Source organism: Ylistrum balloti, unplaced genomic scaffold, assembly GCF_031769215.1.
Source record: "Ylistrum balloti isolate Yb309-2 unplaced genomic scaffold, AGI_CSIRO_Ybal_v1 Utg370418, whole genome shotgun sequence".
Taxonomy (NCBI): Eukaryota; Metazoa; Mollusca; class Bivalvia; order Pectinida; family Pectinidae; genus Ylistrum; species Ylistrum balloti.
In genome coordinates, this window is record NW_026782283.1 from 43,878 (window position 1) to 110,000 (window position 66,123).

The window sequence follows — 66,123 nt, forward strand, 5'->3', positions numbered from 1 at the left end:
TGTCCTATAAGACCGCAAAATCTCCACACTTCCTAGATTGATAGTATGTGACAAGCTTCATGCTATTGCATACAGATTGTTTTCTGTTATCGTCGTAGAAATAATAAAAGAAAGACCTTTCATTTTAAAATGTTCCGTGTTTTACAAAGTCAACGTTTGCGGGGAGTTTCACAAGGTCGAAAGTCGGTATAGAGGATGTCTACAGTAGATATGCTGATGTATAGTTTGATGTGATGACGAGACCATTGGTGCCCTTTATTGTCGCATCTAATTATTTCATCGGTGTATTTTAGACACCAAAGGAGCCATTCAGTAATTCAGCTATGCACATGCGCGTGTTTGCCATTCTGGCGACATGTAGATCAACAATGTAGACAGCTCTGTTACATCATCGACTGTACACACGTATACACACGTACTTCCACTCTCAAAGCTCTTTAAAATAGTCCAGACTAGTCAACCTTTGCCAGTAACAATAGGACATGCATAATAACGAACCGGGCAGAGTGTGGACTTACGTAACCTCTAGCAGTGGCTTAGGGGAAATAGGGTGGGGTATTGCCCCTCACGTTTTTGAGTAGGGGGGGGGCAAACATTCTATCAAACTATATTTAAATGTGCTACATAAATTTATTCATTTGTGCGTCTTTTGTACAATCTTTCATTACATTTAGGCGTACACATTAGTGTCAAATGATGATGAATTAAACTGCATTTACTCATCAATATAACATACAACAGTATATTATTTTCTCTCGTCATATTTTATGTTCCATAAATGTCGACGTATGACTCACAAGCCGTGGATAGTAATCACAAAAAGAGACAGCTGGGGTAATGCTACCAAGGACAAGTCATTTTATGGGACACTTTGTATGCTTATAGCAGATTTTATGGTCTTGTATATGATTTGTCGACGAGGATAGATTGTATACTTTATAAACAACTCACACATAGGATCAAAAATGAGATAACGGTAAGGCCTTGATGGGATTCCGTTATTTCGTTTCTAATAATTCTATAAATAGATTTCGCGGTATTAGACAATATTTAACGGTTTAACTTCACCTTAACAACATAAGGTTGAGGTATGTTGTTCCCTTTATCTATTCACTGATTATCATTCTGTCACAAGATTAGCTACAACCACTGCCATTCAAATCAGAGTTCATAGTGAGATAATGTGTTTTTTTTTATTTAAACTTGAAAAAAAAACGTCAATTGATATTACTGTTATAGTAGATTGAGTCCAGTACAGTGAACCCGCGACGGAAATGCAGAGGAACGGATTTTTAAAACGTTAATTGTTTCCGTGCGGACATTCGAATTGTGGTTCCGGAAATACTTTTTTGGAACGGAACAGACTTATCATAGAAATATTCCCGGAATAGACGGAGTCGATTTTTCCATGCCAATAAGGAAAAGTATTAAGTACATTTATGCTTATTTGGACAACATGCTCATTTCATAGTATGTAATATTATTTTATCTTAACTAATCCAAATCTTTACTGTTGTGATGAAAATCTACTTTCAGATCATTTTTTTTTCAATTTTTAGCCAATATACTGCCATCATGGATGTTTGGCTGTTATAGTGTGTTATTTTTAGATGATTTTAACGTTTTGTTACTGGTGTTAATCATGACAACACCAACTTCTCTGATACAGAAAAAATAATAAATTGTATATAATGAAATAAGATAATTGACAAAACTTCTCAACTTGTGGTTCCACACTTCATTCCGCAAAAACACACTTCCCCTACTCCACATTTATCAAATTCCTATTAAAAGCATCTTCTCTACTCCACACTAAAATCCCCGCTAAACACCACTTCTTACTCCAAACTAAACACCCCTTCTTACTCCACACTAAACACCTCTTCTTACTCCACACTAAACACCTCTTCTTACTCCACACTAAACACTTCTTCTTACTCCACACTAAACACCTCTTCTTACTCCACACTAAACACCTCTTCTTACTCCACACTAAACACCCCTTCTTACTCCACACTAAACACCTCTTCTTACTCCACACTAAACACCCCTTCTTACTCTACACTAAACACCTCTTCTTACTCCACACTAAACACCTTTTCTTACTCCACACTAAACACCTTCCCTACTTCACACTAAACACCTCTTCTTACTCCACACTAAACACCTCTTCTTACTCTACACTCAACACCTTCCCTACTCCACACTAAACACCTCTTCTTACTCCACACTAAACACCTCTTCTTACTCCACACTAAACACCCCTTCTTACTCCACACTAAACACCTCTTCTTACTCCACACTAAACACCTCTTCTTACTCCACACTAAACACCTCTTCTTACTCCACACTAAACACCTCTTCTTACTCCACACTAAACACCTCTTCTTACTCCACACTAAACACCTCTTCTTACTCCACACTAAACACCTCTTCTTACTCCCCACTAAACACCCCTTCTTACATCCACACTTAACACTTCTTCTTACTCCACACAAAACACCTATTCTTACTCCACACTGAACACATCTTCTTCATCCACAATAAACACCTCTTCTTACTCCACACTAAACACCTCTTCTTACTCCACACTCAACACCTTCCCTACTCCCCACTAAACACCTCTGCTTACTCGACACTCAACAGCTTCCCTACTCCCCACTAAACACCTCTTTTAACTCCACACTAAACACCTCTTCTTACTCCACACTAAACACCTCTTCTTACTCCACACTAAACACCTCTTCTTACTCCACACTCAACACCTTCCCTACTCCCCACTAAACACCTCTTCTTACTCCACACTAAACACCATTTTCTTACTCCACACTTAACACCTCTTCGTACTCCATATTAAACACCTCTTCTTACTCCAGAATAAACACCTTTTCTTACTCCAAACTAAACACCTCTTCTTACTCCACACTAAACACCTCTTCTTACTCCACACTAAACACCTCTACTTACTCCACTCTAAACACCTCTTCTCTCCACACTAAACACCTCTTACTCCACATTAAACACTTCTTCTTACTCCACACTCAACACCTTCCCTACTCCCCACTAAACACCTCTTTTAACTCCACACTTAACACCTCTTCTTACTCCACACTAAACACCTCTTCTTACTCCACACTAAACACCTCTTCTTACTCCACACTAAACACCTCTTCTTACTCCACACTAAACACCTCTTCTTACTCCACACTAAACACCTCTTCTTACTCAACATTAAACACCTCTTCTTACTCCAGAATAAACACATTTTCTTACTGCAAACTAAACACCTCTTCTTACTCCACACTAAACACCTCTTCTTAATCCACACTAAGCACCTCTTCTTACTCCACATTAAACACCTCTTCTTACTCCACACTAAACACCTCTTCTTACTCCACACTCAACACCTTCCCTACTCCCCACTAAACACCTCTTCTTAATGCACACTAAACACCTTCCCTACTCCACACTAAACACTTCACTACTCCCCACTAAACACAACTTCTTACTCCAAACTAAACACCCCTTCGTACTCCACACTAAACACCTTCCCTACTCCCCAATAAACACCTCTTCTTACTAGACACTCAACACCTTCCCTACTCCCCACTAAACACCTCTTTTAACTCCACACTTAACACCTCTTCTTACTCCAAACTAAACACCCATTCTTACTCCACACTAAACACCTCTTCTTACTCCACACTCAACACCTCCCTACTCCCCACTAAACACATCTTTTAACTCCTCACATAACACCTCTTCCTACTCCACACTAAACACCTCTTCTTATTCCACACTAAACACCTCTTCTTACACTAAACACCTCTTCTTACTCCAAACTAAACACCTCTTCTTACTCCAAACTTAACACCTCTTCTTATTCCACATTAAACACCTCTTCTTACTCCACACAAAGCATCTATTCTTACTCCACACAAAACACCTATTCTTCCTCCACACTAAACACATCTTCTTCATCCACATTAAACACCTCTTCTTACTCCACATTAAACACCTCTTCTTAATCCACACTAAACACCTCTTCTTACTCCACACTAAACACCTCTTCTTACTCCACACTAAACACCTCTTCTTACTCCACACTAAACACCTCTTCTTACTCCACATTAAACACCTCTTCTTACTCCAGAATAAACACCTCTTCTTACTCCAAACTAAACACCTCTTCTTACTCCACACTAAACACCTCTTCTTACTCCACACTCAACACCTCTTCTTACTCCACACTAAACACCTCTTCTTACTCCACACTAAACACCTCTTCTTAATCCACACTAAACACCTCTTCTTACTCTACACTAAACACCTCTTCTTACTCCACAAACACCTCTTCTTACTCCACACTAAACACCTCTTCTTACTCAAGATTAAACACCTCTTCTTACTCCACCTTAGACACCTTTTCTTACTCCACATTAAACACATCTTCTTACTCCACACTAAACACCTCTTCTTACTCCACACTAAACACCTCTTCTTACTCCACACTAAACACCTCTTCTTACTCCACACTAAACACCTCTTCTTACTCCACACTAAACACCTCTTCTTACTCCACATTAAACACCTCTTCTTACTCCACATTAAACACCTCTTCTTACTCCACATTAAACACCTCTTCTTACTCCACACTAAACACCTCTTTTTACTCCACACTAAACACCTCTTCTTACTCCACACTCAACACCATTTCTTACTCCACACTAAACACCTCTTTTTACTCTACACTAAACACCTCTTCTTACTCCACACTAAACACCTCTCCTTACTCCACACTAAACACATCTTCTTACTCCACACTAAACACCTCTTCTTACTCCAAACTAAACACCTCTTCTTACTCCACATTAAACACCTCTTCTTACACAACACTACACGAAATATCGCTGCCTATTTCATGCTTAACACCTCCCCTACTGCACAAAAATCACCTCTCTCTATTCTACACTCAAAAGTCAACATCTCCCCTATTCTACACTACATACCTGTTCTATTCTACACTAAACACCTCCCCTATTCTACACTAAACACCTCCCCTCTTCTACACTACACACCTGTTCTATTCTACACTAAACACCTCCCCTATTCTACACTACATACCTGTTCTATTCTACACTAAACACCTCCCCTATTCTACACTAAACACCTCCCCTATTCTACACTACACACCTGTTCTATTCTACACTAAACACCTCCCCTATTCTACACTAAACACCTCCCCTATTCTACACTAAACACCTCCCCTATTCTACACTAAACATTCCCAATTCTACACACACACCTATTCTACACTAAAAACCTCCCGTATTCTACTCTAAACACCTCCCCTATTCTACACTACACACCTCCCCTATTCTACACTACACACCTGTCCCTATTCTACACTAAACACCTCCCCTATTCTACACTACACACCTGTCCCTATTCTACACTAAACACCTCCCCTATTCTACACTGCACACCTGTCCCTATTCTACACTACACAACTGTCCCTATTCTACACTACACACCTGTCCCTATTCTACACTTAACATCTCCCCTATTCTACACTAAACACCTCCCCTATTCTACACTATACACCTTCCCTATTCTACACTAAACACCTCCCCTATTCTATACTAAACACCTCCCCTATTCTACACTACACACCTCCCCTATTCTACACTAAACACCTCCCCTATTCTACACTACACACCTCCCCTATTCTACACTACACACCTCCCCTATTCTACTCTAAACACCTTTCCTATTCTACACTAAACACCTCCCCAATTCTACACTACACACCTCCCCTATTCTACACTAAAAACCTCCCCTATTCTACTCTAAACACCTCCCCTATTCTACACTACACACCTCCCCTATTCTACACTACACACCTGTCCCTATTCTACACTAAACACCTCCCCTATTCTACACTACACACCTGTCCCTATTCTACACTAAACACCTCCCCTATTCTACACTGCACACCTGTCCCTATTCTACACTACACAACTGTCCCTATTCTACACTACACACCTGTCCCTATTCTACACTTAACACCTCCCCTATTCTACACTAAACACCTCCCCTATTCTACACTATACACCTTCCCTATTCTACACTAAACACCTCCCCTATTCTACACTAAACACCTCCCCTATTCTACACTACACACCTCCCCTATTCTACACTAAACACCTCCCCTATTCTACACTAAACACCTCCCCTACTCCACATCAGTCACCTCTTCCTACACCAGACTAGTTATAACCCTTTATCTTATCCCACATCAAACACCACCCGTACTGCACACTTAACGTTTTCTCTACTTCACTCTCCACAACTTGAACGTACCTCTCCTAATCCACACCACATGACTCCCCAATACCTCATACTCAATGCATTAAAATGCAATCTAATTGTTCCTCATTTTGTCTACTAAGCTTGTTAACGTACCGCGTTATATGTGTGTTACTCCACTGTTCCGCTAACCTATATAGGTGTGTCGTAAACTGGTACGCGGAAACAGTGTTACTGACTCGGTAATGACAAACTGGTACGCCAGACGAATCTCGGTCAAATTTCTCAACACACTAATATAACGGGCGCCATACATTGTTTGCTGATTCGAATACTTCCTTTTATGCAGACAACAGAGGTGCAGTACATGCAGTTTTTATTTGCGCGAAGAACAGTTATAATTTGAGGTTATCGTTGCAGTAACCTTGGTGATTTAAATCACCTTAGAGTGAAATGAGGTGGCGCTGGAATGTGCATACAAGCATACGTCACCAGCACTCAAACACCTAGATCTGTAATTTGACAATTCCATGTTGTTACTTATCAATATATGACTGTAATCGAGGGAAATAATGTGTTTTAAAGCCTACAATAATCAAATTATTTCCCACTGAAATCGTCTATCATCCTGGATACATATTCCATCTGATCGTCCGACCGTCATCCAACCGTCCTTTATCCGTTCTCCCAGTAACAAATCTCGTTGCTACTATTTTTAGAAATGCCGGAAGACCAATTCTCGCCTTTCACGTTATATTTGGAGGTTGATCGTATAGCCAATATGTCCAAATACAGTCAACGCTCAAATTTGTTTCGGCAGTACTTCTCAATCTACTGAGTGAATTTGTAAATTAATTTTAGATATGCTTAAATTCTGAGGCTGATTCGACGAAATATATTATTGACAAGACTGCCACCTGTAATTGACGTTTGCATCTAGTTCTTGGCACCTGTGAAAAAGTCATTTATATAACCGAATGTATATCATATTAGGACTAATTTAAACTAAATCGAATCATCCCACGATCATCCAATTCTATCGCTGTCGTTTCCAGGTTTCCATACTTCAGTATTATATTACGGAGCTGACTTACATCACCGTGTAAGCCATTTCCTGTAGAAAACAGAGTTGTGCACAACCTTCCGGCGACATGACCACCACTCCGGGGGACAAGTTCAGCTACAAGGTGAGTATGTCGTTCAATGCAGCCGGATTATTAAACAGTTGCTCCTGGTAACTATTTTATGCAGATATAACAACTTCAATAAGACACCAGATGTGCCGATTATGATATCGCATCGAGAACATGAGGTGTATTGTGTACACTGCTACAGACTACTATGGTGTGTATACTGTAGTATTACAGTGGTGATTCTGACAGCTCGCTCTCTGTTTACTCACAATTGATAACATGACACCATGTTGGATGGTCATACCTATTTGTAATAACAACTCTCGCCCTTCTACCGCTTTCTACCGTTCTGAGTCCGATTCCTAGCGGAGAGCGTTGTTATGTACTCTACAGCCTAACTTGTTCACAACACACAAAGATTCACTCCATACCTTTCATCATTTTTAATGAAATACATGAAAATAACATTGATACAATATAACCATGAAATTATAATGTAGGTACCGTAAAATCGTTAATTTTCATGGAGGATTATTTTGGTCGAGGGTGTGTGTGTGTGTGGTTTTTTTTTTTTTTTTTAATTATTTTTTGCAGAGTCTTTTTTATTTTAAACCAGATATAAGTCTAATATACATTAAAAATGAAGTGAAATGATAAAATGAAAATATTTTAAGAAATTCTTTCATTTCTCTCTGTCAGATTCCAATGTAGCAAAAAGAATTGTCGTGATGATCTGATAACATGTAACAAGATACTATAAAACTGGTTCCAGGAGTATTCCAAACAGAGTAAATTATGTAGAGCAGGGTGTCTTTAAATTTACACACTTGTGTTTAAGATAGAGAATCCAAAGAAAGACTATCACACATAGAAAGTTACGAGGTAACTAGTCTGTATATGACAAATCGTTATATCTCACCTGCTCTGTGTTCGGTAGGAATGCTGTAAAAAACAACAAGAAAGTTTGGCAGATTTTCCATGAACCGTCATGGTTACAAATCTTCTCGTAAGGTGGCACAGCATGTTGGTATATGCGGGGAGTATTCCGTGTTATACATGCATAAAAAAGAAATATTTCTACCGGTTTATGTGATAGCTTACTGGTGACTTGTTTGCTTCATATTGAGTACATCTCGTGCTTTCGTTGTTACTGACCCGATTCCATTTTTGATAACGTGACATTAATTTGATTGACCTTTATTCGGTATTTGCCCTTTTTGACCACCAGGAACAATTTTATTGCGTTTTGTGAAGGAATTTTCTCTCGAAAATGTTTCAAGATAGCAGAAATGAGTTTATAATATATTTTAGTTTAAACGTTAATGCTTAAAATTCGCTGAAAATATGGTTCACACGACATCCTTTTCCCTTGTTTTGTTGTCTTAAATTATAAAAGAGATCTTTGTGATTTCGCTAATTTTCACGAAATGACGCATTCGACTATGGGTCCTAAAAATGTATATCAAGTATTTTTTCGTTGGTGTGGCATTTTTCTCATATTGTATTTCTAGAAAAAAATTTAGATTAAAAATCACTGAATATATACTAATATAAAGTCTTTTGCACAGATTGAACTGCACATCCACCTAGACGGAGCCATCCGATCAGAGACCATTTTAGATATTTCAAAGTAAGTAAGGGAGGAGAACTATTAGGAAGGGGAAGGGCTGATAAACAAGAATAACAAGTGATCTTTAGTTTGATGAGCCGAATAATATTCCTTGTATTGTTACTCGAAAGTGTTCTAAATTGATGCAAGTGGTCAAAATATTTTTGCATTCTCTATTGCAATAGACAAAATTTGATGTTTATCACACTACAAACAAGATAAGATGCCAGATAGGGATAATTCCTGACCATGATCTACCGCTCCCTGTCATATTCTACCCTACAAGTCCCTGCCATATTCTACCCTACAAGTCCCTGCCATATTCTACCCTTCAAGTCCCTGCCATATTCTACCCTACAAGTCCCTGCCATATTCTACAGGTCCCTGCCATATTCTACAGGTCCCTGCCATATTCTACCCTACAAGTCCCTGCCATATTCTACCCTACAAGTCCCTGCCATATTCTACCCTACAAGTCCCTGCCATATTCTACAGGTCCCTGCCATATTCTACCCTACAAGTCCCTGCCATATTCTACAGGTCCCTGCCATATTCTACAGGTCCCTGCCATATTCTACCCTACAAGTCCCTGCCATATTCTACTACAAGTCCCTGCCATATTCTACCCTTCAAGTCCCTGCCATATTCTACCCTACAAGTCCCTGCCATATTCTACCCTACAAGTCCCTGCCATATTCTACCCTACAAGTCCCTGCCATATTCTACCCTACAAGTCCCTGCCATATTCTACTGGTTCCAGTGATGGTCAACCAGTCCCTGTCATGGTCCTTTGGTCCCTGTCATGACCTACCGGTCCCAGGCATAGTATACCGGTGCATGCCATGATCTACGGCTCCATCCTATGATCTACAAGTCCCTGCCAAAGTTTATCGGCCCAGATGTACCAGTTCCTGAAATGGTCTACCGGTCTCTTAGACGGTCTACCGACACCAGCCATGATATACAGGTCACCGGTCCTTGTCGTGATATAACGGTGCCTGCCATGTTGTGCCGTTGTCTGCCATGGTCCACAGCTTCCTGCAATGACCTACTAGCCCCTTCCATAATATACCGATCCCTGTCAATGTATACCGGTCACTGCCAATGTATAACGGTACCCTCAATGACCTACAAGTTCCTGCCCTGTGATGGTCTACCTGTCTCTGCCATGACAGACCGGTCCTTGTCACGGTTTACCTGTTCCGCCATGATCTTTTGATCGCTGCCCTGCCATGACATCCCGGTCCCTGCCATGGTATGCCGGTCCCTACCCTGTCATGACATACCGGTTCCTGCCCTGCAATGACATGCCAGTCCCTGCCCTGTCATGACATACCGGTCCCTGCCCTGCCATGATATACCGGTCCCTGCACTGCCTGATATGCAGGTCCCAGCCCGGCCATGATATGCCTTTCCTAGCCCGGCCATGATATACCGGTCCCTGCCCAGCCTGATATGCCGGTCCCTGCCCGGGCATGGTATTCCTGTCCCTGCCCTGTCATGATATACCGGTCCCTGCCCGGCCAGTATATGCCGATCCCTGCCCTGCCAAGATATGCATGTCCCTGCCCGGCCATGATATACTGGTCCCTGCCCTGCCCTGCCATGATATACCGGTCCCTGCCCTGCCATGACATGCCGGTCCCTGCCCTGTCATGATATACCGGTCCCTGCCCTGCCATGATATGCCGGTCCCTGCCCTGTCATAATATACCGGTCCCTGCCCTGCCATAATATGCCGGTCCCTTCCCTGCCATGATATGCATGTCCCTGCCCGGCCATGATGTACCGGTCCCTGCCCTGTCTGATATGCCGGTCCCCGCCCGGCCATGATATGCCGGTCCCTGCCCTGCCATGATATGCCGGTCCTTGCCCGACCATGATATGCCTGTCCCTGCCCGGCCATGATATACCGGTCCCTGCCCTGCCTGATATGCCGGTCCCCGCTCGGCCATGATATATGCCGGTCCCTGCCCTGCCATGATATGCCGGTCCCTGCCCGGCTATGATATACCGGTCCCTGCCCTGCTATGATGTGCCTGTCACTGCCATAACGGTCCATGATCTACAGAATGAAGTTTCTGAACTTTTCAAATTTACCGTATAACAGGTACATCTCTATTCCGTGTATATATCATATTTAACAGAACTAAAGGACGACCTATAATATCAGTTGATGACGACGGACAAGAAACCGTTATCACAGATCAGGAATCACTGGACAAAGAAATAGTCATCACAACGCCATGTAGTCTGAAATTATTCTTACATGCATTCAATGTCTTCATGCCAATCATAGCGTAAGTGAAACACGTTATCATCATATCTGTCAAATAAAATTTAGATCGTATCAATCACCTTGAGACAAGTTTAGATTACGTGTGATTTCCTTTTTCTGTGAAAATAAAACATATTTTTATTCAGAAAACTAAAACATTGTTATCCAACACAAATAATAACACAGAAACATCACAAGCCTTGACAAAATAAATATGTCAGTGTTCTAAGTTTTTTCTTTTCTTGAATGAACGGAAGGCTGATAATCTACATGTGATCTAATAAACAATTTTTATACTGTTATCATTAAGTGTTTAAGAGTAGGTAATAAAAAGCTTTTGAATTCTGCGAATAGTCATAAAATATTACTCACAAAAAATGAGGTGTCTGGATGTGATTCTAGGATATTTTGACTTAGAAATCCCTACTTTATACCCAGAAAGACTTTCAACAGGTATCTTTTTCTCTATACTGAATATTTAAGATTTTGATAAATCACAAAGACAACGCTATAAACCGCCTCAAAATCGTAGTTAAGTGCATTTCCTCTTTTGATAATAACATTTCTGTCAATCAATTTTCCTCATTTGCCCCCAAATGTTTCCAAATTCAGACCCTTAACATCAATGACGAGTCTTAGAACGACGAACCTGATGTATTATACCGTTTAATTCGTTCTTTGACTCACTGTTACAGTATCTACTTCTATATTTGTTTTTAATACTCGCTTATGTGTCTTGTATGATTTTCTTAATTCCGCTCTCTCTACTGTTGCAGCGGCGATAGGGATGCTGTGTTCAGAATTGCGTACGAGTTTTGTGAAGACTGTGCCAAATCTGGTATACGATATGTCGAGGCCAGGTATAATCCCCATCTGTTGGCTAATACACTAGATAAACCAGCATACGCTAGGGAGCGTGGGGACTTTTCTCCGAGAGATGTGGTAATTACAGTATGTGATGCTCTTGATAAGGGAAGTCGCGACTTCAACATTACAGTCAACTCAATATTATGCTGCATGACTCACCAACCAGGTACAATATATTTGTTTTCTCTTCTTTCTTCATACACATATTTACAGTCGCACTTCGTTATTTCGAAGTCGGTTGGACCATTGAAAAGCTTCAGTTATCAGAGTTTTCGATTTAAATGAGATCGAATGTTTGGTGATAAGTTTGGCCGAGACAAAAGAAATACTAATTAAACGGGTTCTTCGATTTGAGCGAGCTCGAGATACCGAGGTTTGGTTTATATATTTTTATTTTGGTCACTTCCACGCCGTACAAATCAACAGACCTACCTATCGATGCTTTCCTCCTGCTAAATTTTAAAAGACAGAAAATTTCGTCCATCTTTCTGCGCACTAATTGTTTATAACGATATTGCGAAATGAGGTAGTTTCTATGACTTCAGACTGGTCTGCTGAGATCGTGTCATTATGTAAAGAATTCAAGGACAGAGGAGTTGTGGCCATAGACAGTGCTGGACAGGACTTCGAACCAGGCAAGGATCCACTTCTCTGTGGACACAAAAAAGCCTTCAAGGTAAAATTTCTAATAAAAATGTATAATTGTACGATATACAATGTCTTTCTCAGAAAATCCCCATAACTTAGGACAGGTAATCTTAAAGCTGTAATACTCACGGTGAAGTGATTTATTTACTGCATTAATCGCCATTAGATGTTTACGTACAAAACTTTACATGTTCTTTTTCAGGTGATATGTTAAGTGGAATAACATCAAGCATAAAAAAATCAGAATATGTTGCCCTTTTTATGCCCCCGCCATTTATGGTCGGGGGCATATAGCGTTGCCCATGTCCGTCCGTCCCGTCGCGTCCCGTCCCGTCCCGTCGCGTCGCGTCCCAAATCAGTATATATCACCTAACAACTTCATTCGGACCTTTCACTATTATTTCACACATGGGGGGGGGCATTCATGTCTTACAGACATTTTCTAGTTTTAATAAAATAGTTGCTTTAGCATATACAAATTCAAACTAGCAATTCCATTCAAACAAGCGCATCATAAAAAATATCTTCATCTTGTACCGATCTTATGAATGTATCAATATCTTAACACGTCGAACAAAGGAATACCTGATGTGGTTTCACCTCTAAGAATTCTTTTACGTTTATATGCCAAGCTTACTGTAATATAAGGCATTTTTGTGGTACTGATTTGTTTCCATCGGGGAAATACAAATCCCTGTTCGATTGACACTAGACTTCATAGATATACAATGCTCACGAAATATACGAGTTCTTGAATCAATATCAACGTTAGCAGTTGATAATTTCGCGGGCATTTTGATGTATTAAGTATACCCACAGAATCAGTGTAAATAAAACCCCCGAAAAAAGTTTACAGTTCTTTGGGTATTCATTTACACATTTGTATTAAAGTTAATCTGTGTATACTCGTCTTTAGACACAGCAATATGTTGATATGTCCCATTTGAATATAACAAAAGCGCTATTACTTTACCAATAACGGTGATTTACTAAATAGATAGACGTCACACAGGTCTTAGACTTAAATGAAATAGAAGTGATAGAAACCTAGCAATAACAGGGTAAATTATAGATCATGTGACGTCATACAGGTGATAGATAGACCTCGCTGGTTTCCACGATGTCTTTTATAGGTTAGAAGAGCTTTGGGATAAATTACCGATGCGATCGTTGGACTAATCAAAATTTGCGTATTGACATATTCCATTTAATGTCATTTTATTTTTCAATGATATAAACAAAGTATTTGTTATGGTTGATTTTTAGGAAGCTTACGACAATGGCATCCACAGAACTGTCCACGCGGGAGAAAATGGGCCCTCCGAAGGGGTCAGGGAGGTCAGTGAGTTGAGTCAAAAAATTAAGTGCGAAACATAGATGTTATGAAAATAACATATTTGTGTAAAACGTTTTTACAGAAGGAGACAGCCAGTTCTGTCTTAGTTTTTATTTTTTTTCTTGATACGCTCATCAACAGAATGTAGCACGTAACCTTTTCTCTGTTTATTACTTTGCCATTATCATAGTCGTCATAGTGAACTCATTGAGAATTAGTCTATTTCTTTGTGCAACATGAAATTGGGCGTGTTTGGTGCTGATTAGTGTATACCTTGTTCTCTTTTGAGAACGTGACATTACTTACTTGGATTGACCAAGGTTTACTCTTCTTATTCCCCTTCTACTTTATAAGAGTCTCCGTGTAAATCTAACTTTTGTCCCTATTTTGCCCTAGTGTCATGGAATTAAAGTGTGGATTATGATTATGTTGAAAGGTGGACGTTTCTTGCTCACAATTTCACACTCGGTAACTCAACAACACTGAGTAATACATGCTTAGTTTTGAAGTGAATTGTGAACAATTCTTTGTATGTCTACCAGGCTCTGGACCATATGTACGCCGAGAGGATTGGCCACGGCTATCACGTGACAGACGACCCAGAACTGTACAGTCGATGTAAAGAAGACGGAGTTCATTTTGAAATCTGTCCATTGTCCAGCATCATAACTGGTGCGTGCCCTGAGGATATTATGAAACATCCGCTCATTAGGTAACAGTGTACTTATTACTGCATGCAGAATTTAAATAAATGTGTCACTGATTTACTTGACTTTACGAAATATATCTCTTTGGTAGTATCTATAGTTTTCAATAAGCCGATTATCTACTCAGTGTATGTCGTACAACGTCTCACAATTCCAGTCCATACTGACTAGCAGGTGTTTGACAAATAATCATGAAATCATCTGTCCGTCCGTTTGTCCGTGAAGTAAAGAGCAAATATCCATTTCATTGCAATAAAAGAGACCAGAAATTAAAAAGACATATAGGGTCAGTGACATACTTTGATGAAAGTCTTGAAATTTGTTCTCAATGAATGCCGAATGCCTTTGACCCAATTTTAATGTCACATGGGTCAAGTGTGTTGAACTTATCAGACAATTTCTACTAGAAGGAAGTGTGTTAGGTAGTTTCCTGAATATATAGATAGAGTCATTGGGCATATTATTGCTACTGCAAGTTCAAATTTTGCGGGTGAATTTGTTTTCGTTGAACATGTGAGTACTCCAAATCCACGAATTTAGTTGTCGACGTAATGTTATAAAAATTATCATAGGTTATAGTACTAGCATTATTGCGTTATTGTGAGCAAGATGTAACCACGAAAATAAGTAGCAACAAAAATGTATATTTTTTGAAAGCCACGAAATTTGAGCACCACGGAAATATACGATTTGACTGTTCGACTTTATTGTTGATATATTGAACATTTCTTATTACAGATTTGCCGATGAGGGGGTAAATTTCTCTCTCAATACTGACGACCCAATTATTCTAAACAACGCGCTTGCGGATGATTATGTACTAGCTAATAAAATGGGTCTGAGCGATGAGCAAATTATAAACTCCGTAAGTATTAGCATAGAACCAATTGTGTTATGTAGGATGAAAATATCAGGTACCTATCTTATGTGCACCCATGCTAAAATTTTTACATACATATAGAATGTATTTTATATAGGTTGTAGATATATGTTAGAATTCATAAATAAAGACCGAATGTATCTTATGTAGGTTGTAAATATATTCAAATTTTCAGAGATAACTGATATTTTTGTATGATGTACAATATTTTTCAGATATTCAATGCTGCGAGAGCTTCATTTGCAACTGAGGAACAGAAGAAAAAAATGTTACAAGATTTAGTAAACGTCTATGGTGAACATTGAATATGATATCTATGTTGATTTCAGGTTTCTCAGTATACGTTTATAGTACATGCTTAAATCTCTTCAGTTAGTCCAAGTTATTCTGACGTTCTATCGATTTGTTATGTTGGTATGCAGTCGATGAACGTCAGAACTTCATTTCTATATAAAGTAAGGGTAATATGCAACCCGCGCATCGGTCGGCATGTGAAAATGGCGATTTCTTTCCACAGTTATCGTTTGAATGTCGACCCAGGCATGGGTTGCTTACTCCTCTCACTTTCTATAGGGCCGGAGTTCTGACGTTCATCGACTCCAGACCGATAAAAAAGCTGATAGAACGTCAGATTAAATCGAACTACTCTTCAGTATGCAAAAAAATTAAATGCTTTTTTCGCGATAAATCTGTTGTACGACCGACTATTGTAGGGGTCATACGAAATGTATATGTATCAACACTGAGACGCTTCAAAGGTTGCTCTGAACAAATCTGTGATCTAATTGATAGGTTTATGAACATCTGAAAACATTTTTATATACGCGTCATATTTCATCCACGAGATATCTTGGTGACTGCGGGGCTGTTTACTACAAGCTGGTAGCTAAGAGTGTTGTACATAATACATAAAAGTGTAATTTCCATCTAAAGACGATTGAAATTACCTCTCAGATTGTCATGAAATATTCTTATTGCCGAAGGACACTAAATTAACTCCAGTATTGTAGGGTTGCAACCATCAATCATATTTATATTGTTAATACTGTTCAGCATTACAAAGGTTAATTTCAAAATGTTCGAACACTTTTAAATAGAAGGAAATTGACTGTTTACACACTCTTACAAAACCATATTGCATGTTCTTAATAATAGATAGGGTGGCCAATATCTATAAATGGGTACTTAAGTACATTCACGTGTATCCATGGTCAAAGGTCAAAGATATAAACCATTCATTATTTACATATTCTATAAACGATATTTTTCATTACTTTCGTTTTGTTATTAGGTCTGTTCGCATGTCGTGGTTGTTTTATTCATCTTTGTGTCCTGACCACTACAGCCCACCAATGTTTTCAGTGCCTTTTTTATACCGGTAAAGTGGTCATAATAATGGTTTATCCTTTGCGAATTTGTGGTAACCTTGAGAATTCAGTAAAGATTTAGATTTTGTGATTTTCCAAGGACTCAGTGAAAATTTAGGTTGGTAATTCTCTCAGGACGGAAATCCAAACGATTTAATTCTACATTTTTTGAAATCACAATTCCATCGTCATATCTTAATTTCGTGGCTGTTGAATCGGTTAACTGACAAATAATTGATGAATTATCCATAGAAAATGGGTAGAAAATAACTACAGCTTGTATGAATTAGGTTTGTTTATGTGGATTTTGATGAATCGATTCAAACAATATCATGTTTAATGTTAATTTACCTAAACAGAGTCTGGTGGAAAACATAACAAACCGTTGTTAATCTTTACATATACGACTTTAATGGTTGTTTTGTGGTCGAGTGGATTTGTATGCTTATCAGTAGATGTGATTGAATAATTGAAAAGCCTTTTTAAAAGTGTTATGTTATTAGCATATCTGGTTGTATATGACGGTGTCAATTATTGGCGTGTATGTCTTCAATTGGTCATGATTTCAATACCTTATTTTCTTCTATCTTATTTAGAAAATTAAATTTTGATAATTATCAATAAAATATAAACCAAAACAGTTATTAGGTACTTTTGTGCTGCATGCAAATTAACACGAACAAACAGAAGAACCTCAATTACGAAATAACTGCAGCTTTGATAAACCTTTGATAAACGTTGATAAACCTTTCTTGTTTATTATTGTCTTTTCTGTCATTGCTTGTTATAACAATCCATTAAAAGTGTTTCTGTTATAATGTCTCTGTGATCTTCTGTTATTACAATATTACTATTATCACGTTTCTGTAATCGTCTCTTATTACAATGTTACTATTATAACGTTTTTCAAATCGTCTCTTATTACAATGTTACTATTATAACGTTTTTGTAATCGTCTCTTATTACAATGTTACTATTATAACGTTTCTGTAATCGTCTCTTATTACAATGTTACTATTATAACGTTTCTGTAATCGTCTCTTATTACAATGTTACTATTATAACGTTTCTGTAATAGTCTCTTATTACAATATTACTATTATAACGTTTCTGTAATCGTCTCTTATTACAATGTTACTATTATAACGTTTTTGTAATCGTCTCTTATTACAATATTACTATTATAACGTTTCTGTAATAGTCTCTTATTACAATATTACTATTATAACGTTTCTGTAATCGTCTCTTATTACAATGTTACTATTATAACGTTTTTGTAATCGTCTCTTATTACAATATTACTATTATAACGTTTCTGTAATAGTCTCTTATTACAATATTACTATTATAACGTTTCTGTAATCGTCTCTTATTACAATGTTACTATTATAACGTTTTTCAAATCGTCTCTTATTACAATGTTACTATTATAACGTTTTTGTAATCGTCTCTTATTACAATACTACTATCATAAGGTTTCTGTAATAGTCTCTTATTACAATGTTACTATTATAACGTTTTTCAAATCGTCTCTTATTACAGTATTACTATTATAACGTTTCAGTAATCGCCTGTTGTTACAATATTACTATTATAACGTCTCTGTAATCGTCTCTTATTACAATACTACTATCATAACGTTTCTGTAATCGCCTGTTATTACAATCTAGTACAGTATTACTGTTACAACGTTTCTGTAATCGGCTGTTATTACATTCAATTGCAATATTACTGCTACAATGCCTCTTTAATTGTACGATAATGGATACCAATGATTTTAAGTTTGTAAACAAACAGTATTGTTGAAAGTAGTACAACAGAAACAAACGTGAAAAGCACCTTTTCATAATTTAGAGTAAGATACAGTATAGCCAAACAAGGCATTAAACTGCATCATACAGTTGTTTCTTTCTTCTAGGACCTGTCAATGATGCTAAGGGGCCTCAATTTTGAAGTCTATCAGGGGACTGGTGAAAATCCAAAGGGGTCGAAAGAAATGTCAAAACCTAGAAAAGCACTTGCGCCATTATTCAATAAAGTTCATAATTTTAGTTATCAGTTTAAGAACAGTTTAAGAAAATATATTTTGAACCGTAAATAAGACACCCAAAATGTTTGGTTTTAATGGTGATAATATATTAACTTACATAATACTGTTTGAGATAACATGATTGCTGAGAATTTGAGCAGACAAAATGTGATGATATTTGAATTATAGAATGGATATTTACCTTACGTTTGATTTCCATTTAACATTGTTCATCTTTACGCATACAAGTCTACGAGGAGACCGAACAACACGCAATTTACTTCATATCTATTTTCCAATTATATGGTTTGTCTCCCGAAATCAAACTTCTGTGTTGAAAAACAGTGATAATAATACTTTTAAGTTATTGTGGGGCTCTATAAACCCTTAAAAAAAATTTAAATGAAGAAATTAACAGAACTGGTAAACTTGAAAGGCGATACAAACACAGAGAGAAAAACAAAATACATTCATGTCAACATAATCATAATCCAAACTCAAATTCAATGAAACTAAGGCATAATAATGAACTAAAGACAGATTTAGATAGAGACCCGTGATAAAATACAGAGAAAATAGGACCAGGTGTTCCGGAAGAGTTCATCGACGACACCCGCCGTGTAATTTTTTGTCAATACAAGTAAATGTCGAGTTCGCAAATGAACAGTAAACAACGCAACCAACAGGCATACTCACGAGCACACACACGTGTCATTTCATATCGCATTATGAAATCGAATAATTGTTACTGAAATCATCATGACGATCGTGTAACTTCCCTATTTCTTTTTCATGAACCTGCATCCCTCGGAAAAAATAATGTCTTAGTCTGACGTTGTTTCAAAACTTTACACCGATTTTACATTTTTTATCACGTTGTTAATTACTGACAGCATGTAATAAAACAAAAATTAATCATACATATTTTCTATAATATTACTTTCTTCTATAAGTTATTCTGCACGGTTCCATGTCTATCTTAGCGATTCACATTCTAATCGGCTTTGTTAAGCAACAACAAAGAGGACATAACAGGTTTAGGAGTTAGCCTTCCTCACAATAGATATGCATTTACCTTTTAATTTGAAGGTTTTGTTCACTATAATCACGATGAAAACGACACCGTTTCACAGTAAATCCCATGTAGAGGTGTCTCATTGAGTAGTGTGGGAACTTCTGAAGTATTCAAGCCGAGTGTAATTTGTCCCATTCTTTGCCAAAATACAAAGCTATGCCTTAACATTAAAACGCGTAAATACCATTTACCAACAGTTTAAAGGTACACTAGAGTATAAAAACCTTTTCTCTGCTTTATTTTTATTTTCCAATAATACTTTTAATAATAGGAGGTTTGTATTAAATTTTAATTTATACACATATTGAATATGATTTATTTGCTCGAGATTTATCTAAGTGCCACGAATGATTGATTCGACATATTTCAGACCATAACATTAATGTTTTCTTTTATGCTTTTCTGTCCTAATCATTTTGATTTTTTTCCGGAGTGCGGCGAGGAAGGACCCTTATAAAAGGACACCAGTGAATGTTGGCACATGAAAAATGTAATCTTCATATAATATCTCATTCTTCATCAACTTTTGAGTGATTTATAAAGGACAAATGACGTCACAGTTTTGGGTATTGGTGAATCATAAAGTGATCAACTTATGGTTAGATTCATAGTGAATATATACATATATCTATACATATAATCATGTATCCATGTATGAAAGAAATTCCACGTAAATGTGAGCTATTCGTATTTCTGTTGGACTGATTCTTGGACATAACGATGCAGATACATACATGTAAATAACGATATTGAAATTCGATTTGTAACGAACACGGTCCATACACTATGAACAACATTTTTTTTAAAAAATGAAAATACCAACATGGCAACATTTTCATAATCCAAACTCAAATTCCATAAAACTAGAGAAAAAACAAAAACAAATGATGGATGATAATACAGCTGGTAGCCAAGGTCAGGGGTCACCTGTAATATTTTAGGGGCTTTTGCGCTTTCTATAGCTACAAAGTGATACCAACATGAGGACTTTTTGTGAATAACACCAATGGTCCCCATTTCCATCCTTCCAAACCTCAACCCCGATTTTAATCTGTTTCTTAAGCAAAAAAATATTTGTATTACATGCTAATTTTTTCTCGTTTATTGGCTTTAAGCGCAATTAGGTATAAATATGTGTAATGATAAACAAAACGAAAATATTCAATTTGTCATAATGTCTAAAGAAATCCCGCAACGGAAAACAGTAATTATGACACTGTAGTAGGGAGAAAGATGTAGCTTATAAACAAAAAAAATCATCAAGATAAAACAACCTAGGCAATATAATAATAATTCAAATTCAAATTCCATAATACTAGGGCAAAATATGAACAAAACAATTATTTACTCATGAAAATGTCAAAGGAGAATAAGACCAGGTGTTCCGGAAGAGTAAGCGTCTTCTGTTTCATCGACGACAATGCCATGTAAACCGTTGTCAATCCAACTAAGTAAATCAGAGAATACAAAGTAACTAATGGTCTACCTCGAGGACAGACAACCAGTATTCTTGGTGAGCGACCGATGACGACAGCGAAACAGTTCCGTTAAGACATAAATTAAGTATATAACACCACGAAGTGGAATGCTGTCTCATCTCAAGGTGATTACTCGACAAAACTGTTTATTCTTTTTAAGAAAGCAGTCTCACATTGGCATTTATATGGCGATGATTGATATTTACCAAATTGCTCCCAAACACTCCACCACTTCTTAAAACAACATCACAAAAGCCGAACAGATTCCACTGATAAACAAGCGTCTGTCACGCACAAACAACGTTAAAGTCTTACATTCTTGTTATCGATCAGAGGACTTGATTGTTTAATATACAATCTGTCCGTCGTCCGTCCACTTTCCTTTCCAGTTGCTTTTGGTGTTGGAATCTTTAAGAAATAGAAGAAGCAATGAGTACCTCTCAAATGTTGTTTTTTGGATTTCCCTCTGTATGTATATCTGTATTACTTATTGTTGTTGCTTGCTTGTATTAGCTTCTTGATGTTTCAGCTTAATGGCACGTGATATTTATATTTTTGTTTGTTTGTTTGTTTGTTATTACTGTTATTTAGTCAACGGTATACGATAATAAAATGAACACATTAAACTTGATCTTTCAGGCATGTATGAAATAGCCTTACATGAGAACGATTCACTAACAGGACTAAGGTAAGTAGAAAGGCGGAGTTGTAGGCGTGGTCACATTATACATGAACGACGGTATAGCACTTGTTACTACACACATTTGTTTGGCAGAAGGAGAGCTTCTGCACGGTAAGATGTAAAAGTGCGATGTATAGAAAGGCTAATCAATACTGACGATAACGCTACACTGTACCATTACAGAATAAGACAATGATTCTCTGGTGTACGTTTTTGGTGTTTATCTTGGATATGACGCAAATAGAAATGGCCGCAGGTGAGCATTTATTTAATATTTTATTGAGAAAATATTGGTTTTTATTATTCATTAACTTAAATCTGCTGTTTGATAAAACCGTTATAATAAATTTTCATCGATTTGCCAAACGCGATATTTAACTAAACAAAGGAATTTACATGGACAATAAGACCAAGTGTTCCAGAGAAATAAGCTTCTTGAACTTCATCGACGACAGCTGCTTTGTAAATCTAGACCGAATGAAGTAAATTCACGTCCTCAAAATAAAAACAGATTTATTTACCACGCTGAGCCCAACTGACGAGCATCGAATGTGTTTCTTACTCCATAATTAAGTTCGCTTATAGGTAATATCGCAGATTGTAGTATAATGCTTACCTCAAAACCACGGCATATAGTAGCTCGCGAGTATTAGTAAAATTTCTCATGCAACGAAAGCAACCATTAAAGTTACTTAACTAATTAAATCAGTTGCAAGTTACTGACTGTGACTGAATAAGATACATTAATTTTTATTATGCATTAATTAATACATGTAATTGTTACTATACAATAATTTATACCTGTAATTGTTACTATACAATAATTTATACCTGTAATTGTTACTTTACAATAATTTATACCTATAATCGTTATTTAGCATCAATTTATACCTGTAATTGTAACTATGTATTAATTCATACCTGTAATTATTACTATGCACCAATGAATACATTTAATTGTTGCTATGCATTAGTTTATACCTGTAATTGTTACTATGCATTAATTTATACATGTAATTGTTACTATGCATTAATTTATATTTGTAATTGTTACTATGTATTAATTCATACCTGTAATTATTACTATGCACCAATGAATACCTGTAATTGTTACTATGCATTAATTTATACCTGTAATTGTTACTATACAATAATTTGTTGTAATTGTTACTATACAATAATTTATACCTGTAATTGTTACTATACAATAATTTATACCTGTAATTGTTACTATACAATAATTTATACCTGTAATTGTTACTATGCATTAATTTATACCTGTAATTGTTACTATACAATAATTGATAACTGTAATTGTTACTGTGCATTAATTTATACCAGTTATTGTTACTATGCTTTTAAATCGGTTAACTGTTACTGTACATTCATTGACGCCATCGTCTGAACGAGATCAGAGATTATGATTCGGAAACAAATGGCGTAGATGAAGACAAGTACAGTCTGTCCTCGCTCAGTTAATAGAAGATACGTTTGCCTCGTCGAAAAATAGTTAACACACATTTAATTCGGATTTGCTCCAGCCTATAAACCATATTCTTTATTAATGTGAAAAGTATTTGTAACAGTAGAGCCCTTGTTAATAATATCATTTGAAACATTATATTTAATAAAGGATTTTTATGATTATGAGGAGAAATGGTTAATATGATATTTCTTATTAAAAAAAATACTTCCTTTTCCTCCTTTAACTATACAATACAGGTAGAGAGCGGGGTATGTATAAGTTTGAATAAAATCACGAAACTATGTTTATTGTTAACTTGTTTGACACAATATTATGACCAGGTCTGGTCTGACCTTCATAAAATTTAAATATATTTGTTATTCAGTGGCCATTTTTTTCTGTTCTGGCGAAATTGATTAAATTTTCACCATGAAGACTTCAACGTATTTTGGGGCCCATCTCCACAATTATCATTTACAATAAATGATTTACATACACAAAAGGATACAAAATGCATTAAGAATATTCATGTTGCAGAAATAGATATTTCGTTCGATTTGGACAAAGTTATATTAGAAAAAAAAGTAGCACAATTGGCCAGATTTAATGTTCATTGGTCATTGTGATAATGAAATTTAATGTCATATTTTAAGGATACAACAGAAATTAATTAGTAGCATTTTTTACATTGAAAAGCACAGCGAACCCAATATCGTCTCATTAAAAATGCCTGTCACCGACGTATAGATTTTAATAGTTTTCAATGCAATGTTTTGGAAATCTGCATTGTATGTTAAATGGTATTTATTTATAGCTGATTTCTCATATCAACTGTGACACATAAAGAAGTTATCACAATTCAAATGTGGTAAAACAAGAATTTTCCTTATAATCCTGTGTAGGCCAAAACACATTTACACAGAGTTTGATTTCAATAGTTTTTTTTTCTCGTTATAATATTGATGTGAAATATTCAGATGAATAAGTGTGATAATAAGTTTAGTAACAATTATCTCCCAATTTAGAGTATTTTAATATAATTTGAGTGGATAACAACCAAGTGTTTCGGAAGGCTAAGCGTCTTCTGCTTCATCGAGGACACACGCCCTGTAAATATTTGTCAATCCAAGAGACTAATACAAGGAAAAGAACAATGGGACCACCAAGAATACTATCAAGCATCAAACACGTGCAGATATACTGTAAAAGCATTATTTTTCGTGGGAATTATATTTCATTGATTTCATGATAAAAGACACGCGAAAGGATAACACTTGCAAATGCAGATTTAGAATTAGATAAGTAATCAGTTATACAGACTCATACAACTGTATTATCCGTACAGGAGTCGTCAGAACTTGTGAGGGTTAATTAATGCAAAAAAAGCGAACGATTTTTCAGAGACAAGAAACATGGTACTAAGTTAGCGATTTGCTCGGCACCGATTCCGGTGCTAGACGTTTATGTTCGCTGATAGTTTATTTTGCAGGTTGTAGCGTTATGCTCTCTCTTCTGAAGATAGTAACTCGCGAACATTAATAAATTTGCAGTATTTACCTCATCATTTATTACATTAGCAAGAGTTTAAAAAAATTACAGAACAGAAGATTTCTTTATGCGGGTACTTTAACAATCAGTTTATTTACCTTTTTTCCGTGTAAAGGTGAATAAATCTTTGCGTATTTACATCTGTCCTTCATGTTTACCCAGGAAAGTATATATGGAATGCCTCAATTTATTGTGTTCGCGACAGTTTTGTTCAACACGATTCTTTCTGTAAAAGTGTTGACATGTTTCGTCATCGTACGTCAAACCCTACGCTGTGGCGGATATTGCAAAAATCAACAATATCGTCATTGTTAAGTCAAATTCTAAATCGAGAAAAAAACGGAAGTAGAATGTTTCTACATATTTAAAGAGAAGTTGGTTCATTCTTTGATAAATGGATGAAGGCCAAATGACGCAAATATAGATGAATTTTTAAACCCTTCATTTTATAAGAAGGGATTTTACCAGATTTGATCTCGTACATTCTATGTTAACCGGGTCCCATGTTTGTTTGAGCAGAGAGTTTGGCTTCCATAGACAGAGTGGTGGGCCATGTTGATTAAATAAAATTAAAATGTCAAAATACGTTTTTTACTATTTAGATGTAGACATCATGTCAGCATAATCATAATCCAAACTCAAATTTGATTCTAAAAGGGGATTTAAAAAAAGAAAATAAGTTTTACAGGGGTTATGTTATTTAGACAGTTCACTTCAAATGAATCATTTGTTTGTGTTGTTTCTGATGTTTATTTCAATCGATTTAAAACCCTTTAACTATGTTTTGAATATTACTGGCAAGACATTTTCAATTAAAAAAAAAGAAAACTCATTTAAAACTTAAAGAACATAGCAGAAAATGACAGCAAAAAGAACTTGACTGTCTGCTCCAAAACATTTGTTAATTTTTTATTTTGAAATAAATTATCACCGTTTATAGCCATTCATGCGAAGGGTTCTTGTTGACATCAAAATTATCCGCTAACGACTGTCTGGTGTCTGCCATTCTTTATAACTACAAGTCATGTACACCTTTCAATACAAATTTAATATAACATCATCGGCCTTTTGATTATTTGACCTGCATTATACAACTACTTCGACAGTAATGATAAGGAACTGCATTGTTAATCGAAATCGATTGAAATAAACGTATGAAAGAATGGAAAGTGCAATAACCCCAGAATTAAATTACATACGTACAGTCTGAGTCGAACCATTATCCTGATAAATTAAAACGTGACATGCAGGTTACCCAGAAACCCCCAGCATTGTCTGCCACCTGATATTACAAATATTGTAAACAAGATACAAGTTGATATATAATGCTTTATTATGACAGATAATCGCATATATGATGATCGCTTCGTAAAATAATGATAATAAAAATCGCAGGGGTATATAGCGATCGTAAACACAAGAACATAACATTGTTTGTGGTTGCCTTTCATTAATTGCCCCAAGATTTATAAAAAAGATTGTACACCAGTAGATATCTTATAGTCCCAATGATTATCATGAATATATCAGCATCATACAAATGTTAAGTCCTTCTAGGACTCGTCAGTGATACAAAGGTTTCAATTCTGTAGCCGAGAAGCCTACTGAGATTTAAAACTGATCGAAAGATTGTCAAAATATTGCTGAGAAGGTCACTATCCCCATCAAAATGTAGCTGAGAAGGTCACTATTCCCGTCAAAATGTAGCTGAGAAGGTCACTACTCCCGTCAAAATGTAGCTGAGAAGGTCACTACTCCCGTCAAAATGTAGCTGAGAAGGTCACTACTCCCGTCAAAATGTAGCTGAGAAGGTCACTACTCCCGTCAAAATGTAGCTGAGAAGGTCACTACTCCCGTCAAAATGTAGCTGAGAAGGTCACTACTCCCGTCAAAATGTAGCTGAGAAGGTCACTACTCCCGTCAAAATGTAGCTGAGAAGGTCACTACGTCAAAATGTAGCTGAGAAGGTCACTAGTCAAAATGTAGCTGAGAAGGTCACTACTCCCGTCAAAATGTAGCTGAGAAGGTCACTACTCCCGTCAAAATGTAGCTGAGAAGGTCACTATTCTTATAGAAATACAAATGAATAGATCACTACCCCATAAAAATATAGCCGAGAAGGTTATTATCCCCCATCAAAAATAGCTGAGAAGGTCACTTTCCACATAACTCAATAAATATTGTATAGCTTATTAGTCGGCATCATACGTCATCCTTCTAGGACAACTAAGTTAAGGGTGGGGGGGGCCTTGGAAATTGAATAAATATGAAAAAGCGCTATTGTCATGGTTCATACAGGAAGTCATTTTTGAAATCAAAAGGTTCCGAGCGAGTGTTTCACGTTGCAGATGGGCTTACCTACAACACTGAGGTAAAAAACCGCAAGAATGGTCTACTATTGATATCAGAGGACAACGTAAAAATGAAAAATTTGATCAGGCACAATGGATGCCTATTAATTTAAAACACTGTCATACTGATTTTTCGTAATATCAGATTCAGGTTTCAATCAATCAATAAAAAGCGAAAATGACTTTAGATTTGGAGGTTTGTTTTACGTTTTTCGTACCGTATTTGATTAAATTATTTTTATAAACTCTTTAGAAAACATTTGACACACACAAAATGTATATAACATCGTAGAAAATCTGACAGAATCTTACTTCTCTTAAATTTGATATTTTTGTGAGGGTCAATTTTCATCCCACAAAAAATAACTTCTATGGGCGCTTTATTTTGTGTTCAATATATCTATACTTACACTTATTCGTGGACATATGAATTGGTCCTTTATGAGAACCTACAAATTCAACGACAATAAAACCAACACGAAAATGAATGCTTTCACAGTATAAGATTCGTTTACATGCGAAAATACTTTTTGTATTCCTTCCAGGTGTGAGAAATTGTAACACCTAATGCCCTGAAATGTAACGGGTTAACAAACCTGCAGTGGTCATAAACAACAATGATATCATTATATCATATTTTAATTGTTTGCTTTTGATCACTAAAAATTGACTATTCACCGCATCGCCCGGTACTCTATCGAAAATAAATAAAGTAAATATCGCATTAGTATGATTTTCCAACAAAAATATCTGTGAGCTCAGCGAGTTCTGTTTAAATATTATTTTATAATAATTTATTTAACTATAGATAAAGCTTTCGTCTGTGATACAGGTAGAATATAACCTGTCTGTGACGGCTACTGATATGTACATGTATATCGTTAAGAATAAAGACCGGTTTCACAATGTCAATCATTTTCTCAATTAATAAAAAATAAGATGTTTGGCGTGAAGGAATATTTACATTTCGCAGCTTTTCTATACATTTGAATTCTATGCTAGATATACATGAATAACTAGTGTTTACTATCCGTTCACGTTCAACTATTTTTATATCCCTTGATTGGACAATAAATAATTGTTTGTTTATTTATTTTATTGTCATTTATAACGCCTATGAACCACCGGAACACCTCGAAATCTCATATGAAAGAGGATCTATTGTCTGTACGGTCTGATAATATATACCTCCTCTGATGTGACGTCAATATATATCCGCATGCTAATATTTACCGACCCCGTTATTTGCTCTAATGTCCCACGTCTGAGCATTCATCCGAAATATTTTTTTGTTCTTTTCTGACATCTGCATCAATAGAAAATTACTACATTTGCTTATACAATAAATTATAGAACAATTGTGCTTTCTATTTAAAACTGAAAAATCCTATGCGAGAAACGCGTTACATGATCTTTAAGTATGCCGTCTACGTTGACATACAGTGAAATAATATCAAATAAAAATACTGAAAATACACGTATATTTAAGAGTTTTGTAAATTACATATCCTGATCACATGACCTTATTCTATATGCAATATGTTATCAGCTACATGCTAAGTTTATTTCATTCGACACGTACTTCACATTCTTCAAATTTTTTTAGATAAATAGAAATTACGAAATGAGCCTAATTAGGGAACAAGTGCACCTCGCTATTTAGATTTTGACATTTCTTTCGATCAATATGAATATTCCGCAGCCGCCTCTAAGGCTTAATATACTGTCCCTAAGGATCACTGACGAGTCCTAGAATGACAAAACAGCTGTATGCTTTCAATTCAGTTCAATTCAACAATTTACTTTATTCCGTACGCAAATAGCATATAGAATTACATAACAAATACATACATATTATAACAAAAGTTTATACATGATGGCGGAGAACATTTAACATCCTATATATATAGATATATATATAAATTTACAAAAACCATAGATTAATTTCATTTTCATTTTACATTTAAACATAAAAGATGTATTTAGTAACTTATATATGCAATAATAACTTTGTCTTCGCCATAGAGTGAAATAGATACCTACCTATGATGTAGTGCAATCATCCTATTGATTTGGTAAACTTTAAGTCTAACATCCTTTGCCGTCGTATTTCTATCAGCTGTTTAGCTATTCTATCAGTTGTTGGGCAGCGAAATAGGTTAAAAGAAAACATTTCTCCTTGGCAACTATATCCTGAAAACACTTAAGTGTTAGGTATACGCTGATCAGTCTTGTAAATCTTTTACGCCATTCGTTAATTTGATGCGAATATCATATTTTCCAATATAATTTACAAATGTTTGTTTCTCTAAGTGAACTTTACTTTTCTTGTGCTGCCTATCTCCAATTTTTTTTTTCTTTTTTCTTATTGTATATGTTTGATAAATAAAAATATAGTAATTAGTTGTTTAAAAGTCTAGAATAATAAAAGCCATTGAAATGGAAGTTGTATAAGTAATTCTAATTATAATATGACAGTAGAATTATAGGACATAATTTTAGCATTTTATGAGAGGAATGGTAATGTATTGAACATCGATATGTTAGGACAATTTTTATTTATGAATAATGATGATACTAAACACGGTTTCAAGTACAAAGGAACTGATGAACTTTTCGGTGATAAATGTAAAATGGAGCAAATCCATTCTGTAAAAAATGAATGCAGTACACAGCATTTTAAAATTATACAAACCTTTTCAACACTACCGGATAATGGAATACAATATGAGTGTAAGCTTCCTCCTGTTATATTTAAGATCAAACTGGTTTAACGTCTCCGCTATAACTTTGTTCACATCAACAAAAGCGTCAAATTAGGTGGCACCATACATATCGTTATGCTATACTCGTTAGTTTGCCTGTTGCTTGGATTGACCAAGATTTACATGGCAGGTGTCGTCGATGAAACAGACGGCGCCTTCCCTTCAGAAACACCTGGTCTTATTCTTCTTGTACCTTTTCTAAATCGTTCATTTGTTTGTCTTTTGCCCTAGTTTTATTGAATTCGAGTTTGGATTTTGATTCTATTGACATGTTGGTATTTTCTTGTCTTTCTTGGTTTTTTTCACACTGTTTACTACTTTTCTCAGGGGTCTCCGTGTATATCTTTCCTGTGTTTATTTTTTACCATTGTTTCATCGAATTTTTAATATATAATTTGTTTGGATTGATGTCTAAGGAGAGCGAGAGATTGGAACAAGATTGGAATTTAAATTGATAATTTATTCATCTCAGTTTAGGAACAACAAATAATATTTAGTACAGTGGCACTAGACATTTCACACAATGTTTAGACTTCAAAAATCAAAATCGAAGTTAAGTGAGATTTAACCAGAAATGTTGATTTCTTTTGACACAGGTGCCAACTGTGCAAGCGGCAGAACTATCGGTGAAAATGATCCAAAAAAGAAAGATGATGACCTGGACGGAACGGTGGGTGAGTTTGTTAACAGTTTAAGCTTTTGAAAATAGACAATGAAATGACACTGGAGACACATAATAACTATTCCATCTTAGGTTCCTTTTAAGTTGGCAAAAGTCTATTGGTGGTCAGGTGATGCAGTGGTGACGAATGCGGCTTACATCTAGACGTCCGAGATTCGATTCCTCAATCGGACGTGAAAAAATATCAGATCACGTGGGTTTCTCGCGAGTACTCCTCGTTTGCTCACAAATGGGCCATCAAAAGTAATCACTATATATTGGAACACTTGTTTCGCAATTGTCATTAAATAAAGTGACACAGTTCAAAATATACACATTTTTGCATAAGAACTTTTGGAAATCTTCCAATATCGAAAAAGTTTTGAATTATGAATTCAACAGATCATTTTCAGTAAAGCCTGATCGTCATGGGGTTGTCGCTTCTAGGTACAAGTACGCTCATCATTAATAAGGACTACCAAGTGGACTGTGATTGCGGAAACATTTATGAATGGGAGTACTATGCCAAAACAAATCAAGGGAATGTACATTTCCAGGTTTGGAGAGAAGTATCTGGGAGCGCAAATGTGTTCACTTTGGTAGGAGAAAATATCATTACGGTTACGTGTGAGTATTGACTAATGCTATGGTTCTCTTTATCTATTTACTTTCATTTTTCATTTATTGGTGTTACTGATGAAGATGAATCTATGAAGAGTTAGGGTTGTAGATGAAACGATACTAAACATAGACGAAGGGGCCACGGACGCACAATGTTGTGTACTTTTTTCTTTAATGCACTTACCATCTTGTTTTAGACATAAGATTAAAGTAAAGCGGTAAAAGTTGTTCGATTCCGTACCATCCCGTAAATTAAATACCTCAGTCCTAATACGCTTCACAATGGCTATTCGTATGATTAAGGTGACCGTATAGACATTGAAACGTTCCACTTAAATCTTCTACTGATTGTGTTACAATGCTTTTTATACTATTGATAATACAAACATAAAGAAAATGTTCAGAAATTTAGGTCATTTTATTGCAATAAACGAATCTTTTAACACGTGTTGGATTCTCGATTCTATGAAGCTTTAAGATCAGCTTAAAACTGACATGAACATTTCTGTTTTCAATTTCAAACAATACTTGCAGCGGCTATGGTTGACCAGGAAAACATTGCCTCCATCGCGACTGGACAGAGAATTCAAGTCCAACAAGATGACTACCTCGGGATGTAAGTATGAAATCGATTTCATCGTGATAAATGAACGATTATTCCGATGATTAAAAAAAACCCACGTACGGGGAAACGGTCTTGTAATCTTTTAATTATGGTTTGATTTGCCTTCTTGTCACTAGTGCATAATCAACAAGAATGAATATAATCTTTCGATCCGGGAAATAAAAAAAGATGACTGATATTTAATGTGAAAAAACTGGGATATACAATGTGCCCATAGGAACAAATTTAAATCACATGGCAACAATACATACTTTTATGCGAGGAAGAAAAATCAACCTTATAAATAAAGTAATTTGACTTATTGGTTAACGATTTCTATACTTCAGATACTATCCTGGCAATCCGATAGTGTCTAACAAGAACGAGGGGTCTGGAAAGGACTTTAAAGAGACCGAGTCTGTCGGGAATATAGGAGTGGGGAACACCTTTGACTGGGGTACTGTCACTACGACAGATGACAGGAAATATGCAATTAACGCCAAAGTCAATGACGGTATGTACAGATATCATCAAGTAACTTTAAAATGGATTGTTTCAGTTTCATCTGAAGAAGTAATATTCTAAATTTGTGTTTACAAATGTGTTTCATATACAAGGAAAATTTATTTCGTGGCTAATTTACCATTCATAATGTCGGAATGTAACATTAACTTTACAATACAACGTTTATACGTATGTCAGAGAAGAAACACCAAGTTATTTTATTGACATATACCAGACAATAGAAGGGAATTTGCGATCCAAATTGGGGATATTTTGCGACCTAGAGGGCATATTACCTTCTCATTACTGCGGCAAAATAATTAATAAAATTTTATCACATCATTATTTTGTACAAAATATTTTGGAACATTAATTTTTTTTCGCGCATATGGTGTTAGGTGAAGATTACCATATTTTCTTTAAGACGGACTACAATAGCATTTTTTTGTAAATATAAACAGTTTCCGATATTAAATTAATTGTTTTAATTGGTTTAATGGGAATGGTACGCAGTGACATTTGATTAGATCATTGTCTCTGAGACACCAAGACAGCCGTAAAATTGCCTTAGAATAGGAGTCGAGTTAAATGCTTGGAATTAGCTGAGTGAAGTCACTACGTCATGTATCTATCTCGTCTTACAAAAACTCTTCAACGATGGACGGAACCAAAGACATGAAAAACAGGAAATTTAGTGAGGAAAATATAATTAGGTTTACTCCCAATCAAACAAATGAACAAACTCCAATACATATAAAAAAAATACAAGAATCATTTTCAATACTATTCAAGAAACATTGGTTTCAAGTTAAATATGAAAACATTTTCAGTGTTTCAGCGCTTCCTTGGAATTCATATCCTTTGGTAATTTCAAACAATACTCATAACCGAAACCTCAAAGAAAAAAATAAGGGATTTATGTAAATAATTTTCTTCATGATCATTTATAATCAAATTATCCTCTAGTGGAATATTAAATTTAATTTGAAGTAAATTCATGGTATTATATATTGTGTGATGTGCCTAATTTATAATAGATATCCGAATTATCTATATCTAAAACGTCATCAATAAAGAGCTCGTCATACTTTTGATTTCTTGATTGCGTTTTCCAAGGCGACACCCCATCGTTTACCAACCTAGGTGGCGCTACGGTAACAATGGTGGACGCCTCTACTGTCGGACATTACCTGTTTACGGTGTCGGCGAGTGATGACGATGGAGATACTCTTACAACTACTATGAATACGGAAACTTACTTCGATTTCGACACTTCTACACGTAAGTAGACTTAACGCAGGTTCAGAATGACAAAGAAAAGTCCAATGTTTGTTTCATACTTAAGTCACTGCTTGCTTGCTTGCTGAACACCCATTTTACATAAAAATGTGGTCAGTATTCTGCATAGGCAATGCTCTCAGCTTTCACCATGTTGTTGCCCATAATAAAGCAGCTGATTTTGCAGTTGTTATAAAATATGGAAAGAAAACAAAATGAAGAACAATTAATATCAAGTATTCACGTATTTCCATATTAAACGTAATATTTATTGTTTGTTAGCTGATGACGTGTCTTTGCAGTACTAATGACTTGTTGTTGACATTTCAGTGCAGGTAACTGTAAAAACAAGTGGCGTTCCGGCAGGATCCTACACATTGAATTTTCAGACTAGTGACCCATGCAGCAATTCAGCCTCGGGTACTCTCTCTGTTACAGTAACAAATTCTGTAAGTTAATTTGATATATATTTAGTTTCCTGATTTCGTGCTATATAACTGTTGAATGTATTCACCTTCATCAGACAAACGACCAGTATGGACATTGGTCTGATGAAGGTGACAGTGTAGCCATCGAAACGTCACGCTCTAATCTTCTACTGGTTGTGCTATTCTATTATACTGACATTACCAACCTAAAGACAAATATCCTGCAATATTTGCCTAACGATTTACCTATAAATACCATAAAAATCTACTAAGAAACCGTAGACTAATTTTCAAGATAGGATTATGCTTGAGAACGACCTTTATCGAAATTTTAGGATATTTGAGCATTATGCTTACTACTATAGGTATTGTTTGGCCAGCTGATGAAGTGTTGAGAGTTGTATGCCCGGACTTAGTGCTCGCTATGTGTATTAAGCTTTGTATATGTATATCTAGGTGCCGATGATCCCTGTATCAAGCCTTCCTTATTACGCCTACATACATGAAGATACGACCGCGGAGACGTTACTGCATAGTATCACTATAACAGACGCCTCTCCTTCTGACACCATCACGTGCACTGAAACGGAGGCCAAATTCTTGACCAAATCATTGTCACCAGGTTGGTATACTTTTTTTAGTCGCAGATCCAGGTTTTCTGGTTAGAAAGGTAGCATGTGTTGAAAACTTTTCCCTCTCACTTTTTAAGTGTTAAACTGTTCTACCCCTTTCCCGGATTTCGTTTTTTTCGTATTACTGTATTCAAATAATTGAAGTCCTATGTATTCTCCTGTTACTAATGACATTGTTGCAAGATATGAAAATAAAGCTAAATTATTAAATAAATAATTTTGTAGTATTATTAGATTAGAGGACAGTAACACTGATGTTCCGATTCTTGAGCCTAAAACTGACAAACAAAATAGTTCAATTAGATTAAACTCGATTGAAATACGCAATGTTCTACAGATACTACTGCTGGTAAAGTTCATGTATTAATGATTTTTAAACATTTGTACAACTACTTATTATATATTTTTGTTTTACAATTATCAGTCTGGTTTTATGCATGGCCATTCTACAGTATGTCAACTCATTGATATTTACCACCAAATGTGTATTGCACTTGAAGAAAAAGAAAAAAACTACATGTGTTGTATTCTGTGACACATCAAACGCCTTTGATAGAGTATGACATAGAAATCTTTTAGCGAAATGTAGCTAGAAAATGCTTTATCTTATAGATAAAAAACGGTATTTATAAACACTTCATATTCATGGAGACAAGGTGTTCCACAAGATTCTATTTTCAGACCAGTATCATTTCTTATTTTTATCAATGGCGTAGCAGACTCTTTGCAGACGATAGTCATCTTCATCTTGTCTAGAAATTCAGGAAACTTTAAACAGAGACCTAGACACTTTAAATACTTGGTCAAAACTTGGTTGGTTACTTTCAATCCTGCAAAAACAGATGTATTGTTTATTTCGAATTTCGTTGATGTCGAAGAAGACTTAGAATCAGAATTTGATGGGAAAGTCTTATATTTTACACATTATCATAAACACTTAGGTGGAACTAGTAATTCGAATGCAAAGCGGAGGCGGGAGGAGGGGAAATAATGTAAATGGCATTTACACTTCAGTTATGAAAATACATAAATTGAGACACATATTAAGTGGGGATGCTCTCCTAAAAATTAAGACTATTATTTTTTTACTTTACCTATTTAAGAATAAAGAGGAAAATGTATTAATGTATACGATGCATAATTAATTAACTGCGGAATACCATAATCATCTTTTGCCGCCTTTATCTGGAGAAAATAATCTTACTAATTACGTAACAATAATAACCATAGGATCCCTCATTACAGACTATCCTTTATTAATTCTTATTTTCTACCTTCTACTCTTTACTGTTGGAATATCTAATCCTGTTTAACATAAAATATTCTCAAGTCCACCAATTTACTATAAAATTGTTGATATATTACATATTTAGTTCCAACACCTGTGCAGTTCCCATAATTATGACCTTTTCAAAGTAACATCGTTGATAATTCACCTTGTGATTGTGGTCATCCGTGTGAGAATATCTCGAATTTCTCGAAAGAAATACGCGTTTTAGTCCAAAATATAGATTATTGGAACGTTGCGTTAGATATAGAAATTTGTTTGTTTGGCAATTCTCAATTTTCCTTGGACCTGAATTCAAACAATTCTAGATTCGTGCAAAACTATATTAAGTCAAACAAGATATTTTGATATTAAATTGTAACATTAACTATATATTGGTATCGTCAGTATTGCAGTGTCATTTAAAATATATATTAGAAGATTGCGTTGATAAGTTGCAATAACTTGTGTCCAAGCCCTTGTCTATCTTTTGGCAATAAATATGTTAAAACTACAACTGACGCAATGTCTTAAATGTGAAAAACGCTAAAATTAAAGCACCTCTAAAATATGTTCGGTTACAGTAAATAATGTTATAGCTTCCTTCAATACATATATCAATACATCAAATAATTAATGCATTCAAATTTGAGGATAACGAATAAAATATCTTTAATTGTTTTGATGTGTTTATTCTATTTTTATTGCATTTCAGGGTATGGTTTATACTCCAAAGCGAATCCATCGTTTCAGTACAGTACTAAGAAGAAATATTCAATAGTTGTGACGTGTACAGACTCTTACTCAGATTCAGATAGTAGTTACTTCATCGCCTATATACTCCCTAATACTCCACCGTCATTCACAAATCTTCCAGGTATACTATCATCTGTTTCTGGGAATCTGGAGGGTTGCTTTGAACGTTATTTATCAGATTATTTAGATCTTTATTTCTTGAGTAAGTTTAATTTTTGTGTCTATTAACAACTGGAAGTTATGGTCTCTATTGTAAAGAATTTTTTCTCTGAAGTTTAAACTTTCGAAAAGAAGTAATTTACAGTATACATGGTATTTTGGTATGTTATTTCGCTACCTTACTAATCTGAATGTAACTGTTGGCTCCTTATGCAATTTAGGTTAAATTAATCCAGCTTGTCATCGTCTGAAAAAGACATTTAAGTGTGACAGTTATACAAAAATTTACAACTATCGTCATTTTTTCTATTTTTTTTTTTTAAATAAAAGATGGCTCCTTTGATCATTTTTGGCAAGTATGCATTCGTCGTTTTTTTTTTTTTTTTTTTTCCGATTTTGTAGATTCCGTGTCCATTTCAACGTCAACCTCTAGCGGTACAAGTTTTTACCAGGTATCTACGTCCGACTCTGAAGGAGATGGCATTACCTTCTCTTCCACGTGTTCGGTGGTCAGCTGTCCTTTTACTCTCGATGCAAGCAGTGAGTTGACCTTACAAGCTCCGTACTATACCTTGCGCCTCCATTGTTGTTTACCTTGCTCTCATTTTGGAACGTGACATTACTTACTTGAATTGACGACGTTTTACATTACGGATGGCTTCGATGAAGCAGCAGACGCACCCCTTCCAGAACATATGGTCTTATCAACTTATCAAATTTTTTATAGGGTTTACGTGTATATCGTTATTTTGTTCACATTTTGGCGTTGTTTAATCAATTAAAAAAAATGAATTTATATTCTGTAGATATTTCTGTTTCTGTTTCTGATTTACCAGACTATTCAGAAAAATGAGCCTTATATGATATTTCTAATATTCAACTGTTTCTTCATTCAATAATATGGAGTAGAGGGAAAATAAAATGTCGATGTTTTGAAAGATAGAATAAGTTTATTGTAGGTTACCTAGGATACAATCATTTATATTTATGACAAAACGTTTCTTAAGTGTATCACGGTACACACGTAAAAGTAACAGAAATGAGACACAATTATTGTTGGTGGCGACGTTGAAATTCTCCCGATTTTTATGATGATTTTTTTTTTGTCATAGCTGGGGAAATCCGAGCTAATACCAATCTCAATGTCTTGACAACTGTCGGTTACGAAATATTCGTCAGCATTAGTGACGGCCTTACCACGGTTGGACCAAGGACATTGACTATTTTGATAACAGGTAAGATTAGCTTTTGCATTAATCATACTCATTCATTACAAAGTCCATAATTGAATATTTCCACATATCCGAATATATTACATGTAGAGTTGATTCATATAAAAACTTAGAAATATCAACCTTTATATAATATAAACTTCTATACCGAGATAAATACTTAAAACGCAACATCTCTGAGAGGGCATGCTGTATCGCTTGGTACATCGGTAAACTGATGTAATGTTATTATTCAATTTCACAATATAAAAAAAGTTACTTCTACGCATTTCATTGGATGATTGACGTCACGTGGTGACCGTTTATTTTTCTACAGACTTCATAGACGGTTATATGGCAGCCAACGTAATTATGATGTGCATCAAGTCGTTATTTAAACGTGAAAAGTAGACACATATCATAGCAATCACACCATAATTATCTGTCATGTTCACTGCATTGATTCCTTGAAGGTTTCTACTATTTATAGACATTTGTTGTATAAAGTAATATAAAAAGGAAGCCAGATTTATAAGAATTATCGTCTTTCCTCGCCATTATAAAACTGATTTTGCCTCTACATGTCCGAAACAACCAAGTTATTTACAAATGTATCATTTTACGCTTACTCGGTTATTGATTCTCATCTTGTTCGTTTGTTTAACTAACAGATTGCAGGATCAAATTGATATCGCACATTACGTGCTTTTAACTGATGTTGAAAGTTTAACTGATGTTTAAATGTTCACAGTAAAGTAATTCAACTGAAGTTACCTCCCATGGTGTAGTGAATTTAATCTTTAATTTGTATAATATCTTAAAATGACCGACTTTTCAGCGGTATCGGTATTTCCTACGCCTCTTAGTTTAAGATAAAATATTATCATTTCTGAAATCTGTTAAATGAATTCAACGTTAACATTCTACTCATTGTTAAGAAATGTATGCAATCAGAGATAGTTGCATTCAACCACTCAAATCCTATTTGCGTGAATTTCGGGGTAAATTCGTTTAAATGATCGAAAAACAATTATCATTTAATTCGCCTATTATCCACTGAGAACGTCCATATGATATATTTACGTATATGTCAGTACTGTAATATACCCATTTTTCATTAACTTCGCCAGTAAGAAATCGAAAGTGATGTCATAATAAGGACAATGTTGTTACGTCATGCATTGGAAACGGCAAAACAGAATGGCTGCCTCCAATTAATTTGTTCTCCACATATTTACTTTAATACCCGTCGAAATTTTCATGAGATGAAACTCATTTAAGATCCTATATATACTGAGAGGATAAAGAAACGCAACTTCTTTAATTGTCAAATATTTTGTATTTACTTTACAAAGCCGTATAAAACGTTAGAGTAATGGCACTTTACCTTATCATTCAATAAGTATTAGAAATAAATCACCCATGACATAATAACGTATCCACATCCGTTCTATTGCATTCAAACCAATGTCGATTCCTGATTGTCAACAAGTCAATATTTGTGGGTTGTTTTTTTTTTACAAAAATACCACGGTTATCCCAACTTGATAGAGGACGGGTTTCACAAGGCTCATAGGAGGTAGCACTCAACAGCAGGTCGCAACTCACTTCGGAAGTCAAAAATCAACCATAGGTCGGTTAGTCTGAAAGACACGGGAAGAATTGATGAAAGATCGAGATCCGGACTTCCACGTGTAACGTCATGATTTCACAATCGGTTCATTAGGCTTGCCCAGTTGCGTGACAGGAGATTTTCGGCAGTCGAAACGGCATGCATTAGCATTGGAATGAAAACAATCGAATCCACTTAAAGTCTTTTAAACATTTGCGAGAGGTAATTTATCTCCATGTCGCCATTACGCTTGTTTGCCACTGACACCTCAACGTCGATCACGTTGTACGGAGGTCCGAGCTCTTCACGGATGAATCTCGATTCATGTTATTTCGATCAGATAGTCGTCAGTCGTCAACGGGTATACCGGCGTAAAGGAGACGTTTTGGAGATGCTTGTGTTTTGCAGCACGACAAGTTTGGGAATGGATCAGGCATGGTTTTGGGAGGAATTTCTCACAGTTGAATGACACCTCTATTGATCAGTAACAGGATTTTAACTACAATACGCTATCGACGTAGAGTCATGGCCTCGTGGTGTGCATTTCATTATACATGTAAGACATCATTTAACCTTTCGGTATGATAACGCTAGGCATGTTGGAAAACCGATTGATTGGCCTCCATATAGCCCCGATTTGTCCCCAATCGAACACTTATGGAATAGAATAGAGAAAGGTGAGTTCGTAATCGAGCAAACGTACTAGATAACCTCCGCCAATTGGCCAACGATCATTCAAATTCCTCTATGGACAGTCGATGTTCTTATGAACTCCATGCCACGTAGAATTCTGCAGCAGCTCGGGGAGGGCACACACTATTTCAGTATGGTAACTACTGTTATTTCAGCTTTGTGTACATTAAGGTACCCAAATGGTAGGGCATAATGATGTTCTCATCTGTTTAGAATTATTGTTAATTAAAGTATTGCATTTCACATTTAGGATATTGCTCATAAATGTATTAATAAATTGTAAAATTGAGGTTGCAATTTTTCCTATTTTGTAGGTGCTATATTTACCATGCGTTTTCGATGCTACGCGGTTGTGTAAATAAGACGAATACTAAATAGCATTTGATAATTTACATATCTATCTCGAACTTCTTACCATACATAAGCTGAAAAATAAGGGATGCTCACATTAAAGGTAAAGTATTAATCCGAATAATTTTGTGATGGACAATTACCTCTTTCCATTTAGTCAACCTTCACATTGCCTGTCTGTCCACAGATATAAACACTGACCCAGTGATTCAGAACCTGCCGTTACCCTTCACATTGCCTGTCTGTCCACAGATATAAACACTGACCCAGTGATTCAGAACCTGCCGTTACCCTTCACATTGCCTGTCTGTCCACAGATATAAACACTGACCCAGTGCTTCAGAACCAGCCGTTACCCTTCACATTGTCTGTTTTTAGATATAACCACTGACCCAGTGATTCAGAACCTGCCGTCATCCTTCACATTGTCTGTCCTCAGATATAACCACTGACCCAGTGATTCAGAACCCACCGATACCCTTCACATTGTCTGTCTGTCCACAGATATAAACACTGACCCAGTGATTCAGAACATGCCGTTACCCTTCACATTTTCTGTCTGTCCTCAGATATAACCACTGACCCAGTGATTCAGAACCTGCCGTTACCCTTCACAATGCCTGTCTGTCCTCAGATATAAACACTGACCCAGTGATTCAGAACCTGCCGTTACCCTTCACATTGTCTGACTGTTTTTAGATATAACCACTGACCCAGTGATTCAGAACCTGCCGTTACCCTTCACATTGCCTGTCTGTCCTCAGATATAACCACTGACCCAGTGATTCAGAACCTGCCGTTACCCTTCATAGTGTCTGTCTGTCCTCAGATATAACCACTGACCCAGTGATTCAGAACCTGCCGTTACCCTTCATAGTGTCTGTCTGTCCACAGATATATAAACACTGACCCAGTGATTCAGAACCTGCCGTTACCCTTCACATTGTCTGTCTGTTTTTAGATATAACCACTGACCCAGTGATTCAGAACCTGCCGTTACCCTTCACATTTTCTGTCCTCAGATATAACCACTGACCCAGTGATTCAGAACCTGCCGTTACCCTTCATAGTGTCTGTCTGTCCTCAGATATAACCACTGACCCAGTGATTCAGAACCTGCCGTTACCCTTCATAGTGTCTGTCTGTCCACAGATATATAAACACTGACCCAGTGATTCAGAACCTGCCGTTACCCTTCACATTGTCTGTCTGTCCACAGATATAAACACTGACCCAGTGATTCAGAACCTGCCGATACCCTTCACATTTTCTGTCCTCAGATATAACCACTGACCCAGTGATTCAGAACCTGCCGTTACCCTTCATAGTGTCTGTCTGTCCACAGATATAACCACTGACCCAGTGATTCAGAACCTGCCGTTACCCTTCACATTGCCTGTCTGTCCTCAGATATAACCACTGACCCAGTGATTCAGAACCTGCCGTTACCCTTCACATTGTCTGACTGTTTTTAGATATAACCACTGACTCAGTGATTCAGTACCTGCCGTTACCCTTCGCATTGTCTGTCCACAGATATATAAACACTGACCCAGTGATTCAGAACCTGCCGTTACCCTTCACATTGTCTGTCTGTCCACAGATATATAAACACTGACCCAGTGATTCAGAACCTGCCGATACCCTTCACATTTTCTGTCCTCAGATATAACCACTGACCCAGTGATTCAGAACCTGCCGTTACCCTTCATAGTGTCTGTCTGTCCACAGATATAACCACTGACCCAGTGATTCAGAACCTGCCGTTACCCTTCACATTGCCTGTCTGTCCTCAGATATAACCACTGACCCAGTGATTCAGAACCTGCCGTTACCCTTCACATTGTCTGACTGTTTTTAGATATAACCACTGACTCAGTGATTCAGTACCTGCCGTTACCCTTCGCATTGTCTGTCTACAGATATAAACACTGACCCAGTGATTCAGAACCTGCCGTTATCCTTCACATTGTCTGTCTGTCCTCAGATGTAACCACTGACCCAGTGATTCAGAACCTGCCGTTACCCTTCACAATGCCTGTCTGTCCTCAGATATAACCACTGACCCAGTGATTCAGAACCAGTCGTTACCCTTCACAATGCCTGTCTGTCCTCAGATATAATCACTGACCCAGTGATTCAGAACCTGCCGTTACCCTTCACATTGTCTGACTGTTTTTAGATATAACCACTGACCCAGTGATTCAGAACCTGCCGTTACCCTTCACATTGTCTGACTGTTTTTAGATATAACCACTGACCCAGTGATTCAGAACCTGCCGTTACCCTTCACATTGTCTGTCTACAGATATAAACACTGACCCAGTGATTCAGAACCTGCCGTTATCCTTCACATTGTCTGTCTGTCCTCAGATGTAACCATTGACCCAGTGATTCAGAACCCACCGATACCCTTCACATTTTCTGTCTGTCCACAGATATAAACACTGACCCAGTGATTCAGAACCAGCCGTTACCCTTCACATTTTCTGTCTGTCCACAGATATAAACACTGACCCAGTGATTCAGAACCTGCCGTTACCCTTCACATTTTCTGTCTGTCCACAGATATAAACACTGACCCAGTGATTCAGAACCTGCCGTTACCCTTCACATTTTCTGTCTGTCCACAGATATAAACACTGACCCAGTGATTCAGAACCTGCCGTTACCCTTCACATTTTCTGTCTGTCCACAGATATAAACACTGACCCAGTGATTCAGAACCTGCCGTTACCCTTCACATTTTCTGTCTGTCCACAGATATAAACACTGACCCAGTGATTCAGAACCTGCCGTTACCCTTCTCATTGTCAGTATTGGAGGGTGTTGGATTGAGCACTTCTGTATACCAAGTGTTAACGGCTGATCCAGACAGTGCCACACAGAGCCTCACTTACAGCACAACATTCAGCCCGGTGGAAGGGGCTACCATATTCACGTTGGATACAGCGAGTAGGTAGTTTTCATGATGATCGATGACTAAATTAAAATAAAAATATGAAATAGAATAGAAAGAAAATAATAAATTAAATAAATGATAAAGCAAAAAAAGTGTATTTAGCTAGAATATCACAAAGTTAGCAAAATGATGATAGCACAATCTATAAAATGATGCCTAAAATATTCTAAGAATGAATATTTAAATCTATTTATGTTATTGACCGTAGTCAATAAATAACAACTGGTGTGAGTAAATCATTATCTAACCAAAGTCACCTTGACGAAATGTACGCAATTAAATCCAAATCTCTGTGTCGTCTGTTCCTGGAGACCTGCCATTTTGTTAACTCTAGAGCATATGAACGCTTGAAATAGTCAGTTTTGCAAAGCTTCTAAACGACCTGGGACTATCTACTCTAGAAACTTAGTAACCATTTTTTCCTTAAGTAGCTTATGTAATGAAGATCAAACAGTTATGAAACTAGGGTGCCGTAACTGGTAGTTTTCGATCTTGTCAACAATAAAACTAATTAATTGTATGTTGAAAGATAAAGAATCTAAAACCAAAACAAGCAATAATTGCTACACTAAAACGAACCTTATTCGTCTCAATGTAGTTTTCAACCCACATCAGCGGAATTTGTGTTTATCAGTAGGTATATCAATGATCCTGTATGTATCTGTATTCTAAAGTTATGTTGATGAATCCTGCTAGCACTTTTATTCAGTCAGAAAAGCTAATTGTGCGTATCATACATCAATATATAGATATTTACACTAAGTATATTAAAATGTTATATCAAATATTTTTACGCACCTCAAACATTGGTATGTACGGCGTTAATAATTACGACGTCATTATGAAGTGAAATAAATAATATCATATTTTCATATTTTTTAGTCAATAGAATTTTTCGAACTGGAACAAATTATTTTTGTAGCTTTTGTAAATCGGAGAGAAAATTTTCTTATTTCAAATATCATTATTCTATTTCCAATAGTGTTGACGTGTAGTTCGTTTATTCGATGACAGCTCTATTTCGTGTAATCATTATTCTGTAAAAAAAAATTGAATGTTTTTTTATTTTAATGTATATAAATATATATCTTCAGATACTTTTTCTGTACTCAGTGTGATTTGAATATTTATTGTACCACAAATTCTCTTTAAAGCCGGACTTTTGCATACATCATCAGCGACTCAGATCGACTACGAGGCTTTGACTGCAAAATCTTTTACTGCGTCTGTTAGCGTGACGGATGGCCAGTCGACGGACACGCAGTCAGTTACCGTCGCCGTCGCGGACGTAAACGAAGCTCCAACATTTGCACAAAGCACGTACTACGTCACAGGAAACGAGGCTGGAGTAAGCTGTTTTTATCTCATCATGCGTAACTTTAGGAGTTTATCACAGATCATGCGTCATGTCATTCAAATTATCCGTTGTTTATGTATCAAGTTCTTTGAATTTGTTAAAATAAATTAAAATGCGCTTTCCCGCAAGTTTAACATCATACAAATTACATAAAACAACAGCACGGACTTTTAATTCAATCCAAATGACATTTTAATCTAGTGGAAATTTATTTCGCTTAGATATGATGATACAGAGTAGACGCCAAGCAGAAATTTGGAAGCACCAAAAACGAAACTGCGCTTTGATTACAGAGTTGTACATGTTTCTAATGCGCATTGATATACCGAATTCGAAAAAGGGCAATCTTTGCGACATCCTAAGTTATTGAACAGTATTACGCAATCCTTCCGCCAATCATAAAATGGCATTGGTTGACGGTTTTAATGTCAGAATATACATATGCACTGAACGTTTGATTATCTGATATACCGTAATTATGAAATTTGTTTAATTATGGAGCTGGTTCACCTTCCCCATCTAGATTTTGATTTCCTTTCGAACAATTTAGAGTTTTCCTCAGTCGCCACCTAGGCTTCAAAACGTAGCCCTTAACATCAATGACGAGTCCTAGAAGGACGATACAGATGTATGATGCAGTTAATTCTTTGTTAGACGCTTATCTTAATTTTAAAAGGTGATATTCATTTTGTGTTTTTTGTACTATCGTTCATGATGTATAACATGCTCCGTAGATCCGCATGTGTCCAGAAATATTTTTTCTTTTTTAGTCAGGGACAGTTCTTGGAGATCCACTCCTGTCAGTGTCTGACCCTGATCCTACAGATGTCATCACATATAGTATAGATTGTGAAGATTTCAATATAGATCCTACGACTGGCGTCATTTCGTTTGCTGTTGATTATGACCTTGACATAGCTAACACTTTGTCATCAATCTCGTGCACGATTACAGCTTCCGATGGTGACCTTGTGGCGTATTCTACCCTGTTTATAACGGTGATTGACGTAAATGATAACACTCCTACATTTGGATCTGAATATTATACATTTTACACAACAAGTTTTGCATCTGTTGGTGACGTCATAGGCAGTTTGACAGCGACCGATGGTGATCTTGGAATATATGGTAAGTAGAAAAACGACTTTATTAATATTAAATGAATTATAATTTATAGTCCACCTCTTTATGAAGTCATTTCTAGTCGTTACTTATTTATCGTGGGAGTTACAGCGATTAGGGGTAGAGACATTAATCCCGGACACTTTCATGAGAACGTCTCCCAAAATCTGATCATATGTTGCCATTGAATAATTTCTTTCACATCTATATAAAGTTGGTTATTGGGAGATACAAAGATAATAATTTTACCTTTCACCTTGACGTCCGAGGTTCGATTCCTGGAACATACGTGAAAAGTATGGGGCCATGTGACCATCACGTGGGTTTTCCCTGGGTATAGTTTTAACAATTAAGATTTAAAAAAGTAAACTTATTAGAACATATTGCTTAACATACTATACATTAAATGAAACAAAAACAAACCAGGTGTTTTACTACATTGTATTTTCTCGTCCATAAAATAGCAAACATACATATTATTGGAAATTAACCTTGAAGATCCAACTATATGCATATATGTTTGTCTTATTATGTTGTTTTCAAATCAGGATGAAAAACTGAATAAATGAAAAATTAGGGGTTGTTTCATAATATACGGGACGTCTTGGATTGTACATATATGATACAGTTACTCTCACGACATGTGTAGAAGGACGAAACAGCTATATGGTGCCGTTTAATACATCGTTAGGCTTTACTGTTTTCAACCCAACTTTTTATTTCTAAGTGTTATTAACATGTGTGTCTTTTGTACATTTTTTTAAAGTTTTCTTTTCCTGTGTGTTTTGAGTATTAATGTTAACAGTTGTCTCTAGTGACCAAATGAAGACATATAAATATTACCTACACACAATTCACGTAAACGAGTATCATTGGAATACATTTACTTTGACGTTGTTTACATTCAATAACTATGGTTATATTTTAGGTTCTATAACCTACTCAATAGACCAGAGTGCCCTTGCTGACACGTATTTCGGAGTCACCGGTATCGGAAGTGTGTACATCACGAAGTCCACTTCATCCCTAGGAGCAGGAACGAGTTTTACTTTCTCAGCCATTGTTACGGATTATGGTGGCCTAAATGGTAACATACTTATAGCCGCATTTACGTATTACATATTCATAACCAACGTTAAGGAAATATCATGGATACATTGTAAAATATTGACACCTGTGCGCACATGTAGATATGTGAAAGACGTGAATAAAGACCGGGTTGCCCCCTTTACTTGAAATTAAATGTACTAGCCCACCACCTTTGGGGTCGTGGGATCGAGGTCCACGTGGACAGTCGAAAATTACTTGCCGCAGTTTTTCTCTGGGAACTCCGCCTTTCCTCCATTACCCAAACCTGGCATGTCCTTAACTAACCCTGACTGTTCACAGGATGTAAAGCAACAAATAACTAAACCTCATAGCAATTATGAATTGTGCTACACCGCTGTTCACTTAACTGGTAGTTTCATTTACGTCACTGAATTTAATATGCTGCACCTCCCCGTCTAGATTTCGACTTTTCTTTAAATCAATTTGGATTTTCCTCACTCGCCTCAGAGGGTTCATAATATATATCCTTAGCATCAATGACGAGTACCAGAAGGACGAAACAGCTACATAAGTAATTGTTTGGCCCTACTGTGTCTAACTCCAAATTTGTATTGAAAGATGCAATTCGCTTGTGTGTCTTTTGTACAATCTTATTGTTTATTAACCCACAGATACAGCTTGGGTCACCGTGGTGATCGTGGCTACAACGACGGTACCGTCAACAACAACCACAGAAAGATACCTCACATTCTTCGATGATGCTCGGAACGTCGCATGGATCACTAGTTTTGCGATGTGCGGGTTCGGAGCGGTCGTTTTAATAGGATACTTAATATATAAACATGATGTTCTTACTTCTTTCGCAAAAGCAGTCAAAGACACATTCAGCAGAAGGTAAGAGAAAACGATTTAGAACATTCTAGAACCATCATCAGTATGAGCTGCTTCGGGAAGTTTTGGTATTTTTCTTTAAATACATATTTTCTGTCATTGAAGTGCTTTTACTTTGATTGAGGTTTAGAATGTTCAGTAACAAGTTCTGTACATGTCATATCGAAACTATTGGACATTGGAATGTACATATAGTATGAGATATGTGAATCGGTCTGAATTGTGTCCACAGATTATCAGCAAAAAGAGGTTTTAAAATGTTTAATGACAACGTTGCCGGATTAGATGGAAGATTTTTTTATATAACATGAATTGTTTTATTCAAATTGGTCAATATTGCGTTTAAGACTGACTGTTAAAATGTCGAATTAGATATTTACTCTGATCAAGATATTGAATAAACTGGCTGAAATGTCGATTTGAGGTGTTCAGATCAGATCAATATATTGAATATCTAGTGTGTCAGACCAGACAAGTCAAACTGGCTGAAATGTCGATTTGAGGTGTTCAGATCAGATCAATATATTGAATATCTAGTGTGTCAGACCAGACAAGTCAAACTGGCTGAAATGTCGATTTGAGGTGTTCAGATCAGATCAATATATTGAATATCTAGTGTGTCAGACCAGACAAGTCAAACTGGCTGAAATGTCGATTTAAGGTATCAGATCAGATACGTTAATGTTAATATCAAAATGCCTCATCAGATTATGTTGATAACCTACTCTGTCACCTATACTTTGGGAATAAAATATTTATCTGAGTAATAATCGAAGGCACGTTCCCGAAGTGCAAAAAGTCGACATCCGACTCACAAACTCATACCACAGAGTTTCAAAGTATGCAGCTTGATAAAAAGTATGGGGAAGTTTTATGGCAGTCATTGTGATCTCATTTAGAAATATTCTATATGAAGCTGGTTGTTGCTCGTCAATTTGTCTGTCAGTTCCGCTGTGGTATACCTTGTTTTTTTATTTGAGAACGTTACATTACCTGGATTCACATTGATTTACATGGCGTGGGTCGTCGATGAAACAAGAGACACTTACTCTTCCGAAACATCTGGTCTTATCTCTGTGTGCTTCTTCAGCAGACTCCACATAAATCTTACTTTTGTTCATATTTTGCCATAGATTTTCTGAGTTTGTGTTTGGTTTATGATTATGTTGACATGTTGGTATTTCCTTACTGATTTTTTTTTATCGACATTAAGTCATGGTGTCAATATCATATTTCTAAGTATCAATATCCAAGAGATAAACTGTAAGTAATGTGGTTGTCATGGTGACCAAGATATTTTAGCACTGTATATATGACACCGTTTCTAGTCCAGTATTTGTGAATATGACACCGTTCCTCCATCATCTTATTATTCTTTTGTTTTTACAGCAAGCCGAAAACTCGTCCTAGGAAGTCAAAAAAATCTTTGAGTAAGTATAAGTTTTTTTTTTAAACTGAATTTAGCTGATGAAGTTTAAATATAAAAAGAACTGAATTTTTATATAAGATCTATACTTTGTATGGTATTGCATCCACATCATATAGGGTTTTATACGATTTCCATATAATGTTGTAAAACTGTTTTGGAAATATACCATATCTTAATTGCTTAGGATTTCTGTTCACGGTTGTGTATTAGTCTCGGAGATGTACATAGTTACACTTTCCGAATGGAAATGATTAAATATTTGCATAACCAATTAAATAACCTGTTGATTAATTAACATCCAGAGAATGATATTTTTTAGATCTACGTAGGAAGCGAAGGCAGGTCGAGAATAGTACCCGAACACAGAGGAATAATGGGACACGGCTGTGAGAATGGCTTTCCGCATTTGTATATGACATTGAAATCGATGAGTTAAATCACGTGACATTTGTCTGCAATAAATCCGATATGATGTAAATAACTTGATCTTACCATGTAACGTGGAAAATTTGCGATCCACCGAATATGTGGGATAATTACAATGGATTAATGCAAAGGTAAATAAACAACAATAATGAAATACACGACCGCGAAAATTTAGTCCGTAAAATAATGAGACAAGTGTGTGTAAAATGTCTTTTAGTATCAGGACGTGTTTACGTTTGACTCGCGAAAGTTGCCAAATGTGGCGAATGTTTAACAATTTGATTGATATTTTTTTATTTATTTGTTTGTTTACTCTATTTCAAATTCTACATGTTTTTTATGATGTATGTTAATTTTTAATGTTTTGTTACTTGTTAATTAATACCCTTTGAATTTTATTAATTCAGATAGATTCATGGGAATTTAACTGCATGTGCCTTAATTTAACTGTAATTCAAGAGATTGTAAAGTGATGTAAAATTTCCCACCGTCTATTTGCGTGTCTAGATCGAATTTTGCCATGAAAATTATCTCGATCTACACAAGTACCTGACGTCGTTTGAAATCATTCAAAAACAGTTACTGAATTTCGGGGGAAATGTAGCTCCCCGTCTGTTTTTGATATTTATTTAGACCAAGTCTGATATTTCTCAGACGTGTCCTAGGTTTTAACATTTCACATAATTAGCTAGTCCTAGAAGGAGGAAACAGCTGCATGATCAATTTTGATTTATTGTTTGATCGTACCGAATTCTGCATACGCATCTACTATTCACGTGTGTGTCTTTTGCACAAACTTTTGAAAGTCCAATATAATTCTTATAATTTTTAACTTTTTTATCTTGTTATTATGACCTTTTTATCTAATAAATGAGTACCTTGATTTGGCTATGTTTTGGTGTCATACTGTTGTAAAACTTCGTCTTCTGAACCGTAAGTTCTAAAACCAATACTTGACCTAGATATGACCTAAAGTTAAATGATATGACACACGAAGTGAACTATATCTCACTGATCACCTTCGACGTCACAGAGGCCAAAATACACAGCACTCTCAACATGTTATTGATTTTTCCATGACTGGTTAATCTAACCAAATAAACTAACATATATTTAAAAGTAGTAAAGCAAATACCTAAATGTTAACAGAATCTGAATTCAAACACAAATTCAATGAAAATGTGATAAAATTAATATGAAAGAAAGAAACATAGGTAGCAGTAAACAGTTAATTTGCATTTTTCCTGAAATTATTTGTCATGTTTGAGATATACAGGTATAGCAGATTGGTTATGGAAAATACATCATTACATGTATATATATTTATTAACTATATAACAATTACATTAACAGTAGAGAGATGAAATTTGTGTAAAAAAAAATTTCCTCTGATTTCTGACATTTGATTGTCATGGTTACTTACTGAAAAAATGCTAAAAATGCAAAAATACTGCTAATTCCAACCCAACACTACAACTTTCTAGGAGAAATTTAATTCTAAACACCTATCTTACAATCAACAACACTGTCATGGTAACAAAGTACTTACATTTCAGCAAATTCCAACTCGGAAATTCTTCATAACATGACCACATGTGAACACTATGAAAATTTCACTTCCTGTAAAGCTAGTTTCTGGTGCGTAGACACAGATTCGAGACTGCCCAAATAGTAATCTCCAACACAAAGCTAAAATATTATCCTGAAAAAAATGAAACCCCACATTGTCCACTTTAACATGACAGAACCAATTTTAGCAAGGGTTTTTTTTTCATTTTTAATTAAAACCTTTATAATGGGGTAATCTAATGAGCAAAAAAATCACCCATGGCCACACCGAGAAACTGTGTACTGCTACCTTATACATCACAATTAGTTTTTTTAATTTCATTAAAATCCCTCTGAGTGTCTCGAAAATGATCACACGAACAAAATGATATATCGCTTTACTGTGTATCTCGAATAGCTATCGAGTAATATAGATTTTCCCGCATGGTGTGTTTTGACCAATTCTGCTCTCAAATTAGGAAGAAAGGGAGGTAATTTGAAAAATTAAAACCTCAATAAGTCTTAAATTTACTTGAATAAAGTTGCAATTGAAACTGAATCAAGTAGTTTGTGCTTCTGTGAATTTAGATAACTGAAAAGCAGATTGATACTACATATATAAAGTCTGATGTTATGACGTCATGGTAACAGCTGATGTCATCATTACTATGACGTCATCAATTGCTAATGATGGCTTCACCAATGCACTGTGATGTCATAGTGAAGGCTAGAAATCCCACAAAAACTTTAAATTAGCATCTGACACATTTCTCGAAAGTAATTAACAGTGATATGACATAAGATATTCTTAAATGTCATGTGTATGACAGCACAAACACCTATGATTACTGCCCCCCACCCTTCTTCAAGTGTAATATTAGAAACCCTATAACATTGCAATATTGTTCGAAAAACAGTATTTTTTACAGCAGTAACTATGGAAATGTAATTTTATGACAATATTAACATGATTGTATGCCCAATCTATGAGAAATACACACACATTATTGAGTAAAAATCATCAAAACAGAGAATTTATCCAAAATTCAAAAACTCATACTTTCCTTCTTAGTTACCATGGATACCACACCTTAAACTATTGGAATTGCCCTATAATCCAGTCTAAATACATTCTAAGGTTGTTACTGACTTATTTTATACCTGTTACCTACTGTAAAACAGTTTTCAAACTGACACCAAGCCTTTTGAAAACAGCTGAAATTCTCACCCACAAGAGCACCCAAATTACCTCCCTTTATGCACCCCTGATGAAATTAAAATAAAATCATTATGAACAAGTTTCAGTGTGTTTTTTATGTATTTATAGCAATTATGGAAAGGATTAAACTTAATCAAACATAGTAAAGCACATTTTAAATAAATAATTTTTTTTAATGTGCTATAAGGTAGCAGTAAACAGTTAATTTGCATTTTTCCTGAAATTATTTGTCATGTTTGAGATATACAGGTATAGCAGATTGGTTATGGAAAATACATCATTACATGTATATATATTTATAAACTATATAACAATTACATTAACAGTAGAGAGATGAAATTTGTGTAAAAAAAAAATTTCCTCTGATTTCTGACATTTGATTGTCATGGTTACCTACTGAAAAAATGCTAAAAATGCAAAAATACTGCTAATTCCAACCCAACACTACAACTTTCTAGGAGAAATTTAATTCTAAACACCTATCTTACAATCAACAACACTGTCATGGTAACAAAGTACTTACATTTCAGCAAATTCCAACTCGGAAATTCTTCATAACATGACCACATGTGAACACTATGAAAATTTCACTTCCTGTAAAGCTAGTTTTTGGTGCGTAGACACAGATTCGAGACTGCCCAAATAGTAATCTCCAACACAAAGCTAAAATATTATCCTGAAAAAAATGAAACCCCACATTGTCCACTTTAACATGACAGAACCAATTTTAGCAAGGATTTTTTTTTCATTTTTAATTAAAACCTTTATAATGGGGTAATCTAATGAGCAAAAAAATCACCCATGGCCACACCGAGAAACTGTGTACTGCTACCATATCATAAACTACAAGGAGAGTAGGACCATGTGATCGGGAAAGGTAAGCGTCTTCTGTTTCATCGACGACACGCGCTATGATAATCTTGGTCATTCCAAGTAAGTATTATCATATTACCCAATGAGATCAAAGAAAAAAACAAGGAAACCACTATGTATAATAACGAGCATTTATCATATCAAGCTTCATATCTCACAAAAGATAAAATATCATGGTGTTCATAAAACTTCCCTATAAACGTCTGCTTGTGTACATTATTTAGAGCTTCTGTTTAAAGGATATCGGACCGACGTCTTTAGAACCATAAGTAGTAAATGATTGAATAAAACACTAATGGTTATCACATCAACAGCAGTTAAGCTTGTATTGTCTTTATCATCGCGAACTTGGTTTCAGCTAAGTATAGATAACTATGCATTATGATATGTATGCTTAATATTCGTTATAATCTCGTTATAACCATATCATTACCCTACGATACCTAACAATATACTCTGCAATATATTTATGTCGTAAATACGTTATACATCAAACGTAATAACAACTCTGATTTAGGAGAATAACGTCACATGACTATAGGCAGATAAGCATTATGCTCTTCGTGTAGATCTGTCTTATACACGGAAGTGCATTCGACTGTTTTGCTTAGATATATGTATATATATAATATATATGTATATATATTATATATATGAATATTATGTATTTGATCAATACAGAAGCATACTCTCAGAGTCAACCTTTGCATTATTTCGTTCGATAATTACTATAAATTCTTATTTTCGCGTACCTTAATTTTCATGGTTTTCAGAAGAGATACTTACTACTTTGTGAAAAATTGAATTCCTTGATAATATAATTCAATATTCATGTATGAAGAGTGCCAAATAATTTAACAGTATATATTTTGCCTACAGGCCAGTGTCGTTCCAAATCATTGAACCTGTTTAATATATTCAATATAATATGAATATTGTTGTGAAATGGTCTGTCTGTTACCAGTTTTAAAATTGGAATTCGTTTCCAAAGCTATATAATACACTCGCGATGAAATTGTAGATAAACAGACTTGACCATGTTGTACAAGCTTGCTCCTGGTGTGAATGTAGTGTCAGCTCTCTCTTAAACATCGTTAAAATGTCTGATTACATATTTATACAAAAGTTAAAATCATTAGGTAATTTACATCGCAATGAAGTCAGTTATATACGTATGATGATGGGAAAATTCAGAACTTTATGATTGAGAAATAACTTAACATCTTAGCAGCTTGAAGGTCAAATAAGCCACCTTGAAAAACACACATTTATATTCTAACGACGTCGTTTTGTTAACCTCATAAACTGTTCTTAATGAAAGTGAAAATGTTGTCAAATGTCAGTATACTATAATATGATTTCATTCTCACTGCTTGAATAAATGTTTTTGATAGGCACTTCATAGCTGAATGGTTTTCCTATAACTAATGTCCTGATCACTAATGCGTAGTTGTTAGTCACGCCGTGCAACTCATTTCCTTTTACTTTCCCCGGGTATCTACACATCCACAATGTCGCGTGAGATATAAACTACCGAGTATGTCGTTAATGAATACTTATCTTAAAAGGGCATTAATTCAAGTTATTTTGAGTTGTGATAAGAATGTCGAACAGGATATCGAAATACGTACTGTTTAATGAAATGTTGGGAAAGTTTTACGATCGTTGTCAAGATTTATGTCTTTGTATGGTAGAAAGCTGGATGTGTTTGATGTTCGTTTGTTTGCCTGTTGGTTCAGTTGTTGTACACTTTCTTGTCATTTGAGCACGTGACGTTACTTATTTTATTTAGATTTACCAATATTAACATTGCAGGTGTCGTTGATGAAGCAAAAGACGAAGACCCTTCCGGACCGACCACCTGATCTTATTCGCCTGTACGTTTATTGACTTTTTGAATTAAGATTATGATTTTCTTTACATGTGGGTATTTTCTTGTCATTTTGATAATGAATTTACAATCGCTCACACGTGGTTGTTACATCATGTTAAATCATCTGACTATAATTATTCTGTTCCGTCCGTCGTCGTGCGTCGTGCGAAAGCTTTCCATCAAATGACTTCTTCTCAATAAACAAAAGGCCCAAGGTGCTGATCATTTGGCAGTGGCATGCCGTGATATAGGCCTACCAATTTCGTTAAAATGAATGACCTTATCCAACTTTCAAGGTCGCTTGGGTCAAATGTGTTGAAATTTTTTAACTTTAACACGTTTTTATAAACAAACGGCCTATTATGTTGATTTTGGGCAAGTAGCATGCTGAGGTTTAAGGCCACAATATTCTTTCAAATGCATTTCCTAAACCTAATTCCAAGGCCACAGAGATCAAATGTGTTAAAATCTGCCATCAACTTCTCCTCAGGAAACAAGGTTGCTGATATTTCTCCAGTAACATGTTGAGATATTAAGATAAATGATTACCAACTTTGTTCAAATAAACGACCTTAACCAAGACTCAATGTCTCACGTTAAACTCTTCAAACGATTTCTCAATGACCAAAAGGACCTGTTGCATGCTGAGATGTAGAACTACCATATTTCTTCAAATGAGCTTCAGCTATTCTTTGTACTGTTAGGGTGAAATAAAGAGAAGATTAGAATGAATCAAAGAAAAAATATAGGTATGCCATTATAATGAATTTACAAAACATGCAATTGTTTTTTATAATTAGATATTGAAAGAGATCAAATTTCAAACGTAAACAATACTTAGATCGAATGTTTCTCACCATGCATGAATTAAGCGATGCGGTATCTAGGAGAGAAAACTCAAATTACACTTTTACATTTTACATTTTTAATTCAAATTTTTGTGTCATGATCTTCGAATAGGTAACTGTCACTGCCGTCCCTTTAAAATTCGTATCTTAAACATCTATCGTTTAGAGAAAATGAAAATTGGACTTTAACCTGAGTGAGAACTGTTCTATATTCCAATGACGTGGTCAGTGAATGGTACTGAATTACAGGGAGTTGCTATCAGATTATGTATCATTTTTATACAAATAAACATACGTATGGAAATGCTTCATCGTTCGTTTACCCATAATTCATGTTATCGCATGTGTGTACAAAGTTTAAATCTATCAGTATCGTCATTTTATTTACATTTCGCGAGATAATAATTGAAATTTGCATTGATGAATATATTTCTATTTTGGTATCTAATCCAATGTCCCAATCACGACAAAAAACCACATTTACATGAAAATTGTAAACATTACGGCAATATTGATAATAAAACTAATACTGCAAAACTTTGAAACAATAAACGAAATAAAGAAAAGATTCAAATTAACATCTGTTTCATTGTTTTTCTTCCTAAACATCACATGAAGTTATTGTTATGCAAACTTTTGTATTGAAAATAGGGAGTTCTAAATTCTTAAACATACATTGTATATCGTAATTACATATAAAAATTAAAAAAAAGAATGGGTTATCAATCAATAATACACGTTATAGAGATTGCTGACTGACTCTTTCTTCGAGGGTATATGAACATATAAAGATATGAACATACGAAATATTTACACATAGACTCCCAACAAGTACAAGTAGGACCAGATGTTCCGGAGGGGAAAGCTCCTGCTTCAGCGACAAAACCTGCCATTCAAATCTTGGTAAATCCAAGTAAATAGTATCATATTTCCAAATGAGAACAAGGAAAATAACAACGGAAACACCATATATACTAAAGATCTTCTATCAGGTCAAGATTCATATAAAAAGAGTGTTTTCATTGACGACCGTAAATAGGATAATTTCCATCAACCTGCATCCTATTAAACCAAAAAACGAAGGTTCACTAATTCCAATCCTTGATTAAATATTACTATCCCCTTTTGGTGGGTAGGATAATTGGCGTCCAGTTATTCTGAGGTTGGGTAGGGTAGTTTGTCAGCACTTATAAAGTTGTGTGATGGTAAAATGGGTTATCCGTTAAATTCTGTGACTCCTGCCCACTTTATCCGCTTTTGACAGTTATAACCTCCACACCCTTAATCTCTAGATAGTTTATATTTGTCTAATTTTTACTCCAAAATTTGACGTTCTGAATAGCATCAGATGTGCACCCAAGATTAAAGTATCGACTTGAAAAAAGCTTACTAAACTGAATGGCCCAAATGATGAATTGCGTTTTTATTCATCGGCATTTAAAAGTAGCAAGTAAGCCCCAGGGGACTAGAAAGAAGACCTAACAGCGTAATGCTATAATCTGACAGGTAAAAATGTCAAAATCAATTGTGTATGTACAGGGAAATATTAAACTGTTATGTGTGTCCTTTTGTCCATGTTTTTTTTAATTTTTGTTGTTTTGGTTTGTAAAAAGTTATAAAAACGATGCATTTTTATGGACGTCATAACATGGTCTATGACATTTTCAATTGATCATGTTTCCACGGTGTCGATTTTCGTGATTTCATTCCATTCCCGAACAAAGCGAAAAGAAGAAACCACAAAAAAGTATATTCTAAACTTTCTCTTGAATTATAAAGACCGTGTGAAAAACATAGAATGGAAAATTGTAGTTTACTGTGAAAATACGAGTTTCGAGAAAAGGTCTGACACCAAAATGGAATTAATATTATGAAAATAACGTCACGTTCCGTCAAATATTAAATTGATTTTGTCTGGCATTTGAAGTAAATAAGCTCGCGTCCTGCGAACGACATTCCGAGATCTAACCTTAGAGATAGGTAAATAAAATACATATACCACCTTGTTTATACATCTTACATATACATGTAACTATATCTTACAAGTTTGCTATATCCATGTAAGCGAATCTTTGATATAATAATTGATAATTTATTAAGAAATTGACAAACAACAATATGCATTATATATATATATACAGAAACCAAAATCAACAGCTGTCTTGGTCTAGATCTGTCACCATTCTTTTTAACTACTATGTTTGTTTATGACTTGTGCAGTCAACCGGCTAATTCAACTTACCCTTTCAAATGTAATTACCTAGGATCGGTTAAAACATACCCCATTACACTACATAATGTTCATACCTTTTCCTTAGAACATCACACTACCACTTTAGCTCCGTGTTGTAGTCATGGCCGCATCAGTGAGCGTTGGGTTGCTATTTCTGTTGGTGTTAACGGTGTCCGTTTCAGCCAAATCTATCAATAGTAAGTATCCTTAATTCAATGACGCTTGTGTCATATCAATGAGTTTCACTGTAAATATCCTTAATTTCAAAATACGATTTAGGTGAGATAAAGAGTAATGTATTTATTTCAGTATATGTTTGAAGACCAATTTGCGCTTAAATACATTACTTATGTATGATAAATAAATCAACCATTTTGCAAGTAAAATGTTTAAATTACTGCATATTTTCTTTATTATTTTCAGAACTAAAAGAAAAGAAAGAAAATAATGAAATTACAGTTCTTGCTAAGAGAATCCTCGCACACTTGCAAGGTAATATTAAATATAATCAGTTTCCAATAACGTCACTTTGGCTAACCCAAAAATGCCATAACCTGCTAGCTATGCCATTAACTGACCATTAACGAAAGTATATAAAATTAAAACTGTGTTCACAAAATACGTAAATACGCTTTCAACCATTATGTATATCAGCCATTTCGAAGGAATATACACATATTTTTTTATGCTGCAAAGTACATTTGAGCACGATATAGGAATATGCACAAACTAGTAAGGAGAACTGGAGAAATGTCCAATATCCAAAATATATAAAATTAATTGAAGGATGGAATAAGTCCAGTCATAAACGCAGTTCATGTTGTTGCGATTTTTCTATCGATTTTATCAAGCTTAACCCGTTTCCACATCAAAAAGTTCGAGATGTATGAATTGGGTAGTCTTCTATTTATCTTTGACGAGTGTGGTCTCCTATGGACATGCAAATAGCGTAGTCTTCTATGGATTTGTGAATAGGGTAGCCTATCATATATTTGTGAATAGCGTAATTTATTATATATTTGTGAATAGCGTAATATATTATATATCTTTGAATAGCATAGTCTATTATATATTTGGGAATAGCTTAGTCTCCTAAAACTTACTGAATACCGTAGTTTTCTATAGATTAATGAATAACACAGTCTAAAATGGATCTGTGAATCTGACGGGTCCCCGATAGACCAAAATATTTTTTCAACGTTGAGTACTACACAAACCTTTTTATGTTTCAGTATCTGGCATATATCAGGTTAGATGCTTAACTGAATTGTCATATTGATATGTAATGAACCATTTACAATATAAATGTGGTGAAGGATTGAACATTGGTCAACATTGTACAGTTTATTTATATCAACACGATTCGAAAAAGGGAGATAATATGTTCTTATCTTGATACATTTTTAGACTTCCTGAAATTTGTTTGTTTGGTCATAAATTGATTCAGCATATGATAGTTTAAAATTGGAGAAATGAAGAGTATGTCTTGATATCAGAAACTTAATTATGTTATCCTGAAAAAAATTATCGATTTACCGCTGTACAAAAAGCTCGACGATCCAATTTTTATCAATGTTTTGGTAGGATCTATCAAATGAATTATGTAATTTATGTTCATATAAACGATTCATTGTCTTATTTCGCAATAAATAGATATAATACAAATACAAAAAAAGGCAAATATATTTGTATTCACATTATTACGTGTCTACTAACCTGAAACAAAACCTTTATCAGTACCTATTCTTAAGGATTTGGAATGGAATAACGTCTGTTTATAATCAAGAAAACTATTGCGATATTTTTCCAGATCGAGCGTCCCACAAAGCGGAGGGGTTCAATCGCGAACTCACTGACGACCTGAAGAGAAGGGTATCAAACTTGGAAAAGAAAGGTTTTTTATTCCTTTATTTTATTTCTATGGAACATCATATCTTTCGCATCGTTCGAATTTGACTTCATTCAATAAGAAGCATTTAGTAATACCCTAAACGTCATTATTATTGGATTTTATAGATAGCTTATGACAAGGTAAGCGGTACAAAGTGTAGCAAGGATGTATTAGGACATTCCAGCGTGATATTGCACAAATCTGATATTGATTTTTGTTATTAAAAGCTAGTAAAAGGGAATTATATTCATAAACTAGGAGATATTTCTATTCTTCTCATGATACGAAACTTTCATGAAAGAAATGAAATACATCAAGAAAATACCAACATGACAACATAATCATAAATCAAACTTAGATTCCATAAAACAAGGCCAAAATATGAATAAAAGAAAGGGTTACACGGAGATTTTTTTGAAAAGTACAAGGAGAATAAGACCATGTGTTCCGGAAGAGTAAGCTTCTTCTGCTTCATTGACGACACCCACCATGTAAACCTTGATCAATCCAAGTAAGTAATGCCACGTTCTTAAATGAGATCAAGGTATACAACAACGGAATCACAAGGCCAACTAACGAGCATCAAATATGTCCAGGTTCATTTTGCACAAAAGAAATAGAATAATTCTCCATGGGATCACCATGGCGAACAAAAAACTTTCCCATGATTTTCATCAACTTGCATTCGAGTTTGTCAGTTAGTTGACGACTTCTTGCACGAAAATCGTGATAATTGGAACAGGCCTTTGAATATCAAATCAACTGTGACATGGAAATACCATAGGTTGGAAATGCAGGTATATTGCTAATCAGAAATGGAAAATTCACAATATGGAAATTGAAATCACCATGTTTATCATACTACTTGATGGACACCTATCCATGTTGACTTCGTTGTATGAAAAGATAAGCAGACGATGTAGAAGATTCTGTCGTATCTTTCATTTCCAGTTCTGGTCGAGGTATACAATGGACGTAGTCAATAGATTTCTTGTTATTTAAAGACAGGACGTCATCAATATATCTGAAGGTGAAATTAAACGACTTTGAAAGGATTTTGTGACCTAATTTGATAAGCTATTCAATAACTTCAGCTTCGTATGAAAACAAAACAAGTCAGCCAAAAGAGGGGCGCAATTGGTTCCCATAGGTATGCCAATAGCGTGTTTGAAGATCTTACCACCAAACACGAAGATGCTGTCAACCAAAAACTCGATAATTTTTATGATTTCATCCTCCATATATTTCTTCTTTGATTCGGGATGTACATTTCTGCTGGAGGATTGATTGGAAACCTTATAAAAAGAGGAAATGTCCGCAATTTTGCTATATTTGATCCATGTTTATCTCCTATTTACGCAAAATGTTCTAGTAACACAAATTATACAAATATCTTTAATGTGTTTTGCAGCCTTATCCCTTGTTGTTCGATCTACTGCTTCGACACCCAGAGAATTGCCGAGCAATATTAGAAACTTTCTGAAAAAGAAAATGAAGTCAGGTATGTATCGAATATATGGAATTCTCTTGTGAAGAAACCAAAGTGTCATCATAAATTTACTCAAAAGCAATAAACTAGGACAAAATAAAACCACAAGGAGAATAGGATTAGGTGTTCATTAAGAGTACGCATTTTTCATTTAGTCGACGACCTCCGCCATGTAAATTTAATCAATTCAAGTACGTAATGCCACGTTCTCAAATAAGAACAATGTATACAATAATGGAAAAAGGAACATACAAACTAACTAGAATATTTCCAAATGAGTTCACTAAATTATCCCGATAATTTTCATTAACCTTTCAAAACTCCGTGTTATAATTTTTTTTCTGTGAGTTGACGACATCTTTCACGAAAATCGTGATATTGGAAACAGGCCATTCAATATTGAATTAATATCTCACGTAAACAAATGACCCATAACAACATATATATAAAAAATTTAATATAGATGATAATTTTTAGATTTTTTTTTATCAGTGTCTTTGAATTGAGTTTGACATTTTTTTTAAAAAACAGAACAAAATCGAAATTTAAATCATGACATTTAATTACAACTTTTGTTTTTGTTTCTTGGTGCTTATATGGCACAATATCAACGTCATTTGATAACACACCTGTATAATGTTGTGTCTCACTCTACGGATATGAGATCAGTACAAAAGATATACAATGAATACTTGTTGACGAGTCCTAGAAGGACGAAATCTCCGTGGTGTAATCAGTATTTATATAACAATAATAATTGTACGTTAATGACCGTAGGAATTATCCAACAACTGATCAGAGTATATCATGGCTAAATCAGATGATCTGACCACACATGGACAATGTACAAGGTTTACCTGCCCCAATATAGTCTATTTAACTGTCAATTCAAGTTGTCTGCAGTTATCTTTCTTTAACAAACATTGAGCAAACATTTTTTTATTGAATATTATCAAATTACTGTTGATGATAAAGATTTTGAATAGCATCATTATTACCAATATATACCATTGATAAAGCAAAATGGATACTTACCAAATTTCCTCTGTATATTTCTGATTAAATAGTATAAGTATGCAAATACTCTGGTATCTTTATTTCTGTAAAAACCGGATTGCTTCATATGTACCTTGAAATCGCAGTGGTAGGAGAGAATGCATAATGATAGTGAACGCATTTCCACTCGATTAAATAATTTAAAAAATGAGATATTTTGGGCTAACAGGAAGTAACTTTAAATCTGCAATAAACACCAGGGAGTTTGATATTTTCGATGCAAAATATGTTGATATCACAATTTTTTCACAGGGTATTTAACATTTGCTGATAATTAAAAGTCAATTAATCATTAGCCTGAACATTTTGTAAATATTTTTCAAAAATGGACAAGGATATTATTATTTACACATGTTTACACACTACATGCAAATGGCTTATTGATGATCTAAAAGATCTTGTAACATAATATTAACAAATTTTGGAACTTTAATGTATTTGGGGTTGTAGTAAAAGACATTCATACTGATATAGTTTAGTCAATGCTATTTTGAATATTTTTTCTTTATTGAAAAAGATATATCAAATATATATGATGTGCGTTTCAAATAAAGCATAATTTTCCTTTATTCAACAGCAAACATATTGCGGGCGTAAAACAACTTGACTTCCTGTTGCTGATTAAGTCCTCGTACCCGAATATTTTCTGGACTACCATTCCTGGTTCACTGGAATCCGCGTGAAAATTTCCAATCCACGAAAAAATAAAAGGACAATACCTTAACTTTTAACATTCTTTAACACAAATCTTTAATGATATTCTATTATATTTGTATATATTTCTTTCCCAACATTATTTCTCTGTCATTAAACCAGCAGGATTTTGAAAGATTGTTTCTGTTGTTTATTCAACTGATTTTATTTTCTTTTTGTGGTCAAAACTAAACCAAACAAACAGGGCACGAAATTAAACACTGTTATTAGTTAAAGGCGGAAGTAATTAATTCCTGGTATAAACCTTCATACACATTTCTGGTGTTCTTACATGTTTATGTAGTAAAATTAATATCTCACATGCTATAGCTTCATCATATAAACACAAACACAGTCGATCAGACCTTTTATACTCTCTAACCAGATGCAATGTGTATACATACATTCATTGGTATTCTCTCTCAAATCGGTAATCGAGGGCAACAGAAATAAATACAAACGAATATTTTACATATAGACCTTTGGAGACAGACATACGTTATGAAATGAAAAAATGAAATGTTTTTTCTTACATTAAGCTTCAAAACAAAAAATTACTGATCTTTCTCCTTTGCTATTTTCATACGTCCGTAGAAGACGCATTACGTGATCACGTGAGCGGACTGGCTGGCGGGCACACGTAATAACTCGAGTATTTTTCAACAGGTCAACTTCATATGGAAGTTTATTACCATGATAGCTCGGACAGGTTTGGTCATCGTGATTTTCTAACCATATTTCACAGAGTTATTGCCCTTTGTTCAATTACCAAAACAGTGGCCACTCGATATCGCAAGAAGTTATAAATCAAATCTTCAAACTTTCTAGGAAGGTTCATTACTATGGTTGCTCGGAGGAGTTCAATAGCCGAAATTTTCGGCACAAATTTTACAGAGTTATGGCCCTTTATCTAATTACATTAACAGTATCCGCTTAATATCACAAGCAGTTTTCAACGGATCAACATCATGATAGCTCCGACAAGTTTGATCACCATAATTTTCGGACTGTAATTAATGGATATTGTTTTATCATCATTATGTATATTCAGTGACCCCTAGTTTTATTCTAAGTCTTAAAAGATATTACGTGTATATACTTACATAACGTATGTATATTTACACCCGACATAGCGACCCCCTAGATTAATTCTAAGTCTTAAAATATATTACGTTTATATGCTTACATAACGTATGTATATCAACACCCGACTCAGTGACCCCTAGGTTAATTCTAAGTCTTAAACGATAGTAAATGAGTTTACTTATATGGCGTATGTATATAAAAGATGATAAATATTGGTGATTTATTGAAGACAATATAGATATAATGAAACGTAAACAAAACGTAAGCAATTAAAGTTGAATACAAACCGGGTAGCAGTTACATGATACCAAATCCTTTTTTTTCACTTGTTTATCTGTAAAGCTTCGGAACGTCAAACCGTCATATCTTACTGCATCAGTTTATAGGTACATAATACAGCGGGTGTTTTTGTTTAGCAAATATACATAACGTGCAAGATTAATCAAAAAAAGCAATAAGAAAGCATCAACAACAAACATAGAAAAGACGGAGACTCTTAATTACAAAATTGACAAGTTACAAGAAAATAGAACAGTTGATATTGAAGAACTATTCAAGTGATATGACGTCATTACAAGCCACTATCGTAATCGTATTTCCAATCATTTACTTGTCGTGTTTTAAGAGAGCAGCACAGTAGCATATATGACTAAAAATACCAAAATGCTAAGGAGTACATCAAAATTCAAAATTAAAAATGAGTTATAATGTAGCATCACTGACGAGTCCTAGAAGGACGAAGCAGCTGTATGATGTAGCATCACTGAGGGGTC

General features: G+C 35.2%; 2 protein-coding genes across 2 annotated transcripts; both read left to right on the forward strand.

Moving 5' to 3' along the window:
* The first annotated feature begins 7,387 nt into the window (after positions 1 to 7,387).
* On the forward strand, positions 7,388 to 17,952 carry LOC132554611 (adenosine deaminase-like). Its single transcript, XM_060218931.1, has 9 exons — positions 7,388 to 7,496; positions 9,011 to 9,072; positions 11,199 to 11,351; positions 12,106 to 12,362; positions 12,742 to 12,872; positions 14,111 to 14,182; positions 14,723 to 14,892; positions 15,626 to 15,752; positions 15,983 to 17,952. Exons 1-9 carry the CDS (start codon positions 7,461 to 7,463, stop codon positions 16,070 to 16,072), a joined length of 1,098 nt encoding a protein of 365 aa, XP_060074914.1. The 5' UTR covers positions 7,388 to 7,460; the 3' UTR covers positions 16,073 to 17,952.
* A 4,692-nt stretch (positions 17,953 to 22,644) lies between these two features.
* LOC132554598 (cadherin-23-like) lies at positions 22,645 to 48,997 on the forward strand. The gene is made up of 16 exons (XM_060218921.1): positions 22,645 to 22,654; positions 31,124 to 31,201; positions 32,344 to 32,425; positions 32,761 to 32,927; positions 34,034 to 34,198; positions 34,526 to 34,644; positions 35,080 to 35,245; positions 37,238 to 37,399; positions 37,840 to 37,977; positions 38,550 to 38,672; positions 44,068 to 44,259; positions 45,421 to 45,614; positions 46,394 to 46,751; positions 47,674 to 47,832; positions 48,467 to 48,689; positions 48,919 to 48,997. Exons 1-16 carry the CDS (start codon positions 22,645 to 22,647, stop codon positions 48,995 to 48,997), a joined length of 2,415 nt encoding a protein of 804 aa, XP_060074904.1.
* The last annotated feature ends 17,126 nt before the right edge of the window (positions 48,998 to 66,123 follow it).

Bases quoted from the DNA above. Each gene is read 5' to 3' on its own strand.
- LOC132554611 (XM_060218931.1), top strand. From the start codon at position 7,461: ATGACCACCACTCCGGGGGACAAGTTCAGCTACAAG. The intron at 9,073-11,198 runs GTAAGTAAGGGA...CATATTTAACAG, and splicing joins ACCATTTTAGATATTTCAAA to AACTAAAGGACGACCTATAA. The intron at 14,183-14,722 runs GTCAGTGAGTTG...TATGTCTACCAG, and splicing joins CCTCCGAAGGGGTCAGGGAG to GCTCTGGACCATATGTACGC.
- LOC132554598 (XM_060218921.1), top strand. The intron at 46,752-47,673 runs GTAAGTAGAAAA...GTTATATTTTAG, and splicing joins TGGTGATCTTGGAATATATG to GTTCTATAACCTACTCAATA. The intron at 47,833-48,466 runs GTAACATACTTA...ATTAACCCACAG, and splicing joins GGATTATGGTGGCCTAAATG to ATACAGCTTGGGTCACCGTG.